Genomic DNA, 72,089 nt, shown 5'->3' on the forward strand with positions numbered 1-72,089 from the left:
TTATGTGCAAACCGATATGTTCCCCTGATACTCATGTCATGAAGTGGCTTCGAATCATTAACTTTTATATTGTCTTATTTGGATTTATAGTTCATATCATGCTTTTGAATAAAATCTGCCTCCTGCATAGCCTTAGTGAAGAGTGGAGGAATAAAGGATAAACTAAATATTTTAAAAGGAGAGAAGACTTTTTCCCAGCAGCGGGATTAAGAGCTATAACTTAGGATTTTAAGTAGATAGTTAAATCTAAGCAACAAATTACAATATATAAAGATACTGTTATTTCACCGTAGGAAGAATATTTAATTAAGAATATAAGAGCTCAAAACAAACAAACACATACTATAGTAGCTTACAAAAACTGACATTTTAATTGTACCTTTTAATACGAGCGGAAGTAAACCATTTATAGAATTTCAATATTAAACCGATATTGAAGAAGCGCTTGATCCATCTCCTAGGATTAATCTCTTTAGCTAAACTTGCAGAGCCATTTTGCCGTCGACTGGAGAATTCAATTGCATATCGATTTTCAATTTTCTATTCACTTATACGTATCTGTTTGAGCGTAATAAAATAATTGATTTAATGTATGATTTTTTCTCTATAATTTCGTTTTGAAACACTTGGAGAAAACTTTTTCATATGATTGTACTATTATTCTATTTGATGAAAGTGTTGTATAAATTTCAAACGTAGGCATTTAATTGGTCCATTAGAAAAACGTCGTCCCTTTGATTGCTCTATTAAAAGGCACTTAATAAAAGCTGTCTTCATAATTGGATGAAGTTTTTTACGTATTGAAGCATTACTGTATCTAAACAATTAAGCTAGCCATAGTTCTGAGACGGATGAGTTTGGATCAATTTTACGCATTTACAAAAGAACCAAATAGAAGGTTAGTATCTTTTTTTTATCATAGCGACTCCTTCATTTTATCTATATATGTATGTACACTCATAAGCATAATGTAGAAAACATACGAAACTAATCGGTTAGGACATCACGGCTCGAAGACGTGAAACTTAATCTCCATCTCATGATCACCGATGTGAAGGAAAACATAGTGGAGACACCTGAATATGGCGGATGACAATCTGCCATGTTTATCGACCAACACGCATTGGAGCAGCGTGCAGCATACTCCACAACTAAGTAAGCTCCAAAACTTTTCTTCATTTCTAGAATATTTACAGACTGTTACTGTTACAAACTAAATAATACAACAATTACATCGTTAAATTATTATTTAAAAACTAACAGATCAGCAAGACATATCTTTGTTTGAAATAGATAAAAAAATAACTGTATTACAGACTATCTCTCTCTATGAGACTAGATATTATACATAAAAAAAGACAGGAGTCCTTTTTTAAAATAAATTTGATTGTATTTATAATTTATAAAAGGAGTAATTATATCTCTTTGATTAATAAATAATCAAAGCAAGGTCTATAGTTATTGCCTTGTATTGTCCCGCTCAACGAGGCATATGGCGCCGATTAGACTCGACTGGATTCGTTGGAGTGGAAGAATGGGAACGGAAATCAAAGAGCTAGAATACGATCACTACGGATAATATTACGATTATGGTTATAGTTTTAATGATATGGGTATATTAAATGATTCTCATAATTTGAATGAACTCTTTAATTGAAATTGGAATATTTTGTTGGAAGAGATTTTCTAAGGAAGTATTTTGATTATAGTTAGAAAACATTTCTTAAGATTGGATCAGATTAAACTTAGAATATACTAATATTAGGCTTAGAGCAACGAATGTTTACGATCATTACAAAAATGATCTCAGTATCTTATCAATGTATAATGGGCAACATTTACGAGATAAAAGATGAAATAGCGTCTATGTGTGTATTTTTTAACGAATATTTCTATAATGTAACATGCCTTAGTCAGTATTATACATCATCTAGGAATAATTATGCATCTCTGTAAATATATAAACATATTCTATTTATAAATATTTACAAACTAGAATATGAAAGGAGTCATGCATCACTAAAACCATCCATATATTTTTTGCAGTTTTTTCAGAATAATTCCTAGATTCCTAGATGTTCTATAGTTAGGAAGAGTAATAGCCAAATCTGAAATGTCATTTATATATACAGATAAAGCAGACATTTTTTTTCTTTTATGTTATTCGTTGTGACATCTGTGACCTTTTGGTTTGCCTTTTTTAAAAACATTACAATATCAAAATTGATATATTTTATAAAATTTATATGAGTATAATGCGTAAATAATTCTAAAAATAAAACGAAAATTTGCTTTACTATATATTATGTATTAAATAAAAGACACAATTAAATAAAATTGATTTTAATAATCCCGCGTGAATTATGACATTAACAATAAATACATTTTAATAAAACCGTGTATAAAATAGAGAAAGAGGGAGGAAAGATCGCCTTGAGGAGGCATAACGTTTTTTCCTCATGTTCTACCAAATCACTGTACTGTAAGCCGCGTAAAAGAATTTCATTCCAAAAAAAAATATTTAAGTAAGTGATAATATACAGCTTCATTAAATTCTTTACTGAATTGCTTCTAATAAACGTTGTTTACATGCTCTACCAGGCGCCTTTGTGTTGTTGAAGTATTCTGAAGGCCAAATAGGTGCCACTAGGTCTCGACCAAGATTTGTCAACATTACGCTTGTTACACTAAATTAGTTCTTATTGCAATACCAAGTGGGACCGTTTTCGTGATAACTATCATGCGTAACTTGCAATGCAGTATTATCATGTTCAAGGACAAGGTTAAAAAACAAGGTCATTATATTTACAGGTATACTAAACTATTTTATACAATACTTTCTTATATAATTATAGCGTAGGAAGTTAATTCCCAATCTAACCCCTAACTATACCTAATAAGTTTTTTTAAGTATCCTAATATATTTTCAAACCTATATGACATAAATTAAAAGTCTTTTGCACACCTTAAATTAATACCTGACATCTATCTATCTATTCCAATAAAGATACTTTTCGTGTGCCTAACTATAAAAGCTACTAAGCCGAGATGGCCCAGTGATTAGAACGCGTGCATCTTAACCGATGATTTCGGGTTCAAACCCAGGCAGGCACTACTGAATTTTCATGTGCTTAATTTGTGTTTATAATTCATCTCGTGCTCGGCGGTGAAGGAAAACATCGTGAGAAAACCTGCATGTGTCTAATTTCAACGAAATTCTGCCACATGTGTATTCCGCCAACCCGCATTGGAGCAGCGTGGTGGAATATGCTCCAAACCTTCTCCTCAAAGGGAGAGGAGGCCTTTAGCCCAGCAGTGGGAAATTTACAGGCTGCTAATGCTAAAAAGCCAATATACATAAAACCTGTACCATAAGATGCAGCGCTTTTTGAGAGGTTTTATTACATACTCGCAATACTTTCGAATGATTTAATCCGCTTTGCAATTTAACCCGCTGTAAATTTAGTATATTCACGTAACAAGTGTGAATTACAAATTGTTATAGGATTTTTTATATTTGTAAATATTACATAATCATAGATAATTAAACGAAGCAAGTCCTAATTTTTTTTATACCCTGATCATTGTTGTCAGTATAAATTAAAAACAACTTCTGCGATCTGTAATGTAGGTAGTAAAGGTTCATTACAATTTAAATACTTAGTTGGCTATTTCTGTTTTTGTACTTAATAGTTTTTATTACAATTTCGGAAAGTCACCAAAAATTACATAAAACGTTATAATTTTAATAAGTTCACGACGAAACTGTGTTGACTTTTAAACAGCTTTATAAAAGAAACGATATTATTTTTCAATAATACAAAGACTTCCAGTAAAGTTTGAGAATTAGGCAACTATGTCTTAATTTTGTCCTCAAATCATATGGCCCTGTGGCGCAATGGATAACGCGTCTGACTACGGATCAGAAGATTCCAGGTTCGAATCCTGGCAGGGTCGTGATCTAATCGTTTTATTTTTTAATTGTAACAATTTAAAAACCAGCATAATATAAAATAATTAATTTACGTTGCCCTTTCACAACTTGATTTAAATGCGGTGATATTATAAACGAGAATAATTAAACGATAATTAAATTCAGAGCCCTACGTGAAAAATCAATCAACGAACGAATTAATTTTCGTTTGTTGATCAATGCATTGTTGTTTAAGGAATGAATTGATGGCATACGGTTATTTATTAATCTCGATTAAACAGATTAATGTTGTTCTGTTACCTATATGTTATAATTAATATCTATAATGTTGTATTATTAATTTTTTTTGAAAAAATATATGTAAAAATAACTGCATTCAAAATTGATATATAATGTACATCACAATATGAGTTTTGCCGAGATTGATCACATTGCGAATGTTTTAGAACATAGTGCAACGTGCAAGGTGCCGTAAATTGACAAAGAAGTGCCTTAAGTGGTACCCAGGTTTTGCACTGTTTCATTCGTATTTCACACTGCAATATAACAGAACGTAATATTGTTGCCAGCGTTATGTGATACTCCTAGGGCAATTTAGCATTGAGCTCCCCTACGAAGATTAAATTATATTATTTCATTTAACGGTTTAATAAATATTAAGCTTTCTTTGTGTAAATAAAATATATTACTATCATTTATTTTTAAGGAAAAATTTGTAAATGGAGAGGAATCTTGTAGCGTGTACTTATTTTCATCAATGAGATGTCATTAGTTCCCTCATTTCCGCAGTGCGGAACGAATTAACTGCCTTAACTAGGGCTCGTTACAGGTGGCTATTCGTTACCACGGCTCCTTTCAGTAGCAAATCCTTAGAGTTTCCGAGCAAACTTTTTGAATAATGGACTTCCATTCGATTTAAACGAGTGGAAAAATATAGTTTCTATTACCTTTGAAATCCTTTTCAAAGGCACAGATTCAATGTTCAAAACATTTTTTATTAGATTTGGTTAATTAATTACTAGAAAAAACTTTCATTTATTTCTAGACAAATATTATATGTAATATCATTCCTTTTCCCTACTTGTCCTTAGATAAGAAAACTGTTTCACATAACTAGTAAGGATACATATTAAGCACTCATTGTATACACAGTTACAGTTTCGGAAGTAATTAGTTAATGTCATGACAATAAATGGCTTCCCTCATCTTCACAATGTCGGGTTATTTATGAGACATCAGAATTATCAAAACGGATTACCTCGCTCTGTTATTAATGAATGGATTTACCTCTTGATACGAAATTTAAAATATACTTATAGAAATTAAATAGAAAAACACTTCAGATAAATAAAAAAAAATTTTAAAATGTTTACAAGGAACGTACACATTTAGACTAATAAAAAAATAAAAAATATTTTTTATATTATATTCTTAGTTTATTTCCAAACGAAATAACTATTTTTATTTTTTGTTACTAGACAAAGTTTCATAAAATCTGTAATGCAATTGGTATATTATACATATCTCGTGGAGGTAGAAATAAATCACTGACAGATTGTACTTTTGATTGATGACAACCATTTCTTTTCAGCGTCTCAGGCGTCTATTCAGAAAGTATTCGTATTAAATATTTCTGAACTGATATTTTACGGTATCAAAATAAAAGTATGCAGAACCAAAATATTTATCATACTGTCTCGTATACATTATTATATATTTAAAACAAAACTCAAAGTATTATTTATTGAATACAAAAATATCAATAAATAATTATAAATTAAAAGCTAATAGTAATTTAAAAACTGAAAATTTAAACATTATGGTTTCAATAATATTAAATAATTAATTTAAAAAAAAATAGGTTAATCTTAATTTTGATGTTTTAATAATTTTCTCTAATATTTACCGGATGTACTTCTTGTATTTGAAATATATTCTCATTATCTTATTTCAAATAATAAATGTGTATGAGTTCTTTAAAATATACTTGTAACTTAAATAGTTATTTAAGCGTTATTTTTTTAAGTTCTTTAGTTTTCGATATTCTATTTATGTTTTCATTTAGTTTGTTTTATTTTCCATATTTTTGTTCAACGAATTCTCTGCTGCAGTCAATATAAAACCTAATGTAGCTTATTATAAATATATTATATGGGGCAGGTTTATCTTTATTGTACGAATATATAATTGTATAATAATTTGGTCTATATATAATAAAATAAATCAAAAATGACTATTATGTTCAGTATTAAAGTAATATATTTAATATGATAAAGACTAATTTTCCTATTACAAAGGCCAAGAAAACAAAGAAAAGAAAGAACCAAGACATATTTTTTACTTTAATTAATTTTGCCGCTAGATTGCTATGCGGAACGCATTTAAATTGTACACAAATAATGTTCTTTTTGTGACAAGTTCTCAAAAAATGAAAAATTAGATTAAATTACCAGACGTTTTGTATTTAAAGCCGTTTCCTAATCTTAAGCCGAAATAAAGTATCAAGCTCTTGTATATAGATTTAGGTTTATACTAGTTAGTTTATACCCGATGTTAATTTAATTGGGTAAAAATTACAAGCAAGTTATAAGTTGAGCCGAGATGGCTCAATGGTTAGAACGCTCGTGTTCAAATCCCGGCAATCACCACTGAATTTTCGTGAGCTTAATTTGTATTTATAATTCTTCTAGTGCTCGACGATGAAGGTATTCGTCGTGAGGAAACTTGCATGCGTCTAATTTCAACGAAATCCTGCCAAATGTGTATCCACCAACCCGCATTGGATCAGCATGGTGAAATAAGCTCTAAGCCTTCTTCACAACAGGAAGAGGAGTCCTTGGCTCAGCAGTACGACATTTACAGGTTAATTTATAAGTTAAAAAAGAAAGAACATTCTTATAGGCACAATCGGTACTACACTCGTACTTAGTACTATTACAACATTTTAATTATAAAGCAATATTGATTTGGCTTTAATTATTTCTAACAGATATATTTTTTTAGTCAGACTTTTAGAATAACATTTGCTCAAGAAGGAAACGAAATATTTTATTAAAACAAATAATGCTCAAGACACTTGGCTCGCGCGAGTTTTGGATTTATTTGCTTTCATTGTGATGTTAAAACAATAGCTTCTCGAAAGACTTTTAGTCGTTTTCTTAGAATACTTTAAGAATTTCTTGTCGACATGTGTCAAAAGTCTCGATGAAATTGTTTTGTATAAAATGCCATCTTAATTTAATCTTTTGTCGTCGAATATTTAAGTCAAGTCACAACATAGTCAAAAATATTTTAAGAATTAATTCCAACATTTTTTTAGTTAGCTTTGAGAAGACGGAACTTCCTCAAGACATTTTAAAGGAACTTCCGTAGGCAAAAGCTTTTGAATGCTCAAAAGTATTATAATAAAATTCTTTAAAAAAAAAAAAACTATATTAAAAGCCAAATTTAATTCGCTTTTAGCTCAATAATTTACTTAAGACATATTTATTAATTAATTAAATTACATGGTCTACCATCTTGTAATGAATTTAATGAGAAACCATTTGCTACGTACTTTAACGACAAATAATTATCTCGAAACCTACGCACAAGATCAATCTGTCATCTACAAACTAACAAAACTTATTAATAATCAAATTCGATCCTATCAATATATTTTGCTTTTAACTTATTAAATAAAACACTATGTCATATGCAAGCTGTCTATTCAAAAAAGATATGTTTCTAAAACAACTGTTTCTAAAACAAGACAGTGAAGAAATTACACCACTCAGCACATATTATTCTATCAAATCATACAATAGTTTTATTTTAATGCGATTTCTAGGTGAGTACAATAGTTTAATTAAAGCGTAAGGGATATAATAACTTCAATCCCGTGTTTATTGACGAAGTTAGTTGTTTTAACATCTTGCTGTGTCTATGGAAAGTGACTATATCGAATGAAAAATATATTTAGCAGCTCCTCTTCCTTTGAGGAGCAGGTTTGGAGCATATTCCACCACGCTGCTCCAATGCGGGTTGGTGGAATACACATGTGGCAGAATTTCGTTGAAATTAGAGACATGCAGGTTTCCTCACGATGTTTTCCTTCACCGCCGAGCATGAGATAAATTATAAACACAAATTAAGCACATGAAAATTCAGTGGTGTTTGCCTGGGTTTGAACCCGAAATCATCGGTTAAGATGCACGCGTTCTAACCACTCGGCTCTTAAATATATATATATATATTATTTTTTATGAATTTTGCACAACATATACTAAGATAATATACTGTTGAAGTAAAAGTCTGATGGTTAAAAACTCTTCATAAGTTAGAGAGCCCATCCATTGAGAAAGTTTATAAATTAATACTATATAACATCGTGCTACGACCGACGGGCGGAGTAGTAAAGTTTAACGCGATCGAAACCGCTCGGACTTAATTTAGACAATTATATTGATGCTTAATTAATAAACAATTCAATTTAATAATTAATACAATTGTTTGTATTATTGATTTTTTATCCCTAATGAGCTTTGATGATAAAATTTTCATTGAAATTATTGGATAGAGAATAGAGTTAAATTAATAACTAAACCCTCATCAATTTTAAGCACTGTGTCAATTTCTATGCTGTAAGGCATTATTGTGTAAACATAAACGCGAATAAACTAATACAAAGATATACAAATATGTCTGGCCCGCCAAAGCCAATATTTAGCCTTGCTCGAGACGACCTAAACAGAATATAATAGAGAACAGATACATACGTATTATTATCATAATTGGCAATTGGATCTATTATGTAAAACGTCCTTATTAAGACCCACATATGAAATAATTTATACATAAATATTCAGTAAAGACGCAGCATATTACAACATATGTATACATAAATAATTAATAATACAATTTTCCGATATCGCGCCCGAAGTTTGTCGATTTCAAAAGCTCTGTAATTGTTCACCCCTAAACTACAATTTACAGAATTGATTATTTAATGGATTTGGATTGTTTGGTTATAGTGTTTAATCATTGTTATAAATATTTTATAGTTAATTCTGCTTCATATACAACGTTATATATATTTATAAGAACGAAAGAAGAGATATTTTATCTATGTTTAGCTACTTGTGGATTTTAATACCTTACGAGCAATAAGACCACGGTGGCCGAGGTATTCATTGAAAGAGCCTCATCGAGGCTTATATATGAAACCGACGAAAAGTCGATCAGGATGAACTTTAGTAAAGAACGACAAATATAAAACAATTATATGAATAAAACATTTTCTTTTTTTCGTAATAATGTAATTTTTTTATTTAATAAAATCTTTTTCACTAGCTGTTTCAACGAAGTGTGAGGTGAGAAATTCTGCACACACATTTTCAGGAGTACCTAACACCTGCCCGTCGACAGGTGTAAGATCGCCTGAGTAATTACGTGAAAACGTAAAAAACTCACTTTCGAATTGATAATATTAATTAGGACCTGAAATCATATCATACAAAAATGCAAAAAAGATACGCATAGAAACCACACGAAGTACGGAAGAGGTTTTTCAACGTAAAAGATTTTTCAAAGCTAATTACGAACAGTCTAAGTGCGATAGAGGCTTTGAGTCTGATTTAGCAAATTGCGACAAGCTCAATCAATCAACGCTGAACAAGTAACGAGATTCCTAACACTTCTATAACATGTCGAGCTACTTCCCTTTTTGATTGATTATAACTGAGAGCACTTCATGTATATGGGCATCATACAAAAGGTTATTTATACCTGCTCTTAGGAAAGTAATACGTTGGTTATGTTGTGGGTTTCCTAGTTTATCATTTATTTATATTTCTATTGTCAAAATCTCAATTTGTAAATATTACTTTATAAGAACGACTTTTGGCAGTTAGTATAATACTAAGATTTTTCAAAATCAATGTTTGTTTTTCCTTTTATATTACGAGTATTATTTAATAATTATTATCTATAATAGAAGCTAAATGCAACTCATAATATTATGCGACAGTGTCTATGATACATATGAGCATAAAATAAAATGTTGTTTGTATATAGAAGTCAAAGTTAAATAAAATAAAAGTTTGTCAACAAAATAAATTACCTATTTTTTTTTTTTTTATATTTAAATGGGACCTAGTAGGAAGTATACTAAAAATATCGTTTATAAATAACGGAATTATAAGTTAATAAATACATATACACAATAGGAATAAATACAAACATAAATTTTATTGACAACCACCTTTTTTAAATAAAGTGAAACTAAACAAATGACTCCTGCTTACGTAGCGTCACATAAAACGTAAAAGCCTGTTAATATCCCAATTTTGGATAAAGGACATCACATCTTGAAGATAAGGTTTGGTCTACCGTACTGTTCCCCTGCAGGCCGTTGGACACAGATGGCTAAACTTCATCCAACAAAATAATCTAGGTTTTTCTTAACCACACCACACCAGGCTTGAAGATCAAAAACTATTTAAGTCGATAAAGTTGAATGTGCAGAAAACCGAAATATTCAAGCACATTGTATGTTACATAAATATTTGCTAAACAAATCATTTGATGCGCGGATTTTATCGAAATTCTGTTTGTGATAGGGATGATAATACACAAAATATCTTCCGAAAGATAACAATGAAATCACACCAAAATCAGCTAATGGATATCCATAGTACAGGCGGTGTGATGTATTATGCCTATATAGAAGGAAATCCATATTTGGTAACACGTGAACACGTGCATAGACGAAGGAGTGCAAATTGATTAAGTGAGATTTTTAGTGAACAACATGTTAGTATTAGCGTATTTATAAGTTTATACATCAAAAGGTGTATATACTAATATATCTTCATACATGCAAATTAATAATATAAAAAAAATAACATCCACCTGTTCATTAATTTATTTGTATTTACGAGTTAAGTACACACTTTTTTATATTACCTTTAGGATGCACTGTGTGTAATGAGATTGCTTACGACAAAATTTATTGAAGCGTTGTATTGCAAATATCAGTGAATGGCGTAAATGTTTAAATAAAGCTGACAAGTTAAATTCTCTTAATTAAATATGACGTCAGACACGTATTTACTGTTGCACTATCTATATTAAAATTTTCCAATGAATGCAATGACTTTTGACATGAATTTAAAATATTTCTTTATAAAGACTTCTCAGGAAAAATATTTATTAAAGTAATTGTGAGTTTTCATGTGTCATTTGCTTCGATTATATGTTCCAACGAATGAAGCAGATGCTTTAAATTTAATCTGAAAATATATGGTGAACTTTACCAAAAAATATCTTTAAGCGACTATAACTTATCGCTTCTTTCCTGATGTATACAATCATTATACTAGTTCAAATGTATTTTCCCTAACGGCTTATGGGTTAAGTGAAACACTTACACAAACTGCGATAAATCACAAAATAAAATCAAGCAATCTTGGTTGCATTGCAACTGGCTTTAATGGCGTCGCTTCATCTCTGGAATTGGAGTAACAAACCAGTAAATACACTTTCTGAATTTAGAGATACACTTGTTTGACGAACTTTTCATGCGTCCACTTATATTTGAGTAAAATAAACCCATTTTGTAAGAGATTAATTTATTCAGTACACATTAAATTAAGAGGTGAAATTAGCACGCTGCACCAAAACAGATCGGATATACGTGTGGCAGTTTTTTTATTAATAGCAAACTGACAAATGGACCACCTGATGAGTAGTTGATGACCACCGTCTATAGACATTATTAATATATAAAATATTAATCAATCTTTACATCGCTAATCCACCACTGACCTTCGGAACTAATATGCTATGTTCCTTGTGCCTGTTATGTAAGCTGGCTCAATTAACCCTTGAACCGTAAAAAGATACCATTGTTGTTTAGTTTTTTTTCTATAATATATCAAATATTCGCCTCTAGACTGTAAAGCATATTAACAATTCCTTACATCGCTAATGCGACACCAGCCTCGGAGTCTATGTTATGTCCCTTGTGCCTGTAGTTACCTAGCTCACTTATCTTTCAAACAGGAACAAAATAATAAGTATCGCTGAATGGCTTTAGAACGAAATTTGGCCGGCTAGGGGATAAAACAACTTAAGTAATGTAGATTTTCACTGAACACATGCAGATTTCCTTGTAATTTTTCTTCACTGCCAAGCACAATATTAAATATAAAAACAAATTTTGTACATGTAAATTCAGCAGTGTTTGCCCAGTGTTAAACCTTCCGTTTTAAACCTCAATTACCTTCAGTTTAAATTCAGGTGTTTCAACTGCTGCGCCACCTTTGACCTTATATTTAACTAAATATATATAACGGGGCGAGATTACTTTGAATGTTGATTTGGATAATTAAGGAATAGTTGGCAATAATGTTTGATGGCTGATTTACTTTTAAGAGCGGGTCACCCCGAATGGAGTTGTAAGTGTCATGGCAACGCGAGTCGTTATGTTTTGACAATCGCCTCGAATGCGATGGTTGCTTGCAAACCCATTTGCTCTTAATCGAGATGAATTATTGTAATCCTTTGGTATTAATGTAGTGTACGATTATTGAATCAATTAATACAGTGATTAGACGATATTAAATACGTTTTATTTTGTGAACATCTCCATTGCACGCTCACATAGTCTTCCAAATGTCGGATCAATCCCCGAACCCAACTGTTCGGCATCCTGCTCCTCCGACATATATGAATATTCATTTTAAATTAATTATTAATTATGCAAACAATGGACACAAAAAGTAATCTACTATAAAATTAAGTTGTTAAAATAATAATAAAGATAGATTGTAAACTGTCGAAAAAAATGTAAAGGAGCATTGAATTTACAATGAAACGTATCAAGTTTTGATAGTTTATAATCTCTTAGGTGAGGTTATAGTGTTTATAAATTAAATGAAATTGGTCCGTTATATTAAAAGCTTGTTTGTATTTTTCTGACAATGTACAACCTGGCTAGATTCACTAGAAACTAACAGTCCTTGACTATAATTATCCGGTAACAAAAAAATTAACTCGGAAATTCTGTACGTTTCATAAAGAATTTAAAAATCCTTTTTGTATGGAACTACTGATATTCTTATTTTCTTCTTCAAATATAAAGCTTTTGTTAGGAGTCAGAAGAATAACAGCGTCAAGGGCCATCGAACCTTTCAAAGGGATCGAACCTTTGACTTTATCGTTATACAGCCTTTTCGTGGAGCTATTGACGATCAAGAGTTACTTTAACATCGCATATACATAAATACAAATATATTTTATTAAAAAATGTATATACATGAATATCTGCTATAAAACATATGGTAAGCGTAACAAAACATGTTTTGGAATGAATTAATGTGTCTTTATCGGGAAATAATAGCGTAAGGATATTATGGGGCTTTTAGCGGCTCTACTCCTTGATTAGGTCGCCTTTGTTAACTAAAACCTCTTTGTTCGAAGTAGCTTATCGAGCAGCCCAGTTAATTACTTTTAAACAACATATGTAATTCATTATTAAATTCAAAACACTTAATTCTTTTTAACTTCAAAAAGCGAAGACTTATTCAATAAGAATTCGTCCATACATATTATGTTATTTTATGTATATTCGGTTATATTTTTTATATTGGATTCAGTTAGGTTTGCTGGGCTCAAAATAAAAAATCAGAGCGGATATAAAAAAATACCTATTTTTCAAAGTCGGTTATCAATAGTATGTATAGTCCCTGGTTATGCAAAAAAATATATGTAATCATGTTAGGAAAAATTTTTTTAAAGAATAAAATTGGATTATACTTTCGTCACATACGAAAAATGTGTGAAATCAGTCAGATATGATACAGCTAACGCCGTTATATCGTCGAGCCCGAGGGATATTATTCAACCTCGTAAACGTATTCAGTATCTATAAAATGGATATATTTTACATAAAATCTTATAACGTATTCACTGTCCTATAAAAACGATATTAGCTGATGATATTCGGATCACTGGTTTATAAAATAAACAGCTGAATGTATGAACGTATCATTTGTTGTATTGTCTTTGATATTATTACAAATAAATATTAAAGTGGTTTTTTTTTGGTATCTTTATTGATCGATCGACTCATGTGAGGTCAATTCATATGTAAGTAAAATTTGCCATTTTATATAGAGAAGTAAATTCAAGCCCTAGCTCATCTTTTTATCTTTAAAAATTACAGGTCCCCTTGTTTTGTTTATTCTGAGACCCATATAATTTTGCCACATAACACTACATATTGTAAAGTTCCATTACATAAGTTACAAAATAATCTTGTATACTTGATTTGTTTCCATGCTGATATTTTTATTGACAATTCTTTTTTGATTGTCGATTGATAAGGTATTTTTTTCGTACATCTATTATTGTTCAATCTCTTTTCAGTTCAATGAGAGCACCATATTTCCGATAATATTCGTTTTATTTCATTCATCTAGCACACTGTTTGAAACGAATATATATTATGAGACAATTCGAAAATGTAACATAAATTAACTTATTTTTAAATTTAATAAAACAAAAAAAAAATAACAACGTTTTTTTCAAATTTGGTAAATCTTATCGGTTGTTTTTTTTCTGATGTAAGTATTTGTAAGTAGACTAAGAAACCATCCATACCTACACTATAAAATTGACGGTATATTATATAAAAACACAATATTGTCGTAGATGCCAATCCCACCCGTCTCTGCACTAACAATAAGTTTCTCGGGGTCGCTCTCAACTAGTATCAAATATTTGCATAAGCTATGTTACTTGTTATGTATACGGCTTGGTCTTTGTATAGTGTGTATTACTGAACAATGCAGTGCATTCTAGAACAAGACATTTTATAAGAACACTAGTTGTCGCCTACGTCTTCGCATGCGTTAGGGATAGTTGTCAGGTGTAAGGTATTAAAAAGTCTATGTCTTCATTCCAAATTTCATTAAATTCGTTAAGATAAATGGTTTGACCGTAAGAGCGTATCGGACAGACAAACAGTTACTTTCGCATTTATATTATTAGTACCGATTGCATCACATTTTTTTTTATTTTAGCCATTGATTTCGAAACGTAAAAAAATTGTAACTATGTATTTATTATTTAATAATACCATAAAATTATTTCGATGCACACAAGTTTCCTTGGGTTAATTAATCTTTAACTGTATGTAATTTAATATTTGAATAAATATGCTCGTGCGAATGCAAACCCAATCCGAATAAGATCTTCATGTATGCATTTTATTGTCTTTTACCTGTAAAATTAAATTACTTTCAGCGATAGTAGTACCATGAAACAAAACATTATTTTTTTGCATGCGAAATGAAATTATTTCCATGGGGAAAATCCGCATCTTTTTATTCCTTTAAGTTCGGGAGATATCTATGAAATCAGACTATATAACGATTACAACTTTTACTATTGTCATAAAATCAAACGTACTATAAGTGTTTCGCATTCATTTTCAAATGAGACCCGGTAAGCTGGAGAAGCTGCTGAAGCTCTTCAACATATCTCTCCTACGATCTGTGTGGATATTTCCATCGAAATAAATCTCCGGATTTCGAATTTTCCGATGATTCTGCTTTTACCATACATGTTCCCAACTGAAAATTTTGATGAATAAATCCTGCTTTCATGACGTAAAGAACAAGTGATATTCTCCTTGTCAATAAATGCCAAAAGAACAAGTATTTGTTGAAGAGTGTGCAAAGAAACCATCAATTTCTCCGCACACCATAAAGGTGTGGAAGAGCCTGCCATTCTCGCAAGTCGCATTAGACTGTATAACTAGCAAAGACAGTATCTCTGATAACCCACAAATTCTGATTCTGCGTCTTGAAAGGCGTATAAGTTCAAGTAAAGTTAATACTAAATAAAAATATCAGGCCATTATAAATTTTCATGTAGACATTTTATAAAAAAAAAGTTCAATGAAACTAGAAGAACGCTTTCAACTAGGCACAAGGCATTTAATTAAAATCTAATCCATTTTAATTCTGCACGCGATGTTTCCGATTGTGTATAATGTAAGTTAAATGGGAAAATCGTTGTTAAATTAACGTTAAAATACTTAAACGTAAGGGAAAATAAACAAAACCTTTCATCGTAGAATTAACTGAAAAATAAACTCATTTAAAATATAATGAAATCAATTTAATATTAAGAAAATGGGCAATTTATGTGTAATTAATATCATCGACTCAAAAACCTGCTATGTTACCAGACACATAAAATCAACCGATGTTATTAAAACTTTTTCATTCACCCTGGTAGAAAGCTAATTACTTACCAATCGTTTATATGAAAATGTAGAAAAAACTCTTTAAAATATTTCGATTTGTTTTAAATATACCGTATATTTCATCGTTTTCAGTGGAGTTTTAAATGTATGTTTGTCTCTAGAGTTTGATTTTGTTTACTATTTGTTACAAATATATTTTGAATTTTATATATGTATATAGTTTCATAATACGCCATTGATAAATAAGAATCCAAAATAAATATTTACTACAATTATTTCTGAAATAATTATTATTATAACAAAATTATTTGCCATCAATAAGGAGTATGCTTAACTTGCTTTACACTGGCAGTGTAAAGTTCCTTTCCTGTTCCTTGTTTATATAAATGACCTGCCACATCTCCTAGGTGATAAACTCGAGATAGTATTGTTTGCTGATGATACTTCTTTAATATTTAAAATAAAAAGACGTCTTTCAATATATGACGATGTGAACAATGCTCTCTCCGTAATAGTAAATTGATTTAGTGTTAATAATTTAATGTTAAATAGTAAAAAGACAAAATGTATTAAATTCACTACTCCCAATGTAAGATGTATCAAAACGAGTGTACTTTTAAACATAGACTCAGCTCTGCAGCCTATGCGGTAAAAAAAATTAGACTTTTGACTGATGTGGATACGGCTCGCCTTGTGTATTTCAGTTATTTCCACAGTATAATGTCATATGGCATCCTACTCTGGGGTAATGCAGCTGACATTAATATCATTTTTGTACTGCACAAGAGGGCTATTCGTGCAATTTATAACCTGGGCCCAAAAGATTCGTTAAGAGGTAAATTTAAAGAAATTAAAATAATGATTGTCGCTTCTCAATTTGTTTTTGATAATGTTATGTACGCAAAAACATAAATGATTTTCTCAGAAATTGTGATGTACATTCTATTAATACTAGGAACAAGAATAAACTTGTTACTCCAAGTACCCGATTACACAGGGTTAGTAACTCTTTTTTGGGGCAATGTATACGTTTCTACAACAGGATCCCAGAAAACGTTCAAAAAAATTCAAAAAAATCGTTAAAGAGCGTTTGTGTTCTAAAGGATATTACTACACTAATAAATTTTTAGTTGACTGCACACCTTGGGAATGAAATGATCGCCTCCAGGCTGTTTCAAATAACTAAAATATAATAATTATTGTACATGTAACATGGAAAAAAAAAAACTCCCGCCGAGTTTCTTTCGCCGGTTCTTCTCAGGTAAGAGGTATTAAATTCCGAACCGGTGGTAGATTTTTGACCATCAATAAGCAAGTGTAAACACTTCTATATTGAATAAAGATTTTTGAAAGACAATAAATGGCATTGTGTCTAATCTGATGCCTATCGTTCCGAATAATTCACCATCTGAGAGTGAGATTACAGAGAGCACACACTTGTGAACTATAACATATTTTGCGTTTATAGACTATTTGCTCTTTAAATAATTTGAATACTTCTTTATTAATGATTACGGATTATAATTCATTCAAGGTGTATTATTTAGTAATGCTAATTCTTATATCATTTTATTTGAATAATCGCAGACTAAGTAGCTTATGGTAATGAGCACGGAGGAGGTTATTAAGGTAAGTACCGCCCACTCACGGGCTTTTCTATCGCTCTGACAGCAAAACCTTATAATTCTCGGTTTTGATAATGAGAGTGTACGTTTCTATTCTTTTGTTTCGCAACGGCAATATGAAATGTCTTCTGCAATTCTGCTGCTGGTGCTGGTTCATTATAACATTATAGCTAATTTTCTGCGGGTCATCAAAGTAAATACGTCCCTCCCAGGATCAATGAAATCGTTTTTATTAAATAATCCTGCAGACACATTCACATTTGAAAATTATTTTTAAGTATATTATAAAAATCATAAAAGTGAAGTTGTTACTTTTAAATGGCCGTGAGTGTATATAGATTATAAGCTTAGCATTTGAACATCTTGGAAACTACTCGGTCGATTTGAATAATTACTTTATCATTAGACAAAGTTAAAGAAGTTTGTACAACTAATGCTACCAATTTAAGGAGCTAAGTAGTAACTATTAACCCTTCGAATTTCGAAGTGATGTTATAAGGGAAGTACGGATAAAATGACATAGTCACCTTATTAAGTAATTGGCGGATTTAAGTTACGTCTCCGCTACTGTATCACGTGACGGCAGGCATATTTAAAATCCTGTCAGATGTTGAGCGCCATTGTCACAGTCGCGTCGCAGTAAGCAGTTCTAACGTGTTACGCTCCTTTAAAAGTTTATTTTACAGATGGTTTTCTCCTATTTTATGGTAAGTTATTTGTTGTTATTTGTAATTATTTCTATTAAAATCAATGAACTATGTCAGTACTCCATGATATCGATTAACTTTATTGCAATCATTAGTTGTTTGATGGAAGTATGATTATTTAATCGTTTTTGTTTACATATGGACAAAATGACATACATATACAATGGACAAAATGACATACCATGTAATTTTGTCCGTTTTGATAATTAACACTTATTATTTTGTTTAGGTGATATGCCGCGAAAATATGAAAGAAAAATTAATCGGCAGTCTTGGAGCCAAGAATCCATGAGTGGTGGGATGGGAATCATGATGGGAATCAGCCGCAAAAACATTTGGTTTTCCTCAGGTGACGCTTAGAAGACATGCACTCAATATAAAAAAAAACCTTGAATTGTAACTCTAAAGGTTAAGGAAGATTCAAGAAAACATTTTCTTTCTAAAATTGAACAGGAGTTAGTAGAACAAATAAAGTTTTTAGAAGCCCGACTTTTTGGTTTGACGCGTACATCACTCCAAGAGCTTGCCTTTGAACTAGCCGAAAAAAATGCTTTCGGTCACCTTTTCAACAAGGACAAGAAAAGTGCTGGACAAGAATGGCTTAAAGGCTTTCTGAGAAGAAATAGAAAGTTGGTTACGATGTATTTCTTGTTTCCTTTGGGCTCATGCGTCATGTGCTGATGCCCCAACGATTTATTTGTGAACTGTGTGCTTAAAAATTAGTATGTCATTATGTCCTTACCTTATATGTCATTTTGTCCGTACTATATGGATAACAAATTTTTGTGATTAGTTAATTTTTTCTTTATATACATTTTATTATAGTTCCTACTTAATTAAAAGACTTTATTACTGATAGTCAATAAACCTAAGATGAATAAAAACGATTGAGACTGTTTATAATACCATTAAATAAATAAATATGATTAAAAAACAAAACACCATGTCATTTTGTCCGTACTTCCCCTACTAAGATATATTATGGTTGTTAATTCTAAAATTATAATGTTCCACTGTTACATAGTATCAATTTTATGTTCAAATACTATTGACAGGTTTCGCTCATACCTAGTTAATGTATAACAATCATTAGATATTAGATATATATTCTTAGATATTACTTCTGATATCTTTACTCAGACGGTATACTTTATGCTTTCTTGCTGTTTATTTTGCTCATTACTCTCTCTATAAGCGACCAAACCAAGACTGGGTCTACGTAGACTACGGAATGATCTGTCCATGCCCTAAAGCACCACATCGACGACAGATTTAGCAACAACGGTATCTATTGGTCTTTGTAAGTAAAAGCAAGGCAGGATTCGCTGACTCAAGGAGAAATTGAACAGCGTTTAAGTTCAGCCCTCTTTTGTTGCAAAAGTCCTCAGCGAGGGTGGGAGGGGTTGCTTTATGTTGCCTGCTCCCCTTGCCCCAAACAGTGATGAGTGAAAAAAAATGCCCAATAATTCGGAGGGCAGTCAGTTTAGGTGGTATACGTCTTGATGGATGTTCAGAGAGGGATTCTCCACCGCAGTCATTGATGACCGTGTAATGAAACCAAATACCTATTTCGGTATTGGCAAGTTTATGCTATTGACGATACAAAACCCAATTCTTATCAGAGGACCAAAAAAATACCAAGATTAAAATTCGTGGACTTTTTGTTAGTCTTTTAAAAACTTAGGTTAGCAAAGAAAATAACAATAAAAACATTTATAATAGGTACAGTAAATGTATTTTTTGTTATTTTTTTTCCTCATTCTGTGAAAAACTGCTATAAGTTGTTTCTTGATGGTAGGGTTTTGAGTAAGCCAATCTGGATAGCTGCCACCTCGTCTAGATAGGTACCATCCACACATAACATATTTTACCACCAAACAGCAAGGCTTAATATTGTTGTATTCCAGTTTGCGGCAGTTTAACTTAACAGACACAAGCGACACAACATTAGTTACTTAGTTCCCAAGTGTAAGTAAATTACAATAATATTTTTTATCATATCCTTTGATATTTGATATTTCTACTACTACTACTGCTACTGGAGTCTATTTAGCTTCAGATGGACCAATCCTTCACGATATTTGAATAAAAACAAGCGATAAAACCGCGTCAGTACACTATTTTATACTTAGATACTTATTTTCTGTTACGCTGATGTTCCTTCATTTTCCGATAGAAGTAGAAATACGTAATATAAAACAAACTTAAACATTTTCCTAAAGTTTTTTATATTGAACAAGCTTTTAAAAACAGTCATCGCATCATCGAAATGAAAGCTAAAATTATGATTGATGTATCGCAGACAGACAAAATTGAATTTCTCGTTCGCTCAAAATGAACAAATTAAATCAACCTACCTTCAATACACAGGCCTTGATAAAATGTGTGTTGAATTCATAGATGAACGTAAATTTATTACAATAACTCAGTCAAATGCTCGGTCGCTACGACATTATATCAAATTAAATATCAGTCAGTAAATAGATGTTAAAGATTTTAGTATCTGAAGAAATTAGTTAAATTTTGTATGTGACTCTTAGTCACTAAAGTACAAATAAAGGAATAAATAATGTACGATTTTTTGGTTATTGTGTATTAATTAATATTTCACCGAAGTCGAAGAGAAAATTCTCGGTCGATCGCTTTCCAAGCGAACACTAGAGTAACGCAAGTCTCTATTACTGATAAGAAAATAGTTTGGAGCTTATTCAACAACGCTGCTTCAATGTTTGATTCAAATTAATATTAACACATTCTTTAATATTTTGATATGGGTACCAACTGGTGATATAATAAAAACAGTAAGTGCGATATTATGTGTTAAAAGACTGCATTTCAATTCAAACAACGTACCGTACACACGGGGTACGTATGTCTCGTGGTACTTTTGATAGTAACAAGAACTAAAAAGGTTAATATTTTTTTTCTTTTACTTATATATTATATGTTTTTTTTTTTAAATTTAATAATGTTATTATTTAAAATGAGTTTTGTGATCGTCATATAATCGTTAAAAAATGACGATAAGCATTATATTTAATTATACTGTTAACCCTAGATCACTAACCTTATTTTACAACGGTTACCTATTACTAACCTTCGTCGTTTCGACTACGCCGCATAAAAGAGAGGCTTCTAAGGTTTTATGGAATAAAATATTTATATGTGTTTTATTTATTTATTACAATAAGCATTTGTTAACATGTTTATATAAGGTTTTTATTTACTAAACTCACATTTTAATTACCTAGATAGTCTTTTTAAGGTCTACCTGCAATACTAATTTTTAAAAAAGGTTAATAATTTTCCTTATGCCATCTAGCGGATTTTTTATAAATGTGTTAGTATAAATGTCTATTTTAAACTAGTTATTTATTAGTTTGTAAATCGTAAATATTTCTTAAATATATTAAAAGTAGTTTGAGAAAATATATTATCAATGTTTTTTCATAGTGTATACATTAAATAAAATATAGTTTATAATTATATAAATATACTTCATAGTTGTCTATGACATTTAATACAGTACGTATTTTACACTTAGGTATCTGTGTCAATTTGTCTCTGGCTTCATCACATGACCACTTTATTTTGTCCCCGTGATCAAGTTTAGAAAATTCAAAAATAATTACGCGCAATGGCCAAAGTAGAAGTTGAAGTTGACATCCATGAAAATTCACTCGATAACAGGTAAAACATTATCGGCATCTTATATAAATGTTTCGGTCTCATTTCTATTACATAATTATATTAATCTAAAGTGCCAGCGAAGGTCAACATTAGTTTTGCAATTTGACAAATATTTCTTCTTTCGTGATATTATTTATGTTTGAATATCTTAGTTTTATTTGTTTATTGTGGATATTATTTACAGTGCAGATAGTGAGTTGCTGGGCATGGTCGATGAAGGATCATTTGGTACGAAATAAATTGTTTTTAAATTCACATTGCTTAGTCCGAACAATATACGAATATTTGTCAACATTAAAACATGATAATATTATTCAATTAAATCTTACATTTAATAAATTAAAAGAGGCTTATTTAACTAAGTATAAGCATACTATAAGTAAAAAAATGCATTATTTGAATTTCAGGGAGTGCTGAGTGTGAAAGATCACATTTAGTTTCACAGTCTTTTCTGGATGGTAATGAAGAAGATAATAGCTCCTCATATAACTTTAAGGATTTATGTAAGTTAAACAAGATGAATTTAATTGACAATATCACTACAACTTTTCCAGTAAATATGAGAGATATAACATAAAAATTTCATTGTTTATTAAGAATATGATTAGGAAGACTTAAAATATACTATATTTCTTTGTTTTGTAATCTTGCACTTATTTGATTCTAGTCAATGTGTAGTAACAGATTAGAATACACATATAATTTGAAATGGGTTATCTTTGAGTGGGATTATCTTTTTCAGCTGGAGCAGTGACATATAAACTAGTCCAAATGACTGGTGAAGAAACACCTAACACTATGTCTTCCCATTCTCCAACACATGGTATGTTGTAATAACTTATAATAATTTGAAGAAAAAAAAATGTTTTGTTTATCTCATCGAAATATCAGTGAAAGTATACACTCTTTTATATATTTATGTATAATATTTCTGTTTTTGTAAACTTTTCATAAATAAATATCATGATTAACCTCATGCTGTACAGTTCAGTATATGTATATAGATTGTAAGTTAAAGGAAAAAATATTTAATTCATGTACATGTTAAGTGTAATAATAACATTTTTATATTGACAGTGATACCCAGCGGTGAGTTTTATGTCATAAGCAACCCAGTACAAGTATTCGGAACAACTGCAACACAAAAAAAAGTAATTAGAAGACAACCAATGCAAAATAAAGCTATAACAGCCAAAAAGGTAATGATTGAATCTATTTAAAGATAATAAATTATAATAAATCTTTTTTGAGTACTCTGATAGCTGAAATGATTACTTTAATATATTCTTAATATAACTTCAGCGGGATGACAAAAGAAGGGCAACCCACAATGAAGTGGAAAGGCGCCGAAGGGATAAAATTAACAGTTGGATCACAAAACTAGCTGCTCTAGTACCTAATTCTGGTCTTCCCGACACAGCGAGTAAGGGTGGCATTTTAGCTAAAGCCTGTGACCACATCACTGAACTCACCGAGAAACAGAAGAAGTAAATAAAATCATTTTGAGTTATTTTCATATCTCATGTGCATTTGAATAAAAAAATTATTTGATTCTAGATTGGAAAAGCTGGAGGTTGATAATGACAAACTTGTATTAGAAGTCTTAAGGCTCAATCAAGAATTAACAGAACTAAGGAAAGAGAACACCTCAATGCGGGTACAGTTAGCGGACAACTGTCTGATTTCAAGTACACCTAGCCACCGACCGAAAGGTCAAAAGTCTTAGCTTAAATTAGTTTAATAGTTGTAATGTGTAAGTGTTGGACTAATGTTCATGATGGAAATCCAAGGTGCTGAGTAATAAGCTTAGAAAGTGACAAGAAATTATGGTAAGTAGCAGGAATAAATTTTAAGTTATAACTGTTATTGTGTAATTGTTAACTCTTGATTCCACATGCTTTTTATTTGAACGAATTAATTGTTAACTTAATGTTTCAAATGGTTAAATCTCTTGTAATATACTGAAAATGACTCATTTGAAAGATAAGATCAAAAATTTCATATGAAAGAATAAATAAGATATTGTTATTCGTCCAGCTTGATAAAGTTTGCTATTTATTTTTTTGATATACATAGTTGTATTTCGTGGGGTAACTACAAATGAATATTGATGTTATAAAAAGTTTATTGAATTATGACAATATTGGAAGTAGCAATAGTAACAAAATTCATAGAATAATAGAATTAAATATCTATATTTAATATTTATGTATAGAAGTAGGGTTACTGTTGATCTGCTACATCACATTTTTTCGTTCAACAAATGATTTATACATAAATATACATTTTTTTTTAATACTCCTTGTCTATATCAAGTTTTGGATTAATCATATGAAGAATGAATTTTTGTTTGTGAAATAAAATAAAATGTTATGTTGTAAATGTTATATTTTAGTTGTTAAAACCAAATTTATAATTTAAGAATTAGGTAGTTATTGTTTTTTTTTTTGTATAATAGGGAAATACATCTTATTAAACTAATATCACTGTATTTCTTTAATATATCAATTAATATCAAACATACCGAATGAATTTATAAGTGAACTGAGGTATTTTTTATACTTAAATGCTAATTATATATGCAACTAAGACTATTACAGTTGATTTATGATATTAATATTCTTTATTTGTGCATTAATTTATATATTTTAAATTGTACCAAACAAATCAGGCCTGGTGAACCTTTGGTGCTCAATGAGAGTATGAATTTTATATAATTGTGAAAATTATAAAGTAATAACAAAATCTGCAGACTTGTTGCAGTTATAAGAAGATCTATGCGATTACAGTTGATAGCTTCAAAAATAAAAAAGTATTGTACACCAATTTTGTTGATACTCTCGCAATAAAATAATTATAAATTCGAAAACAATTACAAGTGTATTTGGCAATAAGTGAGCAGATTTTAAGACATATTGGGATATTTGGTTGATTTATTAACCTTGTTTAAATCAAGTACACATTATTCTGGAATTATATGGAGTTTATTGGTGTAATTAGTAAGTTATAGTTAGAGGCAAAGGTTCTTCGATACTGATATTACAAACATGAGATGGATTTTGTACAGAGAAATTAAATTAATAAATCAAAAGTAAAACGATTTTTTAATAATGTATTTATATTTATTTACACATTTTCTTTTTGCTTACAAATAGTGTATTTAAAATACAAAAGCATTTGTAACAAGTATTTCATTTTCTACATCGTTTTTCTCCTTTATTACTTCCATCTGACGATGGATACATAATTTGGATTTACTTTGATGAGACTTCAAATCATATGCTTTGCAGAACTTTGTATCACAGAATTGACAAGTGAAAGGTTTCTCGCCTGAAATAAGATCATTAATAATTATCCTGTTTCCTCGTGAGATTAAACAAATATCCACTAGGGGCAGCAGTAGTAGGTTCAATTTATTATTTTATATTAAGGATTTAAAAAAAAAAAAGTTACATACTGATAAAATGAAAGCCCTAACGACTATAAGTACCTGTATGACATTTCATATGTCTGCTAAGAATATCTTGCCGGATAAAACGGCGGGGGCAATATTTACATTCATAAGGTCGCTCCCCAGTATGTTTTCTGGAATATAAACATGTTTTTATAAATCGAAGGAAGTTAAGTGCGGTAAAGGCAAAAAAAAAACATTTAATGCGATTTGCCATTAGCTCTGCTATATTTTGCTCTACAAACTGTTCTTGATAAATATATAAAATATTATAATTCAACTTCTATCCACTTTCATTCCACTAACAACGTTCTGAAAACAATTACGCTGAAATTCTAAATGCTTTTTTCCGCGATGAGGTTATTATCATAGATTAGTCAAGATATCAATCCAATTCAAAGTCAGAGTTGTTTATTTGTCTTTACTCTTGCTGTGGCTGGAATACTAAACTAATCTTGAACATGATTGGCAAATATATTAATTGAGAGAGGTATTGGACAAATATTATCAATACCTATAATACTTTATCGTTATCTGTGAAAGTGAGAACTGTTACCTCATATGGATTACCAAATCGGAAGTTCTATAGAAGCCTTTCCCACACTCTTCACATGATATTGTAAATTTATTTAGGTGCCGTCTTTTGTGGATATTGTAATTTGAAGAACTGCTGCATACTGCTCCACAAACGCTACAAACATATTTTTTCTGAAAATAAAATTGAAATTATATTTCGCCATTTTGGACTTCATGGATTTCTATACTCCATTAATGAAAATAAAGACTAGCAATTAATTATTCTTTATTGTTAAGTCTTTGATTCCATGTTTTTAATCATGATTTTTTTTTAAATTATTGTGATGTTTAAAATGCGAGACTTTATTACTGTTATAAATTATAATTATATGACAAGATGATTGCACACTACCCTAAGTAACCTACACCTACTACCCTAAAAGAAAAAAAATAATATACTTAAATAAGAGTTATTTTTACTAACTTTACTATTTCTGTTCTTTATTCTGATCCCCGTGTGAATGCTTTCATGTAATCTCATCCCAGCCTCTGTCTTAAATGTCAAGGTACATTTCTTGCATTCATACGTTTTTGGTTTCTGAAAAAAGGAAACATATATCAATTAAAGCTTACTCAACGCGACTTCGGACAGCTTACACTTCATTTCAATATTACAATGTCAATATGTTACAGTAAATAAAAACATTAATAATGCTTTCGCTAGATAACAACGAACAACGATTTTTAATGTAAATCACTTTAAAATAAAGCGGTTGCACTGGGTCGAACTATAATCGCCGAGGAAAACAATTTGTTTCAATTAAAAGCTAAAAGATCCTCACATTTCGCCTTAATGTTCTTCATATGGACCCTAGCGAGCCAACCAAACCACATAAAATAGCTACAATAAAAAACTGCATCTATGACATATTTAATATTATTTATTATACGTAAATTATTAATCAAATAATATTAAATAGAAAATTTATATTCGATAAATTATTTATCAGAATATAATAAAACAAACATACAAAGTATATACACTGTATGAATTTATATACTTTTTTTAAATAAGACTAATGCTCATACAAAAATTACTCAAATTCTTGTTCCCAGTCTTTGGTTTACTCACAATTGGCAAGAATTGCATTAAGACATGTCACTCAATAAATGGTGCTGGATGTTGTTGTTTTGAGATATAATCAAGATAGCAATATACACAATAAGTAACTCTATAACATACCTGATGTCTTTCAAGGTGCTTCACAATACACCTCGATGATGCAAACAGTTGTCCACAGAAGTCACAAATATACTGTTTCCTAATCCGTTTCGTTTTTGGTTTCTCTATTTTAAATTTATGATATTTTGTGCAGTGTACTTTTAATGCTAATAAATTTTTAAACTGACGTTTGCACATTTTACAATAGAAGTTTGTTATGCAATATTTATTTTCTATAGGTGACATAGACCTTTTCATATCATTGTCATCTGATTCTTTCTCTAATGTTTTATTAAAATATATATCTATACTCTCAACTTCATCCAAATCCATTAAACTATTACTAAATTCAATATCTTCAGTATTTTCTTTTAAATTTACATGATTAACATTAAGAAATTCATCTATCACATCAATATCTGGCTGTATATCTCTTAATTCTTCTTTACGATGTTGACAATCTAAATTTTCCTTTTGTGTTATTTCACTATCAAGATCTATATTATTTCCAAATAGAATATTTTTTATCACAGGTGTAGGAGGTCCTGATATATTTGGAATCACTGAAATGAAAAGTAATATTTTTGATTACTAAAATGATGAACACTTGGTTGGGTTTTGTGCCAGTTTGTCTGGGTAGGTAGCATATTAATTTAATCTATTTTTTTTTTTTGGTGTTCTTTTTCTTATACTATGACAATTTGCAAGCATGAGCGTCACTCATACTAATGCACACCGATAATTGATATATACTAACTTGTGTGTAACTTAAGTGATTATTTAATCTTGTATAATGACAATTCAAAAATGTTTGTAAGGGCCTTACTAAATTTAAATAACATATATTTTAACCATATATGATCAATATATGTTATTATTTTTTGGATGTTTTGGAAGAAATCTCTTCAAGGGATAAGCATGCCTTTTATACTAAGTTCTTAAGTCTCAAATAAGTATATTTATGGATACTTACTGGGAGGAGTAGAAATCAGTTCTTCCAGTGACACTTTCTGGGCTGTGTCATTTCTCAGCGCATTTTCTAAATTAACATCTATTACGCATTTTTTATCTTGTGCTATATTCAAATTAAACTCATTTTTAAAGTCGCTATCATTCAAACTAATGGCCGGTTTACTTGTAAAAATATTTTCTACATTATTTTGTGCTACATTTTCAATAATCAATTCTGGATTATGTTTTTCTATTTCACTGTCTTTTAGTTGGTTAGTCAATTTAATTGGACTGAATTGGTTCTCATTAATAGCTGAACGAGGTGTAGAAAAAGGACTGAAACTGAACCAAATAATATTTAAAACAATTTTAACAGAAATTATAAACATTTAAGAGTGTTTCCAGTTGGATGTCATTTCTGCAATGACATTTTTTATTTTTAGTAAAAATATAAAAACCATTTTTTACCTAAAATCCAACCTATAATCACTATCAACTGAGACATCATCCTGCAGCCAATGGGAGTCTAAGGAGTCTTCCAAAATATCTGCTTCCTCCTCTATCACTTCCCTGATGATGCGTGCCTCACTGTCTGGAATTTCTTCAGCTTGAAGGATATCCGTCATGAAGTTTTGTATGCTTGTACATGTTGATTCTGAAAGATATCCAATAAAATATATAAATAATAATATTTAAAATATACTAAGTCTCTCATTAGTCTGTTAGTGAGCTTTAATATAGAAAATTAAAACTATTTATTCAATTATCTAAGAAATAAAATAGATTTGTCCCAACTAGGAACACAATGTAACTGTAAATGCCACACAATCTGTATAATTACCGCTCTTTGAACTTAAAAAAATCTTACCATTATCATCATCCCGGATCTTTTGATGAGCCGGCGTACTGTTTCCAATATTCATTGGAAGCCTGTATAAAAATATTATTTTAAAAATTTCAACTGTATTACTTTAAAACACATAACTAATTACAGCCAAGAACATAGCTAATATAGTTATAATACCTGAATTTTATGGTATCATCAGTGTTTTTAAGAAATGTGCAAAATTCTATGTTTTCACCAGATTCCTTTAGTTCTATGTAACTTTTGAGCTTTTTATCAGAGTTGCGGCAATTCTTTTTGAAATTACACGCCGTCTTCATGTTTATAGAACATTCTTTACATAATTGGAATATGAAAGTGTCATTCCGTTTGACCTAAAAATATTTATAAATTTTTAAAGTATTATTTTAGATAAATATTAAAGTTGATATACGTAATTTTAGTAAATGTATACGACGTATTAAACAAATTTTAAAGAAAGATAACACAAAAAGGTGCTTGAAGTATAATTTTGAAACAAATTGTATAAATATATATATTACCTGTAAACCAGTAGAGTACACAAATAACCTTCTATTTTTTTCACTATATTGTATTAACTCAATCGGGTCATATTTCGATAGACATCCTCTACAGAAACTCTCCATGTTTCATATATATTGCAGTTAAAAAACTGAATATTTTTGTTGTTATTTATTTAACGATTATTAAACGAATTGTTAACCGGCTAGCTTGTTTAGTTTTTCTTTATTACTTTTTCAATAGTTGCCATATATCACCTTCTTAAAAAATATGTTTTCTTTTCAAATATACTTATATTCCTGGATAAAGAAAACAAGTTTCGACTGTTGAGAATGTTGAATTGTTGATATTAATTGACAAATTGACAATATCGTTTCTGTATCAAACGTCAGAAAACGTTATGCATAGATAATACATATAAACTGAAAATGTTATGGTTGCTATACACAGTAATGCCAATCTCATAACACAGTAAAACTGCAGTCTGAGCATGAGCATGAGCAAAAACGACTCTAATTATATAATTGTTGTCATTTATGCATCAATATCAGGCAAACAGCGTTGAGTGTCGAAGCCGCTGGGGAAAAAGCTGATGTGAACAAACGGTGCAAATATTCATCTCTAAATATGTCTTTGTTTCCTTTGCCGTTGAAATATTTGAACCTTGAAGTAATTAAACAAAAAACCTTATTAAAAGTATATCACCTCATATTTTTTTTAACAGAAAAGGAATTTTAATTATAAATTTTGGAATATTTTACTCTTTATTGATTTTGAGTCTTAGTAGCACAAGTAATCCGTTTTTTCTCATCGCTACTGGTAGCAACTAGCATATTAAGAAGTTGTTTAAAATATTGTTGTTATATTAAGAGGTGCCTCAAAATATGTAATAAATAAAATTAAAAAAATATATGTATAAATTGGGCTAATAATTATCTTTTTAAGAAAAGATTTAACTGAATTTCTAAAAGCTATAAAATATGTCGATGATGTTATGTCTAAGCATTAGATATTATTGGTACAACAATTGATATATTATCGATTGCAATCCGTGCAAACTGTAAACACTATTTGACATTTCAAAAGAACAATTTTGAGGATAACAAACGGAAGAGTTGAATCATTGTTTATTGATACTTTTAATTTGTTAACAACAGACTTTGTTGTGGCGAGCGATGACAAATTTCTGAAATTGTAACTTTGAATAATACTAGTTAATACATCAAGCCTCAAGATGGAAACTAACGAAGTAAATAAGATGGACTCTGCAGTGCATGTTAATATTAACAGGTCTATAAGAATGCTACACTTCAGCGACGGAGTAGAGGAAGAAATAGAAGAAGAAAAGGTGAATGAACTTCAAAGTGTTAAAAATATTGATGAAAATATAGATCCAGTGAGTAATGGTCAAAACTTTACATTTTAAAGTGTCTAACTTGACATTTTAATTGGTCAGTTTATAATATTTAATAGTATAAAATGTAGTAAAAAAAATCTAAAAGCTTTCTAAAAAACCTTATTGAAATTCAATTCTAAGTTTTTACAGCCACATTAAAAATTACAATGACCAACAATAATTTAGTAAATATATTTTGATGTTGGAATTATTAAAGTATTAAAGCCAGAAAATCTCCGAAAAAGTATGAGAAGGTTAAAAAATGAGGGAATGATAAGTAATTTTTGTAAAATCCTTCAATGTCTCCTTTAAATCCAGTTTACGGATTAGGAACTTTATTTTATCATAGATATACTTATCCCCAACATACATAACATTGTGAGCAATTGAATTTATATAAAAAACCAAAACATGGTAAAGTAGGGAGTTTTCTTTTAACAATCTTATTATTTAATATGATATATTGAGTATATGATATGGTTAGAAAGAATGTTACTTGTGAGATGACGTCCGACAGAGGAGTATGGAAGAAGAGACGCTGCCCTGACTCCAAGTAAAATTGGTATAAGGGCAGGTTTTTTTATTAACAAATATAACAAGAGTATACACACACTTGTTTCTTCTAACATTCTACATAACATTCATAACTTATTATTTATGTATATTCTAAATGGTAGTTCTACTATATGTAACAGTAAAATTGTTTTGTGGTACAATACAAAGATCATGTTTTAATGACAAATTAATTAAACATTTGTAACAACATTCTGTCTTCTATTGGCTAATAATCATACAATATGTTAGTACAGTAACTAAATTGAGAAATAAATTTGAAATAATACCCTATATTGATATTTTTCAGAAATCATTAACATGGGGACCTTGGTTTTCACATTATGCTTCAAGGTCTGGATCAAAGGTTCTGAATGCAGTGGATTATGCAGGGGAATCATTAGCTAATTTCTTTGGAATAACAACGCCTAAATATCAAATCGAGATCAATGAATATGAAAGATTACAAGAAGAGAAAAAGAGGATAGAAGATGAATCAGCCGGTTGGGTGCCAAAGAATGGAGGAGGTGATATACCTCTAGTCCTAAATGAACCTTTAAAAGTTATGGGAAACTATGATAACATGCAAGTTTAAAGATTTCAATGACTAATGGTGGGAAAAATTGTAATATTAGAAATTAGTCTAGGAAGTAATCAGCTTCAAATTTACAGAACACACCAGTCTGCACTTTTTTATAATGAGAAATAAACCCCAATATATAAAATTTAGAACATTTTATGATTTTCTTTTAAGAATTATTTTTTTGAATATTATTTATATTTGTAAAGCCAGCACAAAAGGTAAGGTCAAACCATATTTACACATTAGCTTTGTAATCATTATGAAATATCTGAATCATTGGGATCAGATATTTTACATGAATTTTCTTTACATAGCAGACTTAATTACTTATTTACAATTAAAGTCTTTAGTCTTTACAAAGTAATATTTGCACTTATTAGCATATAAATGACATTTGTTGATGTAAAGTTAGAATAGGAATTAATAGTCACAAATATGTAATAATAACTTGTTTATATATTTTTTTTTTATTTAAAAATAATGTTTAGGGCATTTGCAAATTAAAATGATTAAAAATTACCAATTTAATTAATTAAATTCATGAAGTGTATTTAATTTTACTGTCAATTTTGAAACTTGACACTATAAAATTTTTTAAATGAGTTATGTTTGATATCAATATTATAATGATTTGATTTAATTTTTGTGTGTGTTGCAAGTTTTAGTACTCTAACCGGGACTTATCATCATGATCTTAGAATATAAATATCTTTATGATGTATTCAATTGTGTATACTATGCTTGAAAAAACTTATTTTTTTTTTTTATGTTAGTGGTGGCAAACGAGCAGGTGGCTCACCTGATGGAATGTGACTACCACCGCCCATGGACATCTGCAACACCGGGGGGCTTGCAGGTGCGTTGCCGGCCTTTCAGGAAGGAGTACGCTCTTTTCTTGAAGGTTCCCAAGTCGTATCGGTTGGGAAAAACCGCCTGCGAAAGCTGGTTCCACAGAATTTAATTTGTGACTTTATTTATTTATATATTTTTATACTTATCTGTAATTAAATTAGAATAGTCATTATTAAAACAACATATAATCACTCTTAATTACCCACCTACTTAATTCCACAGCTTATACCTACAAAATGATGTTATAAACATATTGCATTCCTTTGTAACTTAATTTACACAAAGTTTCTTTTATTTACAAATTAATGTGTTATTTATTATATTTAAATAAATTGTTTTAACCATTGTTTTCTTATTTTACTTCATCAGTTATATTATGTTTGTATCTCAAAAATCCGGCGTTTATTTTGCTTCTACTCGTAGCTTTATTTTGCACGATAAACGTAACAGTTGATTTGCCTTTTATGTTATATTTGCTACCCTCCCAAATTGGTGCCTTAAAAGTATCCTTTAACGTTATAATTAAAAACATATAGAATATTATATGCTTAAATTATTATTTATTATTTCCTACCCAAAGCGCTGTAAGAAATGTTGTGTATAGTTTGAACTTTCAAATGAAGTCTTGCTAAATAAACCAATGAAAATTTAAAAAAAAAGTACGTCTATAATTTAATGTACTTTTTATAAAAATAAATATATATGGGGTATATCCTTACTACCCTTTGAAGAACCCAACATTGTTTGTCCTAGGCATGGTAGTAGGCAGTTTTGTATTATAAATAAATAAATTATTGACTTCAAGTCAAACAGGAAATAAAACAAAATGAGCTTTAGAGAGACTGCAATTTTATTTAATTTAAAAGTAATTGAATATACTTCGACAGAGTTCTAATATTTATTAGTTAAGAGCCATCTAGCGTTGAGTACAATTATTATTTGGTAATACGTTATCAGAGAACTTTCCAAAAAGGTATCATTTGTTCTGATTATAGGTCGCTAGATGTCAGCACTTTTAGATATCTTATTCAAATAAAAAATGTAACTTATATCATTTTGCATACTTATTGTTATTTATTTTTATATTACATTATTATTAATTCAGTTTTAAAATTATAAAAATAATGTAATTTTTACCAATTTATATAGCATTCCTTTGGTTCGTAAATTTATTTCTCTAATGAACTAGAATATTTAGAAAAAATATTTCATTATTTTATTTGTCTTCATATTGTAAGCAAGAAGAAATAGTATTGGTAATAAGAAAAAAATGCAAGTAAAATTAGACCTTAATTTTATACATTTAAGATCAGCTTTGTAATAGTTCAAAAGAATTATAAATTACACATTGTCCGAATATGTTGTGTTGTAAGTGCAATCAGTACGGCCAAAGCAAACTAAACTTTAATGTATTCTCATACAGTTCAAAATTGTGTATATTTTACACACATGTTATTGTTTGTCGGTGTTTAGCGTGTGATATGTCGAAATGTAAACGGTTCGAGCTGTGTCCGCAGATCAATATGCGTGTTGCGCGAGGGTGTTTAGAGTCGTGCGATTGGCCACAGTATATGGGGCGGGGCTCGTATGTGAGGCGCGGTCTGTTAGAACGACGCCGAATTTTGGCGCCAAATTGCGCGTTCTATTTTCAAGAGTCAAGAGACCATAGAGTATAGCAAGTATGGAGTTCGGGTTTTTTTTTATCAATGTTTTTCCTGTTCTATTTTAAATTTGATTGGACTTTATTATTGTGTATTAAAAATTCGTATTGAATAGTTCAAATTATTCATTAGTCAATCAGGTACCTATCATACCTACTTAGTTATAAGGTATTGAAAACGTAATTTAATAAGGATACATTAAAACAAATACGAATTTTAGAATCAGATAGAAAAATAGGTAAGTTTTGAGAGATTAATAATACAATGGAAATAATACTAAGTAGGTATACCTAGGTACTAAATAAACTTATAGGTATATACATATGTATACGTTCATTAAATTTTTGAAGGCAGACTTGGTAACTTGATAAGAAAATAAAAACTTTTAATTGTATCCTATGTAGGTAGGTAAGCTACCTAGTAGATATCTACCTATAATATGACAGTAGAAAATACATGAACTTGGTACATAGGTACCTAATCAATTATAAGTATCTACCTACGGACCTACCTATAGGTAAATGTTGAAATCTTTCTTAAATTTTAAATTAAATGTTTTTATAGGTAAGTATCCTATAATCTATAATCCTAGATTTCTTGTCTATAGTTAACCTATCCAAATAGATCTTAGTACCTAGGTAGGTACTTATGCCTACCTAATAACACAATATTTTTAGATTTTTTGATATAAGGAAAGTAGTTGAATGATTTTCGTTGGTAGGTACCTATCTACTTATGTGTTGCTTAGATTACTAAGTTAAAATGTTGATAGTAAGTAGGTACTTACTTCGGTATATGTACCTATTAAGGTATAGGTAGATACATTATTGTAGTTAGGTAATGCATGCATATTTAGGTATCTTCTTAAGTAGGTATTAATTACTCTGCAATGAATAGGTACCTATCTAGTGTTTCGGGATAAATACGTATAGGCTATTGAGAAATAAACAGAAGATCACGTGATTTCAGATAATCTTTCTTTGTTATCAACTCATTCAAAATCCAAATCATACACAATATACTTAGAAGCATTATACCTACTTCTTCAATGACTTAAAAACCAAACCACCAAACACCAATAATTAAAAAAGATGTAGGGCTGGGTAAGAATCGCCAGATAAATAAAGGCACCGCCTTATTTACCTCCTAATATTGTAAAATATTATGATTTACAATTATCATAGGTATAATTAATTTGTGTACCTTCTATAACTATCTAGGTAAGTTGATCGAATTCATAGGTTCTCGTTTAAGACTTCTCGGTCATCCCCAAAGTAAGAAGAGCAAGAACCGGGCTATGCTAATCTCTGATCATCTCCTGAACATCCCTGCCACTTGATGTATTTTTAGGTGACATCTCTTGGGCAGGTAACCTACCTTCACAAATTACAGTACATTTATAATTCTAAAATCTTTCAGGATAATTTTAAGTACTTACTCAGTTAGGTAGGTACTTACATCTTCCAGTAGGTATCTGTTCTTATTAAATGTAAATGTTTATATACCTACTAATACAATGAACATTTGCTTCTATCTAATAGATAAAATATTAACCTACCCTAATGTAATGTTGGTGGGTATCCTATGTCTTATTAGTTGCAGTTGTTATATTTACTTATAATAAATGTTGCGTAAGTAAGTGTTGCTAGCACACAATAAATCACATAATTTACGACAAACGCCGTAATTATTAGCTAATTCAATAATTCGTTAACACACAGGTCACAATGCGGTGCAAAACCAGTGTTGCTAGCGCAAAAATGTTTCCCCTTATTTCGTTTAAATAAAAATCGCTAATAAAGAGAGGCGCGTGGTAGAACTTGTTTCATAAGCAATCAACTAGTATTTCTGGTTATTCTGGTTCGTGCTTTATTTTGCATATATTCGCGTTTCGCGGCGAATTTGTATAAATTATTTGTCGACCAGTTTATGATTGTTCACGCTCTTTGATTATAAATAAATAATCCTGATATCGTTGTGTTAATTTCGATCGTGTTGTTAATTTTAATATTATTGTATGAATCTTGTGTTTAATGATGGATTTGTTTTGTATACACCAGGGAAACATAAATGATAATTTATTTATATTATGCTACCTAGGTATGTAGGTGCCTACGTAGATAGGTAGCTTTAACCTACCTACATATATTTGTGTTGCATCGTCATCTTAATCCAATTCAGGGGGCCTAGGGCATACGAAAGTATGTACCTAGCACTGATAGACGACCATTTGTTTTTGTAACATTACCAAAAATGATTTACCTACTGCAGAAACCATGCGAGGCCCTTTTGAGAATGGGAGCCCTGGGCACGTGCCCCATGTGCTCGTCCGGTAAAGACGGTAATGCTGTGTTGTACAATTGTCTCAAGTGACCTACCAATTAAACGTTCACAAAAATGTAGGTAGGTGTAATACCTACCGAATCATGTCCACGAGACCTAATTTACTAAGAAATCAAAGACTGTTGTAATAGACATACCTACCTACTTCTAGATTAGTAGGTATTAGATATTTTTATAGTTTCATATCTTCTGACGTTTTACTTTGGGGTAACGTTGTCGACTGACATTGTATTGATCCTTCAAAAACTGCTACTGTGGATTTTAGTAATTTATATGAGTAATGTACATGCTCTGGATAAAAAAGTGATACTATTTTTTTTGCAGTATAAATCTTCCTTAGAGAAAATCGATTCAAATCTAAAATGTTAGGTATAACCGGTTAATCACGAAATACAAACTTAGGAAACCGTTACGTTGGAATGGAAAAATTCCAATAGAATGCAAGACTGACTCAAGAAGAAACTCGAAGACACTGCGTACAACATCTAAACGTATCTCAAGATACTCATTGGAGAGATAGATAGTAATTTTTATTTATGTTTATATTCAAAGGACAAAATAATAATACGTAGATAATATTAATCTTAACAAGTTCTGTACAATAGATACCAACAGAGTTTCCATCGTTTAATTGGTATCTGTTATAAATTGTTTTAATTTAAGTAAACACCATACTACCCACAGATTAAGAATAGGTTCAACAGCCATGCTTTAACATCCTATATACTTAGGTATATTAAACTAAGATAAACAGTTTTTGACAATTTTACACAAACGTTTTTTATTACAAATATTATGAAGTTTACCTATCGTTTTTATTTTAGTCCCGTTATCACCAGTAATATAATAGTTTGGATGCAATGCAAAATAGTATTCATTCCGTTGAAATAATGTTTGCGTATATGTAATAGCGTTTGTTTTTATTAATAAGATTTAAATTAAAATCAAGCAGACTTTTTTTTTTTTAGCTTAGATTATTTATAAAAGAATGTTTTTATTAAAAGTTTTTAAGTAGGTACCTACCTGAGTACCTACTACAAAATTGACTGAAGTAGCATTTAACAAAGACCGTGAAACTATATTTCACTTGACAACATAACTTCATTTATTAAGTAATAACGTAATATAACAGTAATGAAGCAGGTGAGTACTTAATGCTTAATATTATTGAATAATAATTATGACGTAACCTGGTACCTATGCAAATTTTATATTCATACTATATATTATTAATATACCCAATAAAAATCTCTAGATGATCCTTCCCGATAATGCTATTTTTATTCCGATCGTGTGCATTAGCAGTTAAATAAGTATATTAATTATGTATGCGTTCGATGCAAGCTTATTGATCAGAATAATATTATCACAATGCGTAACAGTTTAGATTTTCGATGCAATATTCAAATTTCGCACTCACCTACCGATAATACCAAGGGTCTACGTGGCAGATGTTCTACTTTCGACTTCGCAATGTTGTTTATTAAAAAAAAAATCTTTTGTGGCCATTTAAAAAAGTGAAACTTCCTAACAATGCGCCATGCAAATTAGAAAGGAGTTTGCTTTATAAGGGTTTAAAGGAACGAATTTGATTCGCGAATTTGACTATTATTTCATACACGAATTCGGTTATTTTTCTTTGATAAAACGTAACATGCAAATATTATTTTTATTCATTGCATTTGCAAAGAATTGTATGCTTTATTTGTTTACAATAAAAGGTAAAATCGGATGTTTAGGTTCGGAAATTTGCATAAGCGTCGCGCACCTTTCCTCTGATCCTTTCTATGGCAGTTTGACTGACAGGGTTTAGCCTGAATGAAATTTGAATCACGAATAAAGCGCTATTTACTTCTGTTATATATTTTAACGTAAACTGTTTTTTATTTCCTTTAATCCAGTATTGGTTTAGTCAGTTTACAGAACATGCTTATTACAAATGATAAGCTCAAACATTGGAAATAAATAATGCTTAGGTACTAGATACGTTGTAAAGAAATATTTGTATATTCATAATTATCGTATTTTTATTAACATCGTCTAAGTATATTTTCAGTATTTTCTATTTTTTAATTTTGTATATTTCATACAAAATAAATTAAACGGAGGTATCGTATTATACAAGTAATATGAATGCGGAAATACTACATAAATCATATTACATATAACCCTCTGCCGCTTGTCTAAAAATTTGCAAACCAGTTCCCAAACCTTAAACTGTCGGGGGACACTTAAAAAGTTTTAATACGAACACAATGCCCGCACGGCCGTATCGGGCGGGCAGTGACCATCACAATGGACATACTAGCCGATTAATTCGCTACACAATGACCGAGGGTAAGGTCCGAGAGGTCATATTTAGGTAGAAGGGTTAAGGGTCAGTAAGGGTTACTGGTAAATAGCAGCGTATGTCCTACCAATGCGGAGGGAGTGACGGCGGCGACGCAGTTTTGAAAACATGCGGACGTTGACGGGTTAAGAGAAATTTATGCGTTTTGGATTTATTTGTTTATCAAATTTTGAACATAATTAAACATGAATTATAAGTTTATATTAAATAATAAGTTAATTTGATTTGATTGTTCAAGTTGAAATAATAATTTCAGCTTTATCAAATATACTTATACCTATGTATTTATTGTCCACGATAATTATAATAATAATTCCTTTCTACTGCGTATATAGCTAAAAACGCTGCTCTTGTATAAGTACCTACTATTTTTAATAAAATAATTTTATCTAGCTGGGTGTCTGCGAGTATCACGCATCTACTATCGAATATATCAAGAGATATATTAATTACAAGTGTGACCACAGGAAGCGAACTGAACATAAAATAAAGAAACGTAACGAAAGTTTCAACCATACGCGATTTGAACAGATGGTTAACTGTGCTTTCATTTTGTGCAACATTGAAGGAAAATGTCTTGACCTTTATAATGTTGTAAGTAATACAGAAAAAAGGTATCGACTCCTAAGAAAAAGTCTTTATATAACAATGGGCATTAACTGCCCCGTCTTTGTCGAATAAAAAATTACTATTCACTTGGGTATCTATTTGGGGTATCAATGTTTCTTATCTACATCATCATTATTTATATTCATCATTAACTCAAGTCATATCCTCTAATACTGTCTTTGCATGTCTTATAACAATTCATAACTTACTGTTACTGACCTATATACAGATTGTATATAGGTAAGTAATTGTAATATTATTTATTTACATGGTCATACAGTAGTTGTTAAATCATATTAGAAGAATATGTATATCTACATATTATCTGTATTAATATAATTGTCATGAACAAGCCATGTACACATGCTTGGGAAGGTAATCTAGCTGAAAATTGTGTAAGTCCGTAATTTTGATTTTGGTTCTGATTGTATTCTGTTTGTGTATCTACGAATAAATATTAAAAATGTATATAATATCATAGTACCTATGCGACTCGCACAGCGTGCATTTAAGAATAGGTAAGACATAATAACAAAAAAAGATTTCAAACTTGGTAAAAGTAATAATATGTTATACAATTGATTGAATGTATTGTAAATAAGCAATTTCAACATATTTAGCATGAACTACCATTTCGGTTATCAATAAGTGTCAACTATTGCAGTGCTATTTTGTAACTCACTTTCGAAATGCGATCTACGGGTTACCCTGTTTTGGGATGTAGCGATGTGATGCGTTTAATGTTTAATGCAACAATTGTTATAGTCAATGTCTCATCTCATTATGACATTTCAAATTAGTCTTCTCCGGAGTTCCAGTGGTTCGTTATTAAACTATGTCTTCTCCGCGTTATAACTACCTACCATGACAATTGGCTTTTCTATCCGGGCTCGCTTTCAAAGCCCATCTTACGTTTTCACATCGATGTTCAACTGTTTATCCATATTTTTTTTTTTTAAATACAACACGTAGTAAATCACTCAAATTGAAACCATTTCGCTTATATTGTTTTACAATGAAATCGCTCTCAATAGAAATCCATATCTAAATCATTGTCACACGAAGTCAATGGAGGTAAGTACTCTTGACAGAGTCGGCACGGCAGATGAAATCAGAGCGATAGTTATCTGCCTAAATAAAACCCTCGCTTCGATGTTAGAGGCACGAAGTGTGAAATTTGTTGATATTATCTGTGCTTTGTGTATTTGACATAAGATACAGCTTTATAAAATTATACATCACATTTATTGTGATCGTTGATTTATAATTTAAAAATTATAGTAAACAAGAAGTTCATTAAAATCATAATAGGTAGTATTAAAATAAATTTATAGTAATTTAAACTTAGATTTAAAATTAATTTGTATTGTGTTAAATCATCTTATGAATTAATAACTGAATAATATTTTTTATATACAAATCTATACTTACTAATATTATAAATGCGAAAGTAACTCTGTCTGGTACCCTTGCAAGGCCAAGTTACTGAACCGAATTTGAAGAAATGGTGGTATTAATTTAGCTTGAAATCCAAGGAAGTCCTTCCTACTTTTTTATGCCAACACCTGACGACCGAACCCTAAAATACGAGCTAAGCCGCGGGCGACAACTAGTAGGTATTTCATATAAATCTGTTGTATTTATTCGAGGCAAACATATAGACCTTCACATTAAACATTACATTTACGTTAAAGCACTTGACAAGGAAAATATTTTTTGAAATGGGAACTAGTTACAATCAATTATATTTATTTGTATTGTAGGTAATTTACTTATATTATTTCTTGGAAATCTTCAAAAAACAAGTTCTATTTTACTGTATTAGATATCAATTTGTATAAAGTTCATAATTGATATCTAAAGATTTTCGACATAATTGTAAAGCAAATCCAACTTTAACACCGTTTTAACGAAGCATCACGAACCGCAGTAGCAAAGGGCTCTTTGTACCTATTACTGAATTAAAAAAAAAAAACGTTTTCAATATCGACGTGTCTAACCCTTTCACGTTGCATAAAAAGACCAATTTTATATTCGACCCCGGTGTCTCATTTCAATAAAGTGTAATAAAAAAAAAAGATAAAACTTTTTTACCCACGATTCTTTGGGGTCATATTTTTTATAGGGTTGAATCCTTAATTTGCAACAAGGTGCATCGCACGCAAAGTAGGGGATGATTTCGATGCATCGAGAGATTTAAATGAGTTGTATAGAGAAAAAGTCGAAAGGGTTGTTCGCTGGTTACCGGTTATTTTTTCCCATCATCCGACAAAAGATGTTGGTCCTGCTTGACATCGATGTGTCAGAAATTATTTGTTCATTCATTTATTATGGATCTTTGACGCGTATTCAAATCGGAATACAATAAAAATCTGAGTATTGATCATATTTGTAATAAATATATTACATATTTTTTTTAGTGTTATTTCTGATTGAAGATTAATGATTTTTTAACATTAATAATGTTAAGTGAATGCATTATATAAATTTTTTCGACATCAGCGACCTATTATATAAATAGTTACTTTCAAATCTAACAAATATGAAGAATACATAAGTGAATAGAAATAATATATATAACTACCTAATATCCTAGTAATAAAAACCTACTTAAAATAATCGAAGTGTTACCTAACTACTTAATACTACGTTCTGATTCTCTTTTAACCTTTTGTTTGAATCATTCCGATTATTTTTTTATGTTGTTTTAAGTCTATATTTTTCTATTATTTTTATTTTATTTTCTTCGAATACTATCGAGCTCATTTCAATTTATCATATAAATATTATTACGTTCTAGACTAATACCATACTAAGACTGTAGCTATAGAGACTAACCGTAAATACGAAAATACAGTTGTCAATATATGCAAGTGCTTGCAAATCAATGCGCTTGCATATGAAGCCCTGTTTAATCATACAAGCGTCCCTGGGACTATTCGTCCCAGTTTCTCTGAAGCTATACCTACTGAATATATTATATCCTCTCGTAATGTTTCGTACTTTGTATTTTATAAGTATAAATTATGTATCAAAATTTTTAAAAAATAGATGTGTTCGATTTTGTCTGTTTGATAAATGGATAGGTTCAAAATCAATCAAATCAAAAAAACTATTTAAACAGAAACGTTCTTAGATCGTTATTATTATTTATAGCCCGGATATAACTGAATTATTGTCATTAGAGAATGTTTTTGGTAGTGGTAGGCCATTGACCCCCAAACATTTTATACACAAACGATGTTCCTAACAACTACCCAAATTATAGTATGTGTAAGTTTATGAATTAAAAAAATATCTCACGTAAACTCGTTTTAAAAAATGGTCTACCACGTTTGATTGATCTTGATATTTAAAAACATATAATTATAAAATTTAATGTAAACTAAAGAGCTTTCAATAGAAACATTCCATCGTTGAGACTATAGTTTATATTGGTAACTTCAAATTTACCGTCATAATTTTTGGTTTTATTACTTTATGCCGTGACACGTACCTATTACCTACATTATATTATCTTCATAAGAAAATCTTGACTTCAGTATTGTTTTTGTTCATAACTAAGAGCGTGTTGCGTAAAGATGTCGAGTGGTATCACTGCAGGGTAAATATAAACACGGTGGTGTTTGCAATCAGTCGGTAATCACGGATCGTGGTCGTGCTCGTATGTACCTTTTGTAGTAACGTCGACAAAGTAATTGGGATATTGATATTTTTATACTTTTAATAAAATTTAGAAGTTTAATCCTAACTCATAATATAGATTTGGCAGTGTTGTAATATTCAAATAAATATTATCAAGTTATGCAATACAGTGTACATAATCCTAAACTTATCCCCCCTTCTCACACGCCGATAAAGTCACGTGCGGAAACTACTCTACTAGAGTTCATTAATAAATTATGAACGGAGTAAAACATAAAGGTGAAATATTGTTAAAAAAATATCGTATTTGGATTAATTTTTCCCCTAAATATTCTTTAAAATATTTTACGTAGATTTTGTCATACGTAACGTGAAAGCGGATTAATTGACCTTGACAAAATTTGTCGTATTGACATCTTTTATTCAGTGTTGCCACCTGGAACACTTTTTACTCTATTGAAAAGGAAAATTATTAAATATTATAGGAATGATTATAAATGACATGGAGAATAAAATTATATATGTGTAGGTTATAGTACATAGAGTCATTAATAGATTGACTATGAAGTTATATGAGAAACATTAAATAAATTAATAACAAAGAAGCTAACGAGATAAACTGACATACACTGACATGAACACACCTACCCACATAGATAAGGTAAGTTTGAGAAAAGGACAAAAATTAAACGAATTAAAGCTGTTTTATTTCAATTTATTAATTATACATTACAATTTACAAAATAATAACATCTGTGTCATTCAAAATTACTAAAAGCTTTTGAAAACAAGTATAAAAAGAAAGTCGATCAAAACAATGCTATAAATAAATATTAACAGGCAGAAATCTGAAAATAATAATCTATTTCTCACGTAACCTACTTTCGTTTGAATCTACTAACTACATCGTGTTATTTCGTCAATTTATTTTGCAATCTGTACTTTAGATACCTGAGTACTAGCACAAGCGGGCAATTTTAGATCTCTGTCCTGTACAGGATTTCCCTTTGCGACGTGTGCCTTCAAACAGGAAAATGTTACCCCCTTTGCCAGCCTCCCTCCCTGCTTAGTTGACGAACAAAGAGGTTGGTCTAAGTATTAAGGTATAGCGAGTTTCTGTAATTAGAGTTTAAAATGTCATATAAATGTTTAATATATAAGTTAAAAATTATTTAACTTTGTATGTAATGTCATAGTTTAATTTATTTAACGGTGTATATAAATATCTACATGTTAATCGAAATAGATTTTATTTTAAGTAAATAACATTTTAAATTATTTGTCCTCTCATTCTCTAGGTATATTTTTTTATTCTGTTATAATTTAATCACTAAAATTGCGAATAAAATCGGTTCACAATAAATGAAGATTTCGAGTAAAATGTCAATCCTAGTTTTCTATTCTTAGAAGTTGATAAGGATTATTTTTTCTCAAATTAATAGGTATATCCATATTATATTTGGTGGCCACGCTTTCTGCAAGTCCGTCTGCGTAGATACCATCCACTTATTAAATATTCTACCACCAAGCAGCAATAAGAAGTATTGTTGTGTTCCATTTCCAAGGGTGAGTGAGTCAGTATAGCTACAGGTATGCGAGTCATAACATCTTATTTGGTTGGTAGAGCGTTTGTTATCTAAGTAATCGTTAAAATTCCGTAGGACGTCAATATCTATGATCAGTGGTTTTGCTCGTCCGTCTATCTATGCAATAAACATATGTAGACAATCAAATAAATAAAATATATATCACAATAACCACAACTATCGATGAACACAAAAAAGACTGAATTGAATGCCTTATTTTTTGAAGCCTGTTAGTAAAATAAAAGTTTAACGAGGTATATATTTTCTAATTAGTTATTTCCCTTATATAAAGAACCTTTTAAGCTATAGAATTAACAGTTCAAATAAGTATAATAACATTTATTTGTGTAATCATTTGAGAGCACTCCTTCTTTTGAACGATGCTTTATAAAGTTGTTACCCGAGACATCTAACGTTTGGTCTTAAATTTGTAAGAACGCCTCGCGAGCCCTTAACTAATGTCCGTTTTAATTTTTGATTTAAATATAAATAAATTCTGTATTGTATTTTGATGTTACGGCTTATAAGGTAGTTGCAACATACGACACACATAGGTAAAACACATACGAATATGTAAATACACACATACAAACAAAAAATAATGTATTTTAATTTATCTATTACGTAATAAACCGAACATTGAATACTTAGACCAAGCACCTAAACACGCGAGAGCCACCCTGCTTAGGCGACCAAACAGGGTGGCTATGTACTATCATGATATATAGTGCCCCTTAAACTTAAACGGATTACCTTTGATATATTACTTAGATTCGCAATTCAATCTCGGATAGTTGATGTAGCGAGATTTGATTGGTTTCCCAGAAACACTTTTACGGCATTAACATGGTATAAGTTCATTCAAGAAAGCTTAAGCTTTGATCTTATTAGAAAACGAGTTATCGATCGATCTATATTCTTTGTTGTAATATAATCAATGTGTGTTTTAATAACAACAAACGTAGTACTACTTTATTATTAAAAAACACTTATAAAAAAAAACACAATCGAACTTACAAACATTCGTGATTTAAAAAACCCAATATTATTTTTTCTTTATCATGTCAGTCTCGAATTTTTTTTTTTTTTAGATTAATCGAAGCCCCCTGTTTTGATGTCTTATATCATAATATTATGTATATTTATGACGTCATAATTCTAACTTAAAATATTTTGACTAAGAATATATTGTTTGTAGTTAGTTATAATAACATCAATTGTATCGTAGGTTCTTTTGTCTTGTATGGATATTATATTATTTATAAAATATATTGAGTTGGAACGTACATCCGAGTACCATAGAATTAAATTTTGTAACAAAGTTAGTAAAATCTCAATCCACGTTACATAAAACATTTTTTAATATCGGAAATTGAAGCATTGACCATATTTAATAACTTAGTAATTAATTGTTATTAATTTACGTTCGTACCTATAAATTATGTTAAAAGAGTGCTTAGGTAAACAATGATTTCTCTCTTTCCGTCGTCAAAGATTACACATTCGATATAAGATGACACAACATTGCTAACCAATGTACCTACAGGTAAAGTCGTTAATTATAACATTTTAAGGATACACGACTCAACATAAGTTTGTTTGTAATATTTCACGAGTAAGAGACGAACTAAACGAGTAAATATTGTATTTAGTGTTTTAATATGAAGCTTTTATTAAATTTCTTATAAGTTGATATTATATGTCAGTTTCTACAACTTAATTTTCAACCAGTTTCGCAAGACCGATTGTGCTGAAATTTTAACGCATATACAGGGGCATGTGGTTAAATTTATTCGTTTTATTAAAATAATTACTTCGAAGTTTTTATATTTTATTAAACAATGTCTGTCTTCCATGACAATTATTTACAATTGATTCTGGACTTACTTATATCATATTTGATCTGCTTCGATCGATTTATTAAAAGTCGTAATATTTTTTTCTTTTAATTTATCGAAGTGCTACGAGGATGTATATCAAAACTAAAACAACAATTACCACAAATGTTGTCTACAATCTTCTAGGGTGTCATCGTTTCCATTAGTTTCTACACCATTTCACTAACACAGGTGGGTCGTAATGGCGTCGGTCCTCAAGTTTAGCTGAGAGCAAGCCACAACAGAGGGGTACGCATCACACGTCCTTTCATCACTTGCTAAGGAGCGAAGGGCATGTGCCATCGTTCGAGAAGAAAATTCTTTTGGATGTGGCTTTTAATGATTACAACGTGTTATCAAATATTCTATAATATATTATTTTAAAATGTGAACATATTTTTTTATTGATTCTAAAAGGATATAGAAATGCGAAGAAATTGGTCTGATTTTGAAAGAAGTATACGAGAAGTTCATAAGGAAAGGAAGAGATAAATAAGCCTTTTTTGCTTACAAAAAAAGGAAATGAAACTCAAATAAATTTATTAGTGTATAAAAGCAGCTTTATTGCTTGAATAAAATTATTTTATTCTATTAATTACAATGTCATTGAACTATTGTTTTTGATTTGAGGTTGCCCAGTGCATAGATTTAGTGGATTTATAAGAATATATATTGTTCAAATACAATCAAGTATCACTGAGTTTTCGTTTTAATTATTTATTTCGTCCCATCGTGATTTTATTTTCAGTGGTTAATAAATTACATGATAATAATAAATAATAATAATAATTAATAGGCTTTTAAAATTTATCACAGTCGGTGAAAGCTGCACTATGGATGCATTATATAATAACTTTAGAATGATATTAAGCCTTTGATTTGACGGTTGGTATTGTATTGGTGAAATAAGTAGGTAAGGTAATAGTTTAGTAATTAATTACTGTTTATATTCTTCTACGTAACCATATTATAAAAAAAAAACAACTGTAAAATTCAAAAATATTTTTGATCTTTGCGTATTTTTTATCTGTAGGGCATTGTCCCATCCAAATCATATAACCTAGCTTCTTGTACCACTATACAGGGCGTGTACGAGGGAGCGCGGGAGGCAGCGCGTGGACAGGCATTCGAAATGAAGAGTGCTCTACAACTAGTCTGTCTGTCCTCTGTTATCTGTAGGTATGGCAAAGGATTATTCATTTTACTTAACAAAAAATATTTATTATGAAATATTTTAGACCTACATATTTTATATATATTTAAAACTGTCATATAAATAATAAATTATTCAAACATTAAGACAAAGTAACTACCAATTGATAATAATTTCGATTTTAATCAGTTGAAAGTGCATAGTCTGACAATTTTTATTTAAAATTTTGGCTACGTCACCGTTATGATTCTTTACCCTTGTGTCAGGGATATACTTTATTCTTCAAATATTTTAGTTAATTTTTTTTTATCCCAATATTGCTTGGACATAAATATATTAAATGAAATTATAAATTAAACCGAAACTATATTTCAAAATATATAAGCTTTATTATGTTATTAAACTTATATAAATTGACTAATGTTAAAATAAATAAATATATATATACAATTAGGAATATACATATTATATGACTGTGTGGTGGATATTTTATTAACGTAAATGCATAACAAATAAAAAAATATATAGATAAATATTATAAAAATGTATATTTCTAATGATTCCGTCTCCATGTTTGGATAGCCAGTAGAGGGTAGTGCAGTCCTCATATCTCAGGCGAACGTCCCGCCCGACTAATGGCGGCCAACGTTTATATTGAAATATCCCGTCGAACTCGATAATAATGAAGTTTATGTTTTATAACAGTGTTACATAATAAAATTATTGTATTGAATTTGAATTTGAAATGACGTCATAAGATTGATAAATAGGACAGTATTGCACTCTTACTAGTTATATTAGTGATTTTTATATATTTATTGGAATATATAAAGATAATTTTATTGACTAACCACTACTGGCTTGCTCTTTTAATCCAAATGTCGTACGCCTAAATGTTTAAAGCAGATGAAAATTGAATGGTGATAGAATTTGAACTCGTGAGCTCCAGATGGGTAATTTTGCTTGTATTGGAAAACGTAACAAAATCCTATATACCCTAATAATGTGCCTGCCGTGTTTTTATTACTTTACATTATAAACGAGTATAATAAAGTGCTACTTTGTGTTGCTACCAAAATATAATTTTACGAAAAAACGTCGCCTTTGCATCCTTTATTTAGGTATATCTAAATATAAAGAACAATTTGGTATTCTAATCCTTAAAAATACTAATATTTTTTTTTAATGGAATTACTAAGGTAATGCTGCAGAGGTATTCTGTAAGAAGATCTCGAAACAGAACGACGAGCGTAAAATGTCAGATTGTGATATGCGACATTGACTTTAATAATTATTAAATTTGTAGGATACACGTACCAAAATGTCGTATCATCGTAAGTCGGTGGTTAACATAACATCTGACACATGAATTCTTATAGAATCGCACTACTGAATGAATTAAAATCTTGTCGAAAGTTTAATGAGAGTGATACACTTGGGTTTTAAAAAAGTTTTAGTAAAAGATATTTTTTATTTCTTTTAATATTTGAATTTGAATATTATATTTGCAATATTTTTGTTAAATAAAAAATAAAAAAGTCAAAATATTTAATTTTAATTTAAATGCGTTAAAATAATATTACGAGCATGTTCGAGAGTTATGTTGAACATTCAAGATCTTCACTTAATTTCCTTGGAAGTCCTAAACTTACAAGTTTGCTAAGCACAAATATTTTTGTACGTAACCCATTCCTGCGTTCCATGAATGTTCCACACAAGTTTCAGCCATAAACAACAAACGCGGAGCTATTTACATTCAGGTACAGACAATTCGCGGTGTGTTGCCACGGCAACGGCAAGATGGCCGACGTCTGCGGTCCCAACTTCGCCAGTTCCAAATTGTTCGGATATTTTAGAGCGGTGTATGTAGGATGCATAATTACATTATGTACGGCGAGCTATGTACGACGTTCGCACTAATTACTGGTAGCGTCAGCAAACTGTAGTGGATCAGAACATATAAAGATCGGAACTAAATTCACATTCATCCATCAGATTATTTAAGTCTAATGAAGAAGAATTGTCATATTTTATATAAAAAAAAACAATTGTTATTGCTACATTGCTTACTGAATATTTCCTCAGTGTCATTATTATATTACGCAGGTTTCTATATATATAATTTGAAGTATAATTTGAAATTTAACAAGTTTTATATGTAATTATTTATTAATCGACTTTTTCTTTATTTAAAATAGTTTTCCGGTAAACCTTTTTAATCGTTCATGCAACGTTATATCACTACTCAGTATTAAAACAATATAGTATATAAAATATAACGTAAACTTTTTTTGCTGTCTATAGCAAGTCGCCGAAGGATTAGTTAAGGAGGATTTAATAAGAGTTTCTCAGATAAGTGTAGCGGGAACTCTATCTAATACTCTTCAATTTAAACACCTCTCATCGTGATCTGGTAAACGTGAGAACCGTAGCCGAATTGAATATTTCTTAAACTATATGGTTTTTATTAGTTGTCCGGTCATTAATAACATCTTTTTTTTATCGTCGATATAATCATTATTATCCAAGAAAACGTTCAAACTGCCTAAACTAAAAACATTGTGTCGCAAATACTTACTATTTACGTTAATGGATTACGATACACTTTATTTACAACGAAGTTATTTTCGGAATCTGCGACAGTTTTACTTTGAAAATCACTATGCAAGCTCAATACTGTCAATACTAAGAAATTGTTCTTTGTAACATAAAAAGTATCTACTTTTTTGTAACCACTCGAATAAGTATGTCGGCTATAGCTTTTGATTTTAAAAATAATGTTGTATAATATTGTCTATTATTATAATTGTCTTACGATTATCAATTAATTGGATAGAGGTATACTACAGGGCCAAAAATAATAAAACAATATTATTTAATTTGTTATGTTCTAGTAATATTCCATAATAGTAATTTTTCCATAAAAATATTTTTTAGGTGTGATATGCTGATTTTAACATTGTAACTTCTTATTTTCCAAGTTTGGTTTTTTAATTGTTAAATAAACGTTTAAACACGTTTAAACATTGTTTGTTTCCCCAAGAGAGGGTTAAGCAAATGATTATTGTTTAAGTTTTAAAAACATTATTAATTGCAAAGAATTTAAATGAAACCATAAAAATCTTATAAAATTAGATGAGGGTGAGCGTAGCTTATATATAATCGCAATTCAACTTAAAAATGGTTTTTAATTTTAATGATTTTAATTCGTTTTTCAATTCTGTAATTCGACTAGTTACAATAAAACCATATATTTATTGTATTCGATACGATGTACATCGAATGAAAAGCAAAATATAAGCATCTACAAATATTTGAAATAATTTTCTTTGAAGAACTTCATAAAACAAAGTCATGTAGCAGTTTTATGGTGAAATCAAGATATATATATTGTATAAAGAGGTCGAGACTTACCGTAAAAAGTAACGCATCGTAAATTCTTACTGACGTAGGTCGTAATGTTGGTGGACATGGAGATATGTTTTTGCGTTCATCAACATAACAGTTCTTTTTATGAAAATAAATAAGTTAATATATGTATATAACTCTTTATACTATTATATTCGCTATATTTTATTACTAAAATATTTAATTTCAAGTCTTATAATATAAATAAAAAAGATATATTATTGCTTGGCATAATTATTGTGCGCTAAAACAGCTGTACCAAAATACATAAAAATAGGAAAAATATATTAATATACCAGTTTCTCTACAGGATCGACAATTTGACTTTAATATGAAAATATAAATCAACATGTAATATTAAATTTATCATCTCTATACGTATTGGAAATGAAAATCAAATGTCAATATAAGTAAAGTAACCAAAGAGTTTTTAAGCAAAAAAATCTCATATAACCTCATACTTAATACAGAATACAAAGTATGTACAAAACAAAGTCTTATACTCAGGTTAAGGTTAAGTAGGAGTATATAAGTACGTGCTTATATATCGACTATACGATGTTTTAAGGAAGCTGATACAACATGTATCGTGGCGTTTTGCATAAAACCAAAGGCCCGGATATTACTATCCGGGTTATCCGGCATCGACCGGTGTGTATGACAATGTGATGTACATTTAGTACACGCGGGTAACCGACGGATATTATAAGGCCTTCGGCGTAGGAAGGATATTAAAAGGATTTGTATTAGAGGGTAATAGGAAATATATAACCCTTGCTGATAGAATCTTAGAAGAAAATATCGTTTGGCGCGTAAGTGAAAACGGTAGACGTAAGTTTTTTTCAGTAATATATATATTCTGTGTAATTAACGTCTTCCCCATCTGACATGATATTGATGAAATACTAATCGTACATTTAGATGGAAAGCTGTTTAGTAAAATTTTAATTATGTATCGGTAATTCTACTTTCGTAATGAATTCCTAATATTTTTTAAAACATACTTAGTAATATTATTTCATATCCTTATATACTCCTATATACTTTTTTTAAATTATTAATTTGGCTATGTTAAATTTTTGAATATCACAATTAAAGGGTAACCTATTAGTGACGCAAATTATAATTCGCGGGTAAACTACCATAATAAAACTTTCAAAACCCTTACACAACTCGCAACACAATTACTTCTAAGCACATTCGGCTCCGCCACAAAGGTTCGCCTAAACGCCGAATTTACCCGACACACGGCCCACCCACCACCTCAGGGAGCTAACCCCCCTTCGCCGGGCTCACGTCTATCCATTTGCCAGCTAGTTCCGAGCTAAATTAATTTCAAAGCTCCTTATGTTACGTGCCTTGCGGCTTTACTTTGTATGTGTGCGTTTTCCACCCGTGTGTGAAGATCTACTTTCGGAAGGCTTAACTGAATACATATATATCGTGTAAATAGGTCTTAATGTACGGACAGCGTCTTGTTGAGGGTTGAATTAGACGATATAAATTAGTCTCAGAGTAAATGAGCGTTTCGTGTCTATCGGTCGGGGGGTTTCACTAAACATGTGACGTCTGTTTGGGATAGTTTCGAATTAAATCGTTTGTAAGGGTTTATGGTTTTAATCAACTAAGTTTCGACAACTTCAACATATGCGACTATTTCTTTCCGTTAATTAAAGGTCTTATCACCTACTAAGTTTAAATCTATTAACATTGTTTTAATTCCTTAATTGATTAATGAATTAAAACAATGTAACCTTATGTAACATCGAATACATATTTATCGATATTCGATGTTACCTCATTTAAAATGTTTTTAAATTCATCTATCAAAATGCGTAAAACCATGTACACATTTTCAAGTAAATAGGTCCATTATAAAGCTGTGTACTCATCATAATTTATTCTCGAAACTCTCAAATCTTCTCATGTTTTCGCATATACATACACTGACAGCCCGTGATACAGAGCGGATATTAAATAGGCCGTAAATACAATTTCTATAAAGTATTCAAGAAAGTATTTCTACAAAACAAATAATCTTCTAAATTGTTTTATCATACACCATTACACGTGTGTAAGTTTTATTTAATAATAACGTCAATTAACGGACTGTTGGTATTAAAATAATCCCATTGAATAGTCAGCGGTCACACATGTTTTCATAGCATGTCATGTTAAATTCAATTAACATATCGTTCGCTGTCAGAGGCGCTTTATTCAAAATATCGCGATCAAAGAAATAAACTGAGATTAATTTGCGCCCTCCGAAAACAATGAAACGTGCGTTATAGAAAGGGTTACGACAATGGCTTAGTCTAAAACTCTGCATGTGACTCCCGAGCCATTGTTTTAAGCAATTGTGACCTTAAAACAATGCTAGAATTAATTCAATGCAACGCTTTTATTTTTGAATTGAAATTTCCCTATTATTGGTCATTGTTTTTTTTTAAATTCTATTAATTAACCAGATCAACATCGAAAGCACGTTGTGATATAGTTATGAACAAATATTTAAATTGCAATTAAATAAATACTATATGTTTTTTACATAAGTCTAGAATAGCTATTTCATATAATAATATGATGCGTAAAAAAGAATTAAAAAAAAACGATTGTGTAAATAATAGATTTAAACTAAAAACATCGGAAAATCAGTAAGTTTCTAAGAATTATATTAATATATTAATGATTATTTTCGTATCAGTTCTAATGTCACATCTTTGATTTATTTTTATTTAAGAAGTGAATTTCGGATCATGGTATGTTAAAAGAAAAAAAAAGCAAAAATATAAATAAGTATAATTTAAAATTGCGGCAATTTTTATTTCGCAGTAGCTGATTCGTGGCCTAGCTTCAAAAAGTCCACCAGAGCGGAATATTCAGTTCGTCAAATGTTAATCAGAGGGAGGTATTATACATTATGGTTCAAATATCAAAAGTATCGCTGGTTTTTGCTCGCCAAATGAGAAAAATCCGCTGTTTTAATACATGCAGGGATCTGTTCAAGTTTTCCTTTTTAATATATGTCCTATGACGAAATCCACTTCAAACAAAGTGTATTTAAATTTAAAGTAAGTAGGTATGTTTTAAATACCTTTGAGGATTTTTATACAACAGTGCATTTTCGAGATTTGCATTATATTTTAAGTATTGAAATAATACTGAATCATAAATTTTCAAACAGCATCAGTACTTAACCTCGTAGCCAATAACACGCTGCGTACAAAGGATGATTGGAACATTCTAGAACCTGGGTGTATATCAGAGCTAGTTTATTACTACAAATTGAAAGTCTAACTTTATGTGTACTTTTGATGCAAATTACTTTGATTGCAAATACTGAAGATTTACAACAGAGGAATTTTTTTGTACATGAGCTGTGATACTACTGTAACTCATTTGTAAAATTACAGTGGTATTTTGTTATAAACATTTAACAAGGATTTTTTTTATTTCATTTTTTTCTTCTTCTTTTTATTATTATTCTTGAAAATCAATATTTATTTATACTCTGTTCAGTAGGGTTTCTTTTTAATCTTCATGTTTCACTCCGATATGAAACTTAGGCTAGTTAATTAAATTGATTAATGTGAAACATTTTTTTTCTCGTTTTCCTGCAATATGTGCAAGTGATTCCGTAAAAAGGGACGTAAATGTGTAACAGGAAGCCGCCCGCTATTTTGTTTGACCAATGAGCGCTCGGTGTTAATTTTGTCCGTCAGATGTTCTCAATCAATTTTCCGAGCGGATATTATATTAATGTCGCTCATCAGCAGGTGAGATATGCGTCTACTACTCTGTAACTCTCACTCGATCTGTTTTTTATTTAACCTACATTAAAGTCAACGAATATCATTTTTTTCGGAAATTTTAATTTATTAATAGGCCAAGTTAATTAAGAATATTTTTATAAATCAATAAATTCAGTTTGGAGTAGTAAAAGAGGTCATAGTACCTAGTGTTAGATTAACCGTTTTAAAAGAGAATATATAAATTCTCTTGTAAAAAAAAAAAGAATTGATGTTCTAACCATTAGACCGGATAATTTATTTACTCAAAACGAATACTACGCTCTTAGTACAGAGCATAGAGTGACGTAAGATTGGAACAAAAGATGATCGAAATCCATTAGAACTAGGACGCCACATATCCGCCATTTTAACTTCGTACTTTGAAATATAAATTGTGAGCCTTAAGAGTTGACTGGTATTGTTAATAATTAAAAACATAATATCATAAGGTGATTTAGTATCTATTATAAATTAGGTTTTTCTATTGTATATATGTTTATAAGATGTTTATAAGATTATCGAAATGAAAATTTCGGATTAAAAATAATTAATTTATCTATACTGATATTATAAAGAGTTAAATTTTGTTTGTATGTAGGGAGTAATCTCGGGAACTATAAATCCAATACTAATAAAATGCACTGGTCACATCCATTAGTCCTGAGTGTTTTATGGTGTAAATTATATTTTTATTACATAATTTTCTTTATTTATAAATTACACCCGTGTGAAGTTGGGGTAGGTTGGTAGTAATTAATTCAATGTTACGAATGTATGATACGGCTTAGTTGAATTTCTGTTTTTTATTTTAAATTAAGTTTATTGTTCCTATAATTTTTGCTTTAATTCTTTTAGTTAGAGTTACTTCTATTTTTTTCTGTAGTAGAGCTTTGTCCATGTCAGTTATAATAACATAACATTTACCAGCAGGTCATGTTGTTGGATGTCCTTGATTTTATACTTCTTATATTGTTGTTGTCTATGGCTAAGGTGACAAAAATACACGTCAGACTAGAAAATAAATAAATAAAGAATGTATAAAACCTCACCTATATTCCTTTGATTAATTTAATATATAATTTTAATCTGTAATCCATATTAATCATGGAAGCAGGCTCGAGTGTTATATACACTAGTATTGGTGGTTTCAATTTCCACGAAACATCGAGGTAAAGTTTGTTTTCATCACAAACTTGGTCTTTATTGCTATATAAGTAAAGGATATATTGCAAGTTTGCCTCGAGTTTACGACACGAGATTAGTTTCTATCTTATTGTGGCAGAGATATATTGGTCGCTCCACACCCCTCCTTGAGGGTAGTGGACTACCTAAATAACTACTATGCATATACTTGTACATATTTGAATTATTTTGTATATAAAAAATAAATAATACCTAATGATTTGAATTAAAATAAAGGTCTTTGATACAGATTTATATATGCAGATGGAAACATATAAGATAGTACATAGAATTAAACGAAATATCTTTAGACATGACTTTGAAATTCTACATATAATAGATATAATCATAAATCTATTTTATATAAGCATATAAAATAATAACTTTTTATGGCAAACGTAGCCAATAATTGACGAAGGTCTGGATACAGGACAAAACCGTATGAATCTATAGAGGTAATAAATCCGTCGGTAAGATTTTTCTCAGTAAAGTAGCTTGACTAGCATTAGGACAACTTTTCTCAATATAATCCGCTGAATATAAAATATTAAAGCCACAGATAGTCCTTCAATATTCAAGTAACTTTTTTCATTCCAATAGGTAGAGGATTGTTAGTAAAGTTATTTAAAATTAATTATAAAATTTATACGTAAACATCAATGTCTGTTGTTGTTAGTTAATAATTTTATTGTAAATAATTCAAGCCTAATTCGTGTATAAATTTAAAGATTCTAGGTTTACTTTAAAAACAACTAACTAATCAAAAGTGCTTGTAAAAACCTACTCTATCAAAGAGCCTATTATTTTCATTTTTAAGTAAGTTAACGTAACCCTTCATAACTTGGTACGGTTATACGTAACAATAATACATCAATCGTGTTTTCTTGTTGTTGAGAAATGTTAAAAGACAGCACGTGTAAAATGTGTTTTGCTTCAATTGTAGACATTCGTGTTCCATATATTATGCGAGTCAAGTAGTAAATGAAGCGGCAAATAGTTGGCATGGGGGTTGAAAGCACTGAATATATGGGAATAGGGAGAATAAACTGCTAAGACTTACTCGTATATTGAACTGCACTGACAGTATTACTTGTTATGTAACAGTGTGTCTTGTTAATTGGTCTTGGAATTTGGAATTTCACAATAATTGTTTTTAATATACGCCGATTTTATAATACGTATGATGTACCTGATAGAGTTTTTCTTTTATATTCTATAATATCAGTGACCCGACTTTTACATTTACACGACTTATACATTTTCAACTATCGATATTATTATTAGAATTCAATAAATATAAAAGAGCTAAATTAATGCTCTTGTATTTCTTAAAGTAATATTGAATATTAAAAATAAACTGTAACTTCCTTTTTTTTTTAATGATATAATAAAGCACTACGCAAGAGTCTACAGGGTATCGAGGTAAGTACAAAATTGAATTTCATTAAAACGGTTGCGTAGAACGTTTTATTTAAAGAGACCTAATTTAGAGGCTTTGAAGCGGGGAGCCCGTATATCACATACGGGGCGAACGCCTCTAACATTCGCGTAAAATATACCTACGCAACGTACAGTTTAGAGGGCACATAGCCGCGTCCCGCCAAACTCTCTGAAAGTCACGTATGGCTGCTAGCCTCGCAATGTTATTATCCAACACTTACGCACAAACGTACGCATGTATCTACGTTATATAAATATACGGTGTACGCCTCACCGATGTGTGAGAGCAACTACAGATGTAGGTTGAGAGCCCGGGCATCACGGCCTATACGACCCCGGCCGAAGGGACAAAGCGAAACGGGTTTGTCCCAAGGGAAATTCAATATTCGGGACTAAACCTTAACTCCCCTTAAGACACCCCGTCTGCCTCCCCCGGAATGCTTATATGGCCACGACGTGTATCGATTTTCTTGCCAAATGGAAGATTGGTGTCGAACCGTTCTCGGCGGACGAATGAATGATGTATCGGCGTGGCGACTGAATATTTTACGTGTGTGCACTTCAGGGTTTCGTATTTAGTAACCGTATCGATGGATATTTCTTGGGGCTGAGATGAATATTTTATTTAGGTAATGTATCGCTCAGGCTGTTACGTATTGCTGCGAGTCACGTCATTTACCTTTGAATGGCGCTTTCTGGTGATTAGATTGAAAGGGTCTAGTTAATGACTTCGCTTGAAGAGTTCTAAATCATGAATAGATGAACAAAAATAACGTAAGTATATATTTAAGATAATGATTGAATACCGGAAAGAAACTGTTTCATTTTTTTATTCAAACTATAATCTTTAAATAAGTACAAATATACTTAATACTAATTACTTACAATAACTAGTTAAAAAAAGTTATTCGTAGTTATATATAGGAATATTTTATTTGGACTGTAAAATTTATTTTTTAAATATTTTATAATAATCACGTAATTATTTTAAAATATATATATAATAAAACCAACAGATACGGCAAAAGCCTGACAGTATAGATCCCAAATTTCAAGAAACCTATTTACATTTCTGTTTATAAATAAGTCTAGGTAAAGCCGTAAGTTCTACATCATGTATGACCTACTGAGTTATTCACGAGGCAACCCGCTAACGCGAAATCTGCACTTAAGTACGTAACAAGTCATAAAGAGAAGCAATAAACTATATCGTAAAGTAACATAACCAAATTATTAAGAATATTCATTTTATTATTGACTGTTTTAATTTATATATAAAATAAATTATATATTTAAAATGGAATAACTTCGTTGTGTCTGTGATTTGTTGTTCTTTATAAATATTAATTAACAATGATACTTTCTTTATAATTAGGTATACATTGTTATTACAAAATAAACACATATATAGAGTGTTCTATTTCTTATACTTTTTATTTTACGCGAAAACCTTTTTTCTGATTAATAATGATAAAAATTTATACTAAAAGAATTTAACATTTTTGATGAAATTAAAAATCCTTGTCACATATTCTTACTAATAAATAAACATAATTATGAGTATGTATACCACAATATGTTTGTACTTATAAGAGTATTTATTTTTATTGTATACTTAAATTGCGAATAAGCAATTCGATTAATTTTCTTCGTGCGTCAATCATGTGAAAACTACTGCTTGTTTCCGTATGAGACTTTGACTATTCGATGCGGAATCACCCGTAAATATAGTGTTTATAAGTTATTTATCTTTTTAATTAATATAATTCCCGATTTTTTCAATTTAATATAATGCCAAGCGAAGCGTGCAAGTAACAAATAGGTTTTTTTTTCAATGTTCATGTTGAGTTCAATGACAGTGAACATATCTTGTCAAGAAAAATTGAGGATACAAGTTTTTAAGTAGGTAATATATTTGTATCTTTATTGATATGTAATACTTTGCTAATAATTTTGTTTCATTTTGTCCAAATACATATAAATGATATAACACAAAGAAAATTATACATTAAATATATACATGTATGCTTATTTGTATTAATACATTACATAACTTCATTTCACAGAAAAGCCACCTCCGAAAATTCAAAGCCCAAATCAAATTGAGCACAAACAGGTTGACTATGTATATTACCTTCACACACACACGCATATATAGGACATTAGTATTAGTGGGTTTCGGTCTTTCAAAGGCCCCTTAGATCGGGTGGTGTTTGGGGTAAGATTGAACGTGGGCGGTGGAGGCGGGGGATTCAAGATGGCGGACCGTGCCGGCCATAAGGGTAAAACCATTTATATTTATATGAAGTATACACGTTGGTCAGGCGGCTAGTCGGTATTGATTTCTCGTCGTCTTATACGATTGCAAGACGTTTCAGTAACTCTTGTAATAGTTCTATATTGTTATTAGAGTTTATTTTGAATGAGTAATATACATTTTGAAATAATGTTATTTCAATAGGTATTATTTACAAAGTATTATTACATTTCTGACTTATTAGTTATAAAGAATACTATATTCTGTATTAGGTATTTATATTAAATGAAACTCGACAAATGAAAATTGAAGGCTTACTTAAAAAGTTTCTTGGTCATGAAAAAAGTAGATACAATATTATAAATGAACTTTGTTATTTATTGACTGACTTTATTACTGTGGGTATGATTATATTTAGTCATTCGATTGTATATCTAAGTACCTATTTATAATTTTAAATGCCATAAAACTATCTGATATATGTTCTAGAATAAATGTTTCACTATAAAAAGTTCTTGTTATTTAAAATGAATAAAACGTATCATTGTATGTTATAATATTCCATCTGTCAATAAACAAATTGCTTATTTATGTATACTTATATGTAATAAGAGATAAATTTCGAAATATGTTACATAAACATATCGGTGCTAAAATATTTTATTACGAAATCGTCAAAATATTTTTTATAACAATTTCGTTGAAATTAATTTTTAAGTACCTAGGTAAAGTAGACTATAATAACTTAGCACAAAATAATTTAGATCCAAAATGCTCTCAGTCCAGTGGCAAGGGTTCCTAGTGTCATAAATAACAGCCCTGTTTATAAGGGTGGGTGGCGGTTTTGCAGTTTATCGTCCCTATGAGCCCTCAGTCCCTCCGTAGGGTAGTGAATTACGAAGGGTTCTCGTGGACATCGGTCGTTGCTAGGATACCGAATATGGCGGACAGTTTTACACAGATTATATTAGGTAAAATCGTACCTTCATCGTATTTCTATTTGTAGGTATATGAATATATATAAAGTTGTACATACAGATAAAATATTTTAACACAGGTCTTATACCTTTACAGATACATATATTTATATAAAAAAATAATATGTGGGTTTTGTTAATAAACGAAGGTAGAATAACTATTAAAGCAATATGGTGTCCTCTTTGCTCATTTGGCATATGAAAACCAATAGAAGCATTTCTATGAATCACAACATAATTAAAACTGATCTATCATGTCATTATGAATTATGCTTTATAAAGCTGAAATTAAAATGACCAGAGTAACAGTTAAAAGTGTTTACAAAGTCTACGAGACTAATGTCGCAATCACTACATTGTATACAATTCAATATACAATACCAATATAAATAAAATTACAACAAAGCATAGTTCGACCTAAAATATTGATAATATATATTTTTTGTACTTAATTGTTGTCAAAATTACGGTCAGAATAAAAATTTAACGTAAAAGTATAAAACCGAAAACGTGTCTTGATACTTGTTCCTCAAAGGTTTCCCTTTAAAAGTTACCGAAGTATCAAGTTTCCGCGCTCGGAGTTCCGCTGCGCTTTCCATACGCGCGGTCAAGCGGATTTTTAACACAGAGTAATGTTTGATACAGATAGAGCATTTTTATTTGCTACACTATTAAACAACATAGAAAAAGAAATGTTTTATTGAAAACGTGTTAATTTTCTTATTAACAACTCCGTAAATGTTTCGGATGAACAAAGTATGAAGTCAAAACTTTAACATTATTTACACACATTATTTTAAAAAAATAATTAAATGTTTTTATTATCAACTAGAAAATTATTTACTTAATTAATTAGAATTTATAATATTATATAGACTATAAATAGTATAAACTTAATCAAAAAAGTATATTTTTTTTTTAATTCGCTCAGTATGTTATTATTAAAGCTAAATAAACGCCAAGGTTGTTTGTTTAGTATAATTGCACTAATTCCTTAACTTAACATCCTTAATACTTAACAAAGAAGTATAGAATAGGCAACGCACGTTAATATGAACATAACAAAACGTCACAGAATCCCCAAAAGCTGAATAGCTGAATTAATTCACATTGATTAAGAATATTCAGTTCGAGATGAAAACAAATTCTAACAAAGGAAAACCAACAAATACGTCGGACTGTTTTAGAAGGCAACTTGCTCTGTGGTAGTTGACAATGTAGGTGGAGGCGTGCGGTCTGTGGGACGGAGGAGGCCGGGGGGTAGTGACACAGGCTACCGGTCACCACCGCTCGTATTGATTTGTTGTATCGCTCGTCCTGCAAATACCGTCCCTTTCGCGCCTATACCATTCGCTATAACCCCGTTTCGCTCGCACACGTGTCCCTCCCGCACACGTGGCCACATACGAGCCGTATGTGAAAATTTCTCTGTTTGAGTGAGATTACTATGTGTTCGGTTCGTGTGTGCGTCGGGGTCCGAATATTATGTACCTACGCAGCATTTTCGTGACGGTTTTGCAACTACAGACACAGGTGATGTTGGATATGTAAGGTCGGCGCTTGACTTTTTTGTAGCCTTTCGTTTTACGACGAACCCTTTGTTTGCTGCTTTTTTTCTTGTGTTCTTGTAGAGGAGAATGAGAGCTCTATTAACGAGGGTTGCCTTTACCTTTGAGCATTCTCCTCGGCTTAATAAAAATTTTTGCATCCAAAAGTGCTGTAAAATTTTTGTTTAAATTTAATTGTTACGAGCTGATTTTATGAGGTATTTCGTTTCTGATAATTGTTTCTCTAATGATAATTTCATTTATGTGTTTAATTTTTTAATTATTAAATTATTCGCTCGCTGTCTAATCTATTCTTGGTAAAATAGATCTGTTTATTGTCATTTTTTTTATTATTGATTAACACTAATGTTTCTATGTATATTATGATTTATTTAATAAAATGTGCACAATATGTAAGTAATTAAACATTACATCGGAAGTCGTAATAAATATAATCATTTACACGTATTTAAATTAAACATACTAGTAATACTATGCTGCTATATCAAGTATGTAGGTACTACTCGTAACTTTTATCTACATTCGTACTTATTAAATTATATTCGTAAATAGGTATGTACATACCTAAGTTCGTACTCCTAACTTATACCTAAATAAGTGCGTATTAATTTATTAAATTATTTATTTAATTTAAATATTTATTATCGACGACGGTATACGATGGTATAGTTATACTAGAATTGTTGCTCAAAATATATATACAGTATGTAATTTCATGCAACTTAAAGATTCGTTTTGGTATAAAAGAATAAGAATTCCCAAACCTCCGACGCTATACATCACGCAAAGGGATTGTTTTGGGGCCCGCATTTTTATATAACTAGTGTTAAAGTAAACACGGAGAGGGAAAGTTTTCTCATTTTTCATCCGGAGGGCACCTCGGGAGGGCCGCGGTTCGAATTTCCGACTAAATAATAACGTTTGAGTTTCATTTCATAATTCTATTCCAATAAATGTATGAATGTTTTTTATTGACGGTTATTGAAGGGTTATTCAATGAGGGGTATATGTCAGTCACCTCCTCGTCGTGTATCCTGGGCAACGGGGCCGGCTTCAGCTTGCTCGTCGGCCACGGCTAAGACTGGCGGGAGGGATGCCACGGGGCCGCTCCTGGTACGTCTCTGATCGGCGTCAGGGCGGACCATGTGAGTGGCCTCGTTGACTAGGAGGGAGTGGGAGGGCTCGCTACTCGAGCCTCCCAGGTGTTTTACACCGGCGGTAGGCGCGCACTAGGCGCGCTTTCCATGAATATTCAGCCGCCTTACGGCGGCTGCCCCTGGTGGGGTCGCGGTTGCATGCCCTTGGCGATCCCGTGGCCTCACCACTCGGCGGCATGGTGGAAACTCGAGGATGGTTTTAGTGGGTAGGACAGGGCATTAGCATTAGCGTGCCCTGGCACGGGGCATTAGGCCCCGGTTGAGTCCCACATTCCCGTCCCGGTCCCCCGACCGGGCGGCATGCGTAAATGCATTTCCTCCTCGTTAAACAAAAAAAAAGGGTTATTCAATGAGCTGTAGAATTCCATGCATTTTAGGAATTGTTTTTTAAAATACATAATCAACACGCTGATTTATAGGCACAGACTGCGTATGCAAATAAAAACTGCTAAGGTTGGCTTAGTTCAAATTGTCTTTGCCATGATGTAAAGTGTTTGTTCTTATTTGAACACGATGCCTCACAATTTTAACCCTAATTTAACCCTTAAATAAGACACACGCGCTCACAAAATAAATTAAACGTAAAATTTCATATAACTCATGCCCTTAAACCGGTTGCCTCGGTCCAAGCTGCAAAAATATTAAAAAAGTTTGTACATTATGTAGCGGACACGCGAGGGGTCACTCAACCAATCGGCCCCCTTCAATGACCAACGACGACCTAAACGCGCGCCGGTCAACGAAATAATGAAATTCAAAAAAGGAACGAACAAGCCCGCCAATAAACAAACCGTATATCATTCGTTATTCAAATAAATTCTTAGTGAATGGTTGACCCGTGAGCCCTCGCGACCATTTAATGGTTAAATATTTTCAGTGGGCAATACGACCGCTGACTATAATTTATGACATATAAATTAAAACAACTTGTTTCTTTTGTGCAAATGTTACCAATACCAAAAATTAAAACAGTATTGTATTAAAGTAAGTAAGTAATGACTTTTATAAAGCTGTTTATAAGCAAATGCAAAATAAAAATACCGAGAAAGCTATTTAATGTTCATTAAGTGATACCACCCTAATTGTAACGATCTCCTTTATTAATAAAATGACTTGTAATTAGGCGGGGGAGAAAAAGGCGGGAAAATTGTATTACTTTGCCTTTTAACACGACTTTAACACAGTGTTTTCTTCCCTCACCCTTATAATTGTATTAATCGTTGGTTTATGTTTTACTGATTTATTTTTGAGATTTCTAACTCAATGACACACAAATATGAATGCGCTTATAATAATTTATTTTTGTTTCTATTCCTTTACTTTAGAAAACCTTTTGTTTTTATAAAATGATCAGATACTTTAATTCTCTGTTTGATTTCAGAACGTTCAACTTTCTTAAGCATTTGTGACAAACTACAAGGCACAAAGAAATTTATGATGCGAGGGACAGACATTCAAATTTAAACATGGAACATAAATTTTGAATATTACCTATATTGAAACGGCTCGGATTCTAAAATTAAATTTTGCATGCAGAATGCCGTCGCAGAGGGGACTTCGTTTTATTTGGTAGGCGTATATAATTTTATTGCAGGGACCAATGGTTTGCGAAACATGTCAGGAATTTCTTTGTAAAATCGAAATATATGACTGTTGAGTTCTCTCAGATAAACATTTTAAATTTCCTTTTTTCTATATATTTTTTTAATTTAAATTACAATTACGTCACAGTAGAGTAGTATTAGTATATCATGGTTATTTGTTTGTGAAACTGCGACGTTTTCAAACCTTAATTTCCTATTATAAATAATAATTATTAATATCGGACGGTTTACTATTAATAAACTATTGTTAAAAGTGTTATTATATGAAGATCATCTAGATAAGAATTATTGAAGAAAACACAAAGAAAGTCACGATTCCGCTTTTCTCAAAAATAATAACACATTATCTTTCAAGTCGGGAAACTCAAACATCCCCCATTACCCCACCTAACCCTCCGGTAACAATAACTTTCCCCTCACATGGTCATAACGACCAAGATAAGGGTCTCGGAGGCCCCGGGTAAGTCACCCCGTCTCGACTCCCCCGCGGCCGGTACCATGTACCCCCTATGTACTATTGTACGGACACTCTATGTAATTGGTATTTAGAAGATTCGGAGTGTATTTTATTATTATAAGAAGTTTCTCATAATATTTTGATACAAAATAATTCTATTGATTATTTAATTTTATTATATTTGAACGGATTACGTAAGTTATAATTTATTTTTAAGTTAACTGTAAATTTATTCAAATGTAGAACAGATATTCCTTTATAAAAAGAAGTATTTACTGGCAACTTACATATGTAACATAATGTCTTATATGGTTATAATTTATTTAGGTATTGTGAAACGTCACTAGGTGTATTTGTTAAGATAATTAGTTTAAAGTTATAAAGATATTTTATATTTAAAAAAAAAAAATCTTGTCACTTATGAATGAGAGCCGAGATTACCGAGTAGTTTAAACCTGTGCATCAAACCGATGATTGCGAGTTTCAATCCAAGCACCTCTGATTCATATGAGTTGAAAGAAAACGTCACTAGGAAACCAGCATGTGTCTAATTTCAATAAAGTTCCGCCATTTGTGTATGGGATTGTATTGAAGGAAAGTTATGGAATAAGCTCCTCAACTTCTACTCAGATGATGAGAACTTATCTCAGCAGTGAGAGATTCACGGGCTGTTATTTTATTTTGTGGACGACTAAAACGAATTGTAAATTTGTTCCCATAATAAGGTAGTAATGAATAAAAAAATATACGTACATACGTATGTAGGTATATATGACACTTCAGTATTTTGATATTCATAGTATCAAATCAATTTCCATAAAGAATATATTAATAAATATATACACGCATGTTTCATCTCAGCATCATAAATAAAAACCTTTAGACCAAACAAAAATCACGGTTGACGTTCCCTCCGTTGAAAGCCTTAGATACCTTCCCTCGAGTTTAAGTCTAATGTTTTCTTTCTATTTTCCCCACTCAACTCACTTTTGTCCCTTTTCCACGAAATGCTATTGAGCATAAATGCTTTGAGTTATCTTTGAAAGTGACGTTAAGTGTATCTTTAATCTCTGTTTTTGTTATAATACTAATATTAGAAAATTATTTTATAATAAATATTATATTTAGTTAACGTTTACGTACGTTGTTTATTTACGTAAACAAATATAATTATTTTTTTTAAATGTAAAAAAGCGCCATTTTCTAAATTATGCCAACTTGTGTAAATCATTTGTTTTAGCAACAGTAGGTGAAGTTTTGTTATTGCTATAAAAAGTAAATATATCGATGAGTAGAGAACATACCTTTTTGTTTTTATTCCATCTACTCCCTAATCCTTCAGAGGGCGAGGGTGTGATCGATTTCCTATGCGAAGGGCCACCATAAAACTATGCTTATTGGATATTTCGGGCAACGTCATCTTAGAACGCGTCTTAGGATTGTTAGGGCGATTTTAAACAGAGGTTGGGGTAGAGTATCTTGAAGTAATATCCAAAAAATGACTACCCCGAAAATTGTGTTAAAAAATTACAGTAGGTACAATACTTTTGATTTTTGTCTCATTTATTCTACTCGTAATAGACAAGGGTACTTAAGTGACCGTACATCCTAGATGTTAATTTATCATGTAATAATATATTTCAAATAATGAATTATTATTGCAACTTTACAACGCATTTCTGTATTTTTAGACTATTTTGTATTTCTATCAAAAATATGAAACTATATTTTTTAGCTTACAGTAGGTACATAGTATATTAAAAAAAACTAATTTAAATTTATTAATATTAAAATACAGTGTTATATTGTAAGATATTTGTACTAAAACATATGTTCTTAGAATTAATTCCCTATTAGCGTTCAAACCTTGATATATATTATGGAAGGCTCTATACCTCTTTGCGTTCTCCGTACAGAATAGGGGTGGATTTATGTTAACGGGAAGTACGGCGAAATGGCGTCCTAAGCCTTCAGATACGGCTTGTATACTTATATGTAAATATATGTAGGATAAAACCTGAACCATCTATCGGTTAACATTATTTTCCAATATATTACACTCAGAGCAAGTAAGTGAAAAATTACATAATGTACGATTGATGATGAATTTCATAAATATTTTTAAGTGAATTTCATTGGACGATGAGTGAAATATCTTTTTAACTGCAACGTCTATATGAAAAAAATAATTAAGTCAAGACGTTATGTCAAAGTTAGTCTGTGAGAAGTCTATTTTATATTGAGGCTATTTATATTTTATTATGAGACTTTTTTATCAATATTAAAATTATAAATAAACCTATCATGTTAAAACTTACAGCTGTTTTTTATTTACGTTTATCAATATATCATATATAAGTAGAATTTTAGTAGAAACGTCTAATTTGTATGAGCAAGACCACTAAACTTGTAATGATTTTATCTTAGACTAACTTAACATATACATTAAATACAGATCCTAATTATTCAGTTTTAATTTTAAACCCGATTGAGCCGAATTTTTCTCGAATATATATAAATCAAAATAATACCTACAAATGGGGTGTTCATATAAGATGTACTTCCGGAAAATGAAATCCATTCCAAGGTCATTGATCAAATACTTAATAGGGAATACCATTAACTTAAAAAAATGTTAAATTAACAATTTCTATAATTTAAACCTGAAGAAGGTGGAGGGCGGTGGAATGGAAGGAAGGTTATCTAACAGGGAACTTTAGCGCACCTTGGGAGAGAACTATTAACAACAGTGGATTGAATTATATAATCATCCTGAATTATGTTATACAATAGTCATCGTGGATTTATCAACTTATTTATATCCTGTTCAGTCGGGTTGATTAATGGAGTTAGTACGTAAACACCAGTTCATATCTGAACTAGGCCACTAAGTTTTATGTGTGAGTTGAAGTACTGCCACGTATTATGAAATTTATATAGAATATCAACCCGCATCATAGCAGCGTAGTACGATAACTTCGACAACATCATCTCTATTAGCCTTTTCAAAGCAGTGTTGCTGTTACCGATATCTCGTTGACTTTGACAGTTCCATTTTCGAATTCTTCCGCCATTTTTTCAGTTTGTCACACCTCGAAGACACAATTTAGCACTGAAATAGTTTTCGTTTGCACTTGTACCAAAACCAACTATTCATATCAAACATTCGTAACAAACTAAAATCCGAGTCACGAAACTTAATAAATGCAACATAGTGAATAGAAACTTTGAATAAAGAGTTAACCCCTTCGCTACCTCGGCGTATGCGCATGGAAATTAGATCAGTAGGTAGTTACGATAAATGGATGCTTCTCAAACTTTGTACATATATTTTATAATATATTGTATTTAAAGGCTATATTTATAAAATCATATTTTTTTATAAAAGATAATGGTATTAGAAAGAATATGGTTTGATGAATTATTTTTGTATATATCATTAAATAACTGTAGGTTAAATGAATGGCAGTGTTAAAATGGTAAAATAAATAAAAATAATTCGGTTAATTTTTCTCAGAAAAAAATTAAATCTAGACAAATAAAGAACTTTTATACATAAAAAAAAGTTTAACATGTGAAAGTGGAGTGTGGAACATAACATCTCACTTCCAAGGTGAATTTGTAAATTTGGGAACCGCAGACCGAGATCGCGTATCTCGATTGTGTTGTATATTTTTTGCGAGCGCTCATTAATTTGGAGTCGTAAGTTCAGACAATGGTTACCCTTCCGGGGTTCGGTCTCGGCACCTATTGTGGCAGATAACACAGCGTTCGTGTTTCCGGCTGCTTCTTTTTATTATGCAGATTTGATTTTATCAAGGATTTAGATAGCGAACACGTCTCTGAGCTTTAAATACGTATGCAGCGCTTAACGCTTGATATGTTAGCGGACTTAGACAGTGTACTTTACACGCTTTACTCGAGGTTAGAGGCTTATGAAAGTTGTGCCACTATTTTGAAAGATATAAAATAATATATTATAAGTAGCAAAGGACTATTATATCACTACTGACAGCCAGAAGAAATTACAAAAACATCTGAGCTGAAAATATTACTTGATAATATAGTTAGGTTACGTTATACGCACTATATTTTGCTATGCTATCTGAAATTAAACAATTTTGTATTTTTATTTCGGCATTTTTATATTAAATGCTTAGGTATATAACATACTTCTTAAAAATATATATATTTATTTAATAATGTTACAATTTAAAAAAAAAGCAAGTGCAAAAAACATTGCAAGAAAAGCTGTTGTCTTGTTTTTACAGTTATTTCAAACCATCCTTGTTAATGATTTTACTGATCGATTAGAACTTAGACTCCCACCGAACAGAACATTGAGACACTAGTTCAATGTTAATTGTATTTATTATTGTAATAATCGCATTCAACACAAAAATACACCTAGTTGACTTGCGACACTAATGCGCTAAGTGCGATCGGTTCTGTCCTGTTCTGCCGGAACAAACACGGCTTAGATTAAAATTACAATACACACAGTACAATCACATGCATTTCTCTAAAATAAAATACCGACTTAGTTAATTAATCTTGTGTCTTCTTATTTCGGATGTCAAATTAATGATGTCAGAAAGAGACGAAAAAAGCGTAAAAATAAAGCAAAAATGTAATTAGTAAGGATAGGTGTTCTCGTTGCTAGTTAAGAAACGCGGATTTTGTACAGTGTGTATAATTTTGGAAATATTTCACCATCACCCTCGCAAACATCCAATAACAGTCACTAACTGCCAATCGACATGACCGATCATGCGTAACGCGTGATCAATGCAAAAACAGCAGTCAAATAAATCTAACGAGGACTCTTGCATCTGCATGTCAGTGGAATAAATCAAATAACTATTGAATGAATGCGTAAAATATTTCTGAACTGTTTTGAATGTACCTTGTGTCTATCATAAATAAAAAAAAGTGTCCCTAGTAAGTTAACCCGTTCACTGACACGTATTCAGCCGTTATAAAAAAAAGTTACACCCATATTTTGCACTTCCCGATACCCAATAATAGGGTCTATTTATGCATTCTCGATAAATGAAGAGTATTTTTTACGTCCATTATAAATCAAAATGTATTATTTATCTTTAGAGATTCAAAATCTGCATCCTATTGTTATTCGGATTCTGCGGTATGTCAAGGGTGTTATGTTTTGTCGAATGACGTTCGTTGTAAATGTATATATTATTATTATTGAACATTTTAAAATCGATATTTTAATTTATTATATTCCAAATAATACAAACAGAATATATTTCACACAAATAGGCATGCTATTTATTTAATAACATTTATTAGTTTACAGAAAATAAAAATATTACATCTTTTCAAATCTAAGTCAAATAATGTTATTTAATCTTAACATTAAAATCCTACGTACATTTTATTTCGTATTAATATTCGATTCCGAGATCGGCCATTTTGAATATTTCGAATGTGAGGGGTGTATTCGACCGTAGGGCAGTAATTACTTGATTGAAGTCAAGAGGTAGCATGCCGAGATAGCTGACGGTTTATATTATACTACCCGCGCCTTGGTTGGGTTGAACTCGTTCACTCAAGTATTTCATTGTTTGAAATTTTCGACGTGCCAAATTTGCACCTTCAGCGTTTGAGGGTTAACCATTGGTAAATGTATGCACATATATTACGAATAAAACATATTTGTATTATTGAAAAACTATATTGATTATGAGTTTTTATCCTGACATATTATATGTATATACATATATCTATCTGACAACTTCTTGACTGTCACAAGAAAAGTGATAAAGCTGTCTTATTTTATCATGTTTTAGTATATTGCTTTGAATCAATTAATGTCTGATCAAAAATATCCCGCTCCATTGAAAAACAGCTTGCACTAAATGCAGATTATAAAAATCGTTACTTTGTATAGGTATTCAAA

General features: G+C 30.4%; 3 protein-coding genes and 1 non-coding gene across 5 annotated transcripts; 3 read left to right on the top strand and 1 right to left on the bottom strand.

Moving 5' to 3' along the window:
• Positions 1-3,884: 3,884 nt before the first annotated feature.
• Trnar-acg (transfer RNA arginine (anticodon ACG)) lies at positions 3,885-3,957 on the top strand. The gene has a single exon. It is a non-coding gene; the product is annotated as a tRNA-Arg (tRNA).
• Positions 3,958-22,074: 18,117 nt separating this feature from the next.
• Positions 22,075-25,222, top strand: LOC113399648 (upstream stimulatory factor 2). The gene is made up of 7 exons (XM_026638825.2): positions 22,075-22,212; positions 22,397-22,440; positions 22,620-22,715; positions 22,955-23,035; positions 23,290-23,411; positions 23,515-23,699; positions 23,770-25,222. Exons 1-7 carry the CDS (start codon positions 22,160-22,162, stop codon positions 23,936-23,938), a joined length of 750 nt encoding a protein of 249 aa, XP_026494610.1. The 5' UTR covers positions 22,075-22,159; the 3' UTR covers positions 23,939-25,222.
• Positions 25,223-25,313: 91 nt separating this feature from the next.
• LOC113399647 (zinc finger protein 391-like) lies at positions 25,314-30,036 on the bottom strand. Its single transcript, XM_026638824.2, has 10 exons — positions 29,739-30,036; positions 29,377-29,570; positions 29,221-29,282; positions 28,821-29,007; positions 28,375-28,694; positions 27,423-27,964; positions 26,664-26,777; positions 26,220-26,371; positions 25,703-25,797; positions 25,314-25,542 (listed from the first exon to the last, which is right to left on the bottom strand). Exons 1-10 carry the CDS (start codon positions 29,841-29,843, stop codon positions 25,373-25,375), a joined length of 1,941 nt encoding a protein of 646 aa, XP_026494609.2. The 5' UTR covers positions 29,844-30,036; the 3' UTR covers positions 25,314-25,372.
• Positions 30,037-30,809: 773 nt separating this feature from the next.
• LOC113399676 (protein FAM177A1) lies at positions 30,810-32,751 on the top strand. Of its 2 annotated transcripts, none has more exons than XM_026638862.2 (2): positions 30,810-31,066; positions 31,977-32,751. In XM_026638862.2, the coding sequence occupies exons 1-2, from the start codon at positions 30,953-30,955 to the stop codon at positions 32,259-32,261; spliced, it is 399 nt and encodes a 132-aa protein (XP_026494647.2). In that variant the 5' UTR covers positions 30,810-30,952; the 3' UTR covers positions 32,262-32,751. The 2 variants fall into 2 exon arrangements, with proteins under 2 accessions (XP_026494647.2, XP_026494646.2); XM_026638861.2 differs by having other exon boundaries at positions 30,825-31,114; positions 31,977-32,726.
• Positions 32,752-72,089: the final 39,338 nt, after the last annotated feature.

This window comes from Vanessa tameamea, chromosome 15, assembly GCF_037043105.1.
Source record: "Vanessa tameamea isolate UH-Manoa-2023 chromosome 15, ilVanTame1 primary haplotype, whole genome shotgun sequence".
Classification (NCBI taxonomy): Eukaryota; Metazoa; Arthropoda; class Insecta; order Lepidoptera; family Nymphalidae; genus Vanessa; species Vanessa tameamea.

What these genes read in the sequence shown, in the direction of transcription:
- LOC113399648 (XM_026638825.2), top strand. Translation starts at nt 22,160, where the DNA reads ATGGCCAAAGTAGAAGTTGAAGTTGACATCCATGAAAATTCACTCGAT. An exon ending in GGTCGATGAAGGATCATTTG is followed by an intron (nt 22,441 to 22,619) that starts GTACGAAATAAA and finishes TTTGAATTTCAG; the next exon opens with GGAGTGCTGAGTGTGAAAGA. An exon ending in CTCACCGAGAAACAGAAGAA is followed by an intron (nt 23,700 to 23,769) that starts GTAAATAAAATC and finishes ATTTGATTCTAG; the next exon opens with ATTGGAAAAGCTGGAGGTTG.
- LOC113399647 (XM_026638824.2), bottom strand. Translation starts at nt 29,843, where the DNA reads ATGGAGAGTTTCTGTAGAGGATGTCTATCGAAATATGACCCGATTGAG. An exon ending in GATCCGGGATGATGATAATG is followed by an intron (nt 29,008 to 29,220) that starts GTAAGATTTTTT and finishes GATATCTTTCAG; the next exon opens with AATCAACATGTACAAGCATA. An exon ending in TAAAGAACAGAAATAGTAAA is followed by an intron (nt 26,372 to 26,663) that starts GTTAGTAAAAAT and finishes TTTTATTTTCAG; the next exon opens with AAAAAATATGTTTGTAGCGT.
- LOC113399676 (XM_026638861.2), top strand. Translation starts at nt 30,953, where the DNA reads ATGGAAACTAACGAAGTAAATAAGATGGACTCTGCAGTGCATGTTAAT. An exon ending in TTGATGAAAATATAGATCCA is followed by an intron (nt 31,115 to 31,976) that starts GTGAGTAATGGT and finishes GATATTTTTCAG; the next exon opens with AAATCATTAACATGGGGACC.